Genomic DNA, 72,089 nt, shown 5'->3' on the forward strand with positions numbered 1-72,089 from the left:
GTCTCCTGCTGCTAGCAGACAGGTGCTTTAGATAGCTCTGGGGGGTTACTAACTGCCCTGTAGCATGAGCTGACTCTAGGAGCTCCTGACTTGCCACCATCTTGCTGGTTCTATTTCTACTTACTTATATATGGGAAGAGGTCATACTTTTTCTTGGTTTCTCTAACAACACTAAGTTGGAAAACATTAATTGCATTTGACAATTTATTTACAGTTGCTAGATTCTCACAGTTTGGGCATAACATGTAGTAATTTTTCTAATATGCATTTCTGAGTCTAAAATATTTCATACGGAATCCTCTGCCATGATGGAATAGGAGCGGGATCATGTCTTTCCCTTTTTGTGATGTCCCAGACTGTGTTAAGGTCATCTAACTAGCAGCACATTTCCTATGCTGCCCCAAATTGTGATCAGATCTGTAAGCCACACAATATTCATTTTGTACTTTCATATTTGCTTAGCAAAACCCACTCCTTTACTATTCTTTGCATTCAAGAGTACTAATCCATAAATTATTTTTCATATTTGGCAGCATTATTCTTTATCAAAATGTATTTCTCCTTGAATATTATGGCTATGTTAACCTATTTTCATTTCTGCTAATTTCTGAAATAGTAAAAAAAACTAAAATTAATCATTAATTTATTGCTTAGAATTCTGTTTTACTTGAAGTATAGTTGGCACAATTGATTTATATCATTTATTTATTTATCTTTTCATTCACATTCTTATTAAGCAAATACTAGTGGCAATCTCCTACAGGCCTGGTATTCTTCTGTGTACTAGGATTATAATAATGGCTCTTAATGAATAACCTGACTTTTGGATGAGAGAGAATGGGAGATAAACCCAACAAAATACAGGGTTCTTCCATTTCAGTGTATTGATCCTAAGAGGGCTCACTTAGCTTTTCAACTAGGTGACAGTACCTGCAGGACTGGGGCGATGCTTTCCAGGAAACTTTGTATGCTCTAAATCAACATTCACTCTATGGTGCTATTTCTCCCCTAGTTGGAATTCACAATCCTAGAATCAAGCGGTAGAAATGCAAGTGGCGCCAGTCCTGTTACCCCAGGGATCCACCAGGAAAGTTTTTATTTCCTGTCCCTGCAACCTTAAGCTCAACTGGTCTTCAGGTCTTTGTCCCAAAAGGAGGAGTGCTTCCACCAGGAAACACAAACATAATTCCATTGATCTTGATGGTAAGACTGCAGCCTCCCCACTTTGGTCTTTTCATGCATCTGAATCAAAAGAGAAAGAAGTGAATTACAGTATTGGCTGGGGTGATTGATTCTATCAAGAGGAAAAGGACTGCTACTACACAATGGTGGTCAGGAAGAGTTTGTCTGGGATGCAGATGACCTAGGGCACCTCCTAGTATGACTGTGCTCTGTGACCAAAGTCAATGGAAAACTGCAACTAGTCAACCGAGGCATGACTATCAATGGCCCAGAATATTTAGGAATAAAGGCTTGAGTCACCCCATCAGGCAAAGAAACATGGCCAACTGAGGTGCTGTGTGAGGGTGAAGGGAACATGGAATAGGTAGTGGAAGGAGGTAGTGATGAATATGTACTTTAGCCATGTGACCAGTTACAGAAATGAAGTCTACAATGGTCATGAATATTTATTTCCAGTTAGAGTTACTAAACAATTTCAGTAGAATGTTTAGCTACATGATCAATATGCAAAAATCAGGTTAAATATGCTTTATACCAGATACGTTTGATTGTACACTTTGGATGGATTCATGCTTTATTGATATATATCCATAAAATTGATTTATTTTAAAAAAAGAAAGCAAGACACAAAAGATGGGCAATCATCTCTTTCTTTCATAATCCTACTACCCACCACTCTATTTTGTAATTATATCTACCAATAAATGAGTACAGATTTCTCTATGAATTTGATCCCTAAAGTATGATGTTTATGTTTATAGTTCTGGCACTTCCTAGTCCTGGAAATTGAAGCTACTTTACCACTCTGTGGTACAAGGATATACAAATTGTTTCATTTTTCTTTTTTAGCATTGTTGTGAGGCTCAGTGAGTCTATACATGTAAAATATGTGAGCATTGCCTGGCACTAAGACCACATTTGGGCACTGTCTTCATTTTCAGGATCTACAGGTACCTTTTCCTCCTCAGTGTATTGTGTCCTGTGTCTTTATGATAATAAAAATATATCCTCACATCTCATAATCCTCTAGTTTCTGATGTAACCTATTTTTTGTCTGGTCTTCTATTGAATACCCTGCACATTCCTGCTTTTTGCCAAGATCACAATAAAGTCAGAGATTGATCTTTAATTTCAGAATCACATCTACATTTTTTCAATCCTTAACCAGGTTATCATTTCTTTGCTTTTAAGATAAATATGAAGATGATCATGTTATGCTCTATTTATCTCAATCTTCATAAAATCTTCCCCAAAACATTTAATTTTGTCCTTGATGCCACTGGGACAGCTTATATGTTGCAGAATTAGTTTCTAAATGCCCATTCATGGACTTGTGCAGACAGGCTCTAAATTTGGTGACTTCGCTCAGAACAGATTCCTGAACTCTAGTTCTGGAAATTCTGAATGGTTGGCCAAATGTGGCTCAAGATTCATACTTCCAATCATTTTGACTCCTGATTCTGATATTCAGCTAATTTGAGATGCCAAGATGATCTTAGTTGACTATGTAATTGGTGAAATTTCAGGGATTGAGTTCTTTTGTTTATTCCTCAACATTCTCTCTTCAAGAATGCCTAAAAAACTCTATCTTTATATGAATTGTTGTAGTGTACTTTGCATTTTAACATTTGTTCCAGATTTTTTATTGCTTAGAAAGTGTCATTAATAGGTATAATTAAAAAAATAATTTTGATTTTAGTTTATGTTTTTGCTTCTAGCTTAAGTTCTGGTCTTAGTAAATGAAATTCCAGTGCAGAGAACAGAGTTGTATCTATCTTGTAGTTAAGTCTGAGAGAGGCCTGTATCAACCATACTTGTGTTCCTCACCATTTCCTGATCATCTTGGGAAAACTAACTCCATCTAGTCTCAGAAGATGTTACATAAAATATTTGATGCATTTCAAAACCCCCATTCTCTTGGGTACACTACCTTCGTCTGTACTATCCACCTTGATGCACGAATATGCCAAGTTGGACTTGGTGTAAATAGTGGTAAACATGGGAACTTATAGACTACTCAACTGTACAATATTTGCTGGAGGAGAGACACAGGATTCCTGTCATGGAAGTAAAAAAGGACAATGCAAATTCTCTTGCTAAAGTTGCTCTGTCATTCAGTGTATGAGGTCCACTGTTACTATTTTATTGTTTCCCTCCAGCCTTTTGTTCTCAAAAACCTTTTAGGAAGCAATAAAAAAAAAGAAAAACGAGTGCTAAAAAGCAAAAATTAATGAATATTTTTCTTTTTTAAAATGGGTTCATTTCTTTTTTTTTGTACTTTAAAAAGTTTTAAAAATATTTATATTGCATAAATGTTATATAAAATATATTGCTCCTGATCCCTTCCACATTTTCCTTCATTTTTGTGGTACATTTTTCCTTCATTTTCATGGTACATTTTTAATCATTAATGAACACATTTGGGAACACTGCAACTTGGCATGAATTTTAGTTTACACTGTAGTTTACACTATCTCCTGCACAAATTTGTAAATTATGACAAGATATACAATGGCCTGTATTTGTCTTTACAATGTCATTCAGGATGATTCCCAGATCCTGAAAATGCCCACATAGGACACCTGTTTTTCCCTCTCCCTCCTCTCAGAAATTCCTGTGTCCAGTGCCTCCAAATCTATAAGAAAATTTCTTCCATTGCTAGAACATCTATAGTAGAATACCAGTAAGACTACTCTAGTCCATTATTCATTCTCCAATCCTGAGGATTCTTGGAAGGTTATGCCCACTCTCCCTCCAATTGACAGTGGGATTAGAGCCCATGGAGCAGATGGATGGGACTATCTTGCTTGCAGGGGCAGACACTCTTTGTTCCCTGAAATGTTCATTGTCCATCATCATCTCCTTGTCAGTTGTCCTGGGTGACTCCAATAACCTCGAAAGTAGGTGTTCATAATTGTTGAGATAAACATTTAAAACTGGCACGTGGACAGTCCAAAGATTTGTCTATTGGGCATACAGTTATCAGCACTATTACTAACTCTAGGTTCAAATAGAAGGGGTAGAAGAGCCATGTTTAGGGAAACTGAGTCCATCTCTGTCACACTGGGGAGTATAATTTCCAAAGTAGGGCTCAGTGTCAGGGCACCAAACTGCTGAGCTGCTTGCCCTGCTTCTAGTATCTGGATGTCTTCAGGGTCCCATGTGCCCTGCTATTTAAGGCAATATTTACTTGGGCTGTCAATGAGATCCTGTGGCAATGTGCATAAACATAACCTCTGGAATGACCTCTCACCTCACTTTGAAGTCTCTTAACCATATAAACTCATTTTAGCCCTTCCCCCCTTTGGTTGAGGTCTTTTTCCACTTGCATTGCCAGTTGGTGCTCAGTACTAATCCCTCACCACCAGGGAGGCTCATCCCTGTGAGTCGTTTCCTCCATTGAAGGTAGGTAATGAATTTACATGTTTAGTTTGACTTAGGGAAAGGCCACATTTGGGCCACAAGGAAGATCTCAATGATCCTTTTTACAAAGAGTAGAAGATAACAAAAGTATAACTTGCACTAAAGGATTGTTGAAATTTACAGTATGGTATGAGGGTTAACCTCATTGAAACCAGAACACACATCAGTGGCAGAATACTAGCATCTGTATCTCAGGGAAACTTTTAATAGCACTATTCCTAACACCAATTTACCACATGTATCTGCTGAGGATTTATTTAAGTATCTCTGACATGTGAGATTTCATTTAGATCAAATGGGGGTTCTTCTAAATTAATTTTGCTTATCTTTAATTTCATGGTTTTTGTGCAAGTATGAAATATAAAGTGACTTTTTTTCTACATTAGAAAAAGAATGGTTTTTGCAAACAGTTCAATGATGTCTCTTTTCCATCAATGACCTCAGATGCTTCCATTAGAAAATAGTTTAGTACCAATACCGATTTCACTTTTCATTATATTTTTAGTATCTTTCTAGATGAATGAGCTCTTGGTCGCAGTCATTAAGTTTGGCCACGGCATTGGGCTGAGCCACATTGCGGCCCCGCAGTACATCATACGGCCACACCATTAAGAGCTGGTGGGCGCCCCCTGTGCTCCGGGCTCCCCAGAAGGATGAAGTGGGCACCTGGCAGCTGCAGGGCGTGCAGGAATCTATGTCCCCAATACGCCACCAGATAAGCCTCCCCTCCTGTGGGACCCGAGAGAAGAGATCCAGCATCCCACTCTTAGGATGTGCTCCTCAGGCATGTCGGTGACTCTGTCACAGTGGCCTAAAACTGGAGGAGACTTTTTCACAGGCAGGTACTTCTGGGACTGACCCTGGCTGGCACCTGGGGTTGCTGTGGCCAGTGCACTTGCACTGCCTCTAGTGGGCCTGGGTGCACCTGGACAGCGTGCACACCTACAAGAGCATACCAGCAAAGCCAAGGGCATCTTCTTCAAAGTTCTGGAGGTGAGGGTCCAAAATTCTGGTGTCATCAGCATGGGCCCTTCGAGGCTGCGAGGAGAGTCCCTCCATGCCTGGGGGCTCCAGTCCTGGGCGGTGCCTGGCGTGGGAGCACCTGCCTCTCTGCCCGTCCTCACACCGCCCTCCTCCGTGACTCCAAGTCTCCACGTCCCCTCCTCAGAAAGACACCAGCCCCTGGATTTGGTCCTCTATTCCAGGACGGCCTCATCTTAATTTAACTAACTCCATCTGCAGTGACCCGATTTCACATTCTGAGGTTCTCTGTGGGCATCAATTCCGGGGGAAGGGGAGTGAAAAAGGTTCTTAAAATTAATTCTGCTGGAGGCCCAATGTCTCCTCTTATTAATCCTATTGTAAATTAAATAAAAACTTCAATATTGAAGAAAACTGATCTACGTGTGTGTGGATATGATAGGACAAATTTCTGCAAAGCAAAAATGTGGTGGTAAGAATAATTTTCTTTCCAATTTAAGAATGCAAAGATGATGAGATTTTCTTTTATTTGATTTTAGTAGAAACTTCTTATACTTTGATCCAAGAAACCTGTGTTATTCTATTCACCCAAAGAGAAATTATAGTGATCAACATTTACAAATGTTTATATACATAAATATTACAATATGTATATATTAAAAACATATATATATGTCTAAACACAGATATCTGTACACACATGCACACACAGAGTAATTGAATAGGGACCTAGACAATTTGATACTGAATAAAAACAAAATAATCCATTCCACACCTTCTCTCTTTCCTAATTATAGGTTAATTTCCAAAAATTTTTGAGCCTTTGTTTAAATGCATAAAGTAATCAAGGTGCTTTCTATGTTAATGAACATTTTGTAAAGAAATCATGCAAATTTTTCTGAAATTATATTCAAAATTAGTTGTGAATCTTAATCCCTTTATTCAAAAAAGTGGGACATTCCAGCTTGTACTGTTTAGCTAGATCCAATTAGTGAATGGAAAGTTTTCAAACAGGTTGTTATTAAAAGACAGAAGAGACAAGAATAAACAAGGTGGACTCAAGCGATGAATTTTGAAATTTCCTGATTGCAAATTGGAGTATTTGGTGTAACAACTCAAGTAGATCTTCCTTCAGTTCGTTGAGTGAAATATTTGGCACCGCAGGAGATTTGCCAGTTTCTAGAGTTATTCACTTTCTGAATGTTGACCCACGTGGATCTCTGAAAAATTCCTTCATCTCTTGCTGTATATATTTTTTTGGATCCCATGGAAATGCCTATGGTAAGATGAGTGACTGTTCACTTATCTTATTAAAGCAGTTAAGGGTGATCGTGCACATGAGGTGGGAAAGGAGAATCAGCAGCACAACTTGACTGTTCTTGAAAGATCCAATTTAAGAAAGAATCTGATCAGAATATATAGATCTAGAAATATATTCCATTAAACTTATTCTTGGCCATGAACCCCTGAGAAAACATTTTTGCCTACCTTTGGGACACATACCTTGGTTGAAGGGTATGCTCTAAAGTACGCTTGTTTAGAACAAAGGGTCCAATGAGGTGAGGAAAATCAGGAGTCAAAAAGTCACTATCTCAAGTTGTGCAGCTCTCACTTGTCATGGGAGATGCTGAATGTCTGGAGCAAGCATTTTAATGTCACTGCAGATGGGGTCTGGCTTTAGAATAGGATTATCTTGCATGACTTCATCATTTCAGACCTCACTTGGTTAAATACAATGTTCACTCAGCTATACTGAGATCTCTCTTCTCATGTTTTGTTAAATATGTTTTTATTTCTGAATAATTTTAGATTCACATATAAGTTGTAGAAGCTGTCCAGAGAGTCCCCTCACACCATTGCCCACTTCTCCCTAATGTTAACATCTTACATAATCGTGGTGCATTTGTCAAACTAAGAGATTTACATTGATACAAATTTAGTAACTATACTCCAGACTTCATTCAGGTGTACCTAATTTTTTATTCTTATCCTGTGCCCCTTCCAAGTTCCAATCCAGGTCACCACATGCATTTGGTTTCCATGAATCTGTTGCAGGAATATTGTGTAACTTTTACTGAAAAATATCTGGGGCACTGCTAATGCATTGTTCCCATCTTAAGGGAACAGCATCATATTTTATTCTGTACATCAATATTGTATGCATTTGGTAACAAGCCTCATCATTTCAAGTTTAAAGATTAATGTTGCCTTCATATTATGAATTTGCTAACACATTCCTTTCATCCATTCATGCCCAAACTCATTGAGCACATTCACTGGGGCCCTGTATCTATATTGGGGAAAATGAATTCCATAGATAATGTAGAATTGTTTGAGAACCCTGAAGCATGTTAGATCTAGCTGCATGTGAATCATGTGTCATATATTGATCAGCCTGATTTCATGTCTGCAACAGCAGCACTTGGCTTTACTGACCCCTGGTAAGTTCATTGGGAAGGGCAAGTTGAGCCCAGAAAATATACTTGCTAAGTTGATTTTATCTATAATTAATTAAGATTTTTTTGGTCATTTGAACAACAAGAATTTACAAAATTAATAAAACATGTAGAATTGTAAACTCTAAATAAATGGAAGCACAAGAGAATTTATTGCTTAGATCAAGACAAAATGCAACATTACCATTCTGTCTCATGTAGAAGGAAGGAGTCATTCACATTAGGAATCTGAAGCACTCCAGGGTTTAAGCAAATGTGAAGACAGCAGCTTGGTTCAGGTCTACCTGGGATGTCCCCAGTGCACTGGCCTCTTACCAACAGCCCTGTCTAGAATTTCTTCAGTTGTCAGAGAACATGGCCATGGAAACAGAGGGGACAGATCCTGACCACCTTCAAAGCTAGTTCTGCTCTTACCTGTTATTTCATAGTACAGTATTTAGCTCTGACCCTGTGGATTTGGTAACACATCAGGGAATAATATGTGGGTAAAAGGGGCATAAAACACAGCACATTTCATGAGAAGAGACATGTGTCAGCATCATTCAACCATGAGCTAAATGGGATGATAACTCTTGTATCTGGATTTATGACTTCCCTTTTAAGCATGTGGTTCATTTTAATACACACACACATATCACTTTTCACTCATTTCATAACTAATAAACAATTTATTAGGTCAGAGTTTTATAGATCAGGAATCTGGGTCCAATGTTGATGATTCTCTTCTCAGGTTCCTACATGGTTAAATAGGGCTGCCTTCTGTCCAGAGCACAGAGTTCTCTTCCAAGCTCATGGGGTTTGTCAGAATCAGTTCCTCAGGTGGCAGTTTTAAGGTCCCATGTCCTTGCTGACTGTCAGCTCTCTCCTCCTAGAGCCTGCCCACAATCCTTGTCACATGGTCCCCTGGAACTCCACAACCAACTTCAGATGAATTCTTCTATTGCAAATATTAATTATTTATTAATTTCTCTGGGCTCTTTTTCTCTGACCAGTAGAGCAAAATTTAATGGACTCCCCTTCTTAAAGTCAACAGCTTTAAGGATATTTGCAAAATCACTTCACAGCAGCACCTGAATAATGTTTCAACAATTGAGAGAAGGTGTGTATATACCAGGGGCAGGAGGTCCCAGGCTTTTTTAGAATTCTACTTAACAGAATGTGCTCTTTTTAAATCATTTACCAAAGATTGATTGGGCTTAAATTGGATCTTTTGCATTGGGAGAGCATTTGGAAAATTTCACTTTTTAATCATTATATGACTTCAGGTTAGGAGATGATAGAAAAGCTAGTTTCCCAGCTGCACTGAAACATTAGTGGCTTCTACTGTGTGTGCATCTTTGGAGTGTTATTACTTGTAAAATGACCCAGAAGTACCTGCTGAAATGAAAAATTAATTCTAACTTTTTCCATGGATTGTCATAGTACATAACCTAAGCCCCAACCTTTCATCGAATTAATATTCCCCTTGGATCATAGCCGTTCTGCTTTCACACTGTTTCTTTAGTCTTTATTAAATATCCAGTCCCATCTTTTCCCAAGTCCTGTTCATTTTCTGAAGTGCTCTTCCCTGGGCTTTGAAGGACAGCCCCCTCCTCTATTCACGCATTAGGTCAACTGTCCTCTACTTGAAGACAACATTTCCTTACTTCACATTTTAGGTGGAGCCCTCTGAGCCAGTTACCCTTCACAAGACACATCCTGTTTTATCATCCTGTCATCCATGGTGACTTTAAATTTTTGAATGTATGCAAGAATGGGAAGGCAATTATATTGCACTGATGCAGGAAACCTATCAATTAAGTAGTAAAAATTCAAACAAAATAAGTAAACTTAAGAATGTTTATTAAATGCAACTTCATGGAAGAGGAGGAAAAAATACATGGGTGTAAAGAACAAACCTGAATTAATTATTAACACCTTCTAAACACAGATATTTGGTGGTCTAAGAACAGGGTGGATTGTTGATGAGAAGGAATGCCCTCCCTGATGATGTGGGCATCTGCAGCACCATTCCTGAATGCTGGAGGGGACCCGCTCCTAAGGTAAAGTGCTCATAAGGAGAAAAACTACAGGAAATGAACTTATTAATTAGAAATAGAACAATATATGCCTTAGGACATTCCCCATCAAGGAAAACCTCTTAGAAGCTTTGGAAAAAGTCTGCAGGAAAAATTATAGTCATGATAGTGGAAGAATTTTTTATTCATATAATTGTGAAAGTGTCCTAAATTTTCTCTTACCTCTGACTGTTCATGCATAGGGTTGATCCTGAAATGGACCAGGGTCACATGGCCCTACCTTTCCTGAGTAACAGCTTAGCTCAGAGGAGGAAATCTCAAAGAAGCAGGCTAGTAATGGCTACAGAAATGTTACTTGTTTACTGTGCAACCTCCCAATAAAATGAATCATTCTCCTTGTTTATAATTTAATGTCCTTTGCATAGAAGTGTTCATGATATTGTTATCTGCATAGTTCTAAAAGTATCAATATTGTTGGGTAGGAATAAATGAAGAAGTGCTCTATCAGGCCTTGGGAACTGAAGCCATTTTACCTATGACCACTAGGTGGAGGTGTTACACTTCAGGTCTGCTACTCCTTACATTAGTGATTTTAGAAAGTGATCAATTTAAATTACAGTCATAAGGATGAATTGTACGTATTTGGTGACTCATTTCTGGGCGTAATATTGTAGTAAGGGCAATACAGAGAACTTGTTTTGGATATACTAAGTGTGGTTCCTTTGGTATGTTGGAGAGGAGCTTCAAATATCTGTTTAAAATTTAGAACAGACTGAGATAGATACACCATACGTGCACTACATCTTAATCTATCCAATGATATGAGTATAATCCACCTAGGATTTTGGCACCATATTTATAACATTTAATTGAGATCTGATATTACACTTATAGGTGCATGTATTTTATTACAAATTCATTTTGTTTCCAAGATGGGTGCAGTTGATTTGAAAGAGTACAATTGCTGATAAAATATTTCATTTTCTGAATTGTGCTGAATATTGTTAAAAATTGTAGTGTTAAGTTGATTTCTTGCCTTTTGCAGGCATGTAGTTACATTTCCTGTGGTCATGATATTTTATCTCCTTCCATTATTGTCTTTACAACTCACTGCACATGTTCGTTTGACTTTATACTCTCTATTGATTTGCATATGCTCCTCAGGGACTTGGTTGTCTGCTCAGAGCTCTATTAATGCAGTTTCCCTGGAGATGGGACCTCAGTGCACTATACAGGTTGGAAAGATGATGTCACATTCCCAACTGCTCATCATCCTGGTGTTCTGGGCCTCAGGTGAGAAGTTTAGAAGAAAATTATATTCATAAATATGGAGAACTGTTTTAACATGCAGAGAGAGCAAACCATTTCATCCAAAGCAGATCTGAATATATATGATAAATAAGAAAACCTACGTTTAGATACATATTTTATCCATTTGTGATTGAATGTATGCTCTATGTTCTTTTCTGGCTGCAGGTGCCAGTGGGGCCATCGTGATGACCCAGTCTCCAGGCTCTGTGGCTGCATCTGCAGGAGAGACCGTCACCCTCAAGTGCAAGGCCAGTCAGAGTGTTAGCAGCTACTTAGCCTGGTACCACCAGAAACCAGGACAGGCTTCTAAACTGCTCATCTATGATGCATCCAACAGGGCATCTGGGGTCCCAGATCGATTCAGTGGCAGTGGGTCTGGGACAGATTTCACTCTCACCATCAGCAGATTCCAGCCTGAAGATCTGGGAGATTATTACTGTCAGCAGGATAAGAGCTCTCCTCCCACAGTGCTTCAACCTCGAACACAAACCTCCTCCCCAGGGCGGTAGGGCAATGAGTCCTGTAGCACCAGCTGCTTCCTCCACTAATAGACTTGAATATGTTTGCTTCCTCCATCTGTCTGAGAAATCACATCCTTTAGGGGACTGTGCCATAGAAATATTTTTTTTTTCACTTGGCAAGTTCAAGTGAAAGGGTGAATTGACCCTCTAGGCTAGGGTCTTGTAAAATTTACACCCTGTGGATTGATTCTCTATTCATTGTATCTCCTTAATGGTTAAAAATTTATCATCTTCTTTCCTTCTCCCCCATTATCCTCCTAGTCTGGTCCTTCCCACAATTTAAATCCTTGGTTCTTCATATGCAAAACTTCCCCTGTGGAAAGTCATTTTCCTCCCTTACTCTTTCCTTCCTTGGACCCTTTGACATCCAAGCCTTTCTTTTCAGTGGCACGAAAGATGATTGATTTGCTACTCTACCTTGTTTTTTTAATTTAGGTAACAATTTCTATTTCTTATTGCCATCAAATAGTAATTTTGAGTGCCTTAATATACTATACTCATTGAAGAATGCTGAGGTTATAAGGGATGATGCTCAGCCAATGAAATATGTTGATTTCAGTTTGGCCACTGTTTTCCGGGTGGAACTGAAAGCTCCACTCCCAAAATATGGGGGAGGAAAAGACAGTTGGGCCCCAAATTCAGCTACTGATGAGTAAATTCAGTGGGCAAAAATATAACCCTAAGAACAGCTAAAGTTTGAAATTGTTCAAGTGAGAAAGAGGCCAGTAGCTGGCATCTTAACTCTGCACCTGGCAGAGAGGAAGCAGGGAGGACTGAAAATCACACTGCAGTGGGGACCAGCTTCCTTCCATCCAGGCCATATTGCAGTTCTAGGCTAGGCTCCAACCCCACCTCTACAGGGAGGAAGTGGGGCCTGTGGCAGCCTCTCTAGGAAATTACTGGCCAAGTCTCAGAGGCATTTGATCACCCAATGTTGGCAATGCAAGTTGCCCAGGAGCAATTCTATGGCTGGAATTGGAAGCTCCATTCCCAAAAACAGGGGAGGAGGAGATGTTTGGCCACCGCTTTCAAGTACTGATTAGTAAATTTGGCTCACTAAAGTATAACCCTAAGAACATCTAAAGATTGAAACTGTTGAAGTCTGAAAGAGGCCATTGCCTTCCATTTTGACCCCGACCAAGCATGAGTGGAAACCTGGCTGAACAAAAGTCATAGAGACTGTAGGAACCTGTTTATTTCACCCAGATCACCCTGCAGCCTTATCCCAGTCTTCAGTCCAACTTCTTGCACGGAGGATGCTGGCAGACACTGCACAAGCCTATCCAGGTAACCACAGGTACATTTGACTGGCAAAGACTGAATAATCAAAATTCTACCAGGGCAACTGTGGTCATCTTTGGACCTGAATTGTATAGATTGTTGCCCACACTTGCAGCTAACCCCTACCCAAGGCAATGGAGAAAGGGTGTGAAGCTTCATTAGTCTCTCTGGGCAGCTGCAGTCTAGGCCTGCACAATTTGTATTATTCCACAAAGCTGTGACTTTGTCCCTACTCCTGGCAAAGGAGAAAGTTGGGAGAAGCTTCCTTGATACCTAATGCAATGAGGGCAGCTTGAGCCTCCATATCTTGTAACACCAACTACATCCTTGGATCCTATTGCACAACCAACAAGGGAGAAAGGGCAGGAAGCCTGAACCTAAGAGAAAAACTGCACCCAGAATAAATACTCTAGTAAGCCAGATGTCATGACAAAACCAAAAGTTATAATCCACACCAAGAAACAGGAAGATATGGCCCAGTTAAAAGAACAAGAAAAGCCTCTAGATGACATAAAGGAGTTGAGATGACTAATCATAGATGTTCAAACAAATCTCCTTAATAAATTCAATGAGATGGCTGAAGAGATTAAGAATATTAAGAAGACGTTGGATGAGAAAAAGTAAAATTTGAGGAAAAATAGCAGATCTTATAGGAATGAATGGCGCAATAAGTCAAATTTAAAAATATTGGAATCATAAATAGCAGATTTGAGGAGTCAAAAGAAAGGATCGATGAGCTTAAAATATGGCCTCTGAAAGTAAACATACAAAAGAACGGATGAAGAAAAGAATGGAAAAAAATTGAACAAGGTCTCAGGGAACTAATGACATATAAAATCGTGCAAACATACATGTCATGGGTGTCTCAGAAGGAGAAGAGAAGGGAAAAGGGGTAGAAGAAATATTTGAAGAAATAATGATAGAAAATTTCCCAATCCTACTGAAGGACCTAGATATCCATGTCTAAGAAGCCCAATGTACTCCCATTCAAAATACTCCAAATAGACCAATGTCAAGACACACATTGATCAAAATGTCAAATGCCAAAAAAAAAAGTCAGAATTCTGGGAACAAGATAAAAGCAAGGCAAAATAATAAGGATACCCAATAAGACAGAGTGCTGATTTCTCACAAAATACCATGGAGTCCAGAAAACATTGGTATGATATATTTATGATAGTACAATAGAAAACTTCCACTCAAGAATCTTATATTTGGCAAGATCATATTTCAAAAATGAGGATGAGTTTAGAATATCAGAGATAAACAGAAGCTGGAAGAATTTTTAAAGAAGAGACCAGATTTTCAGGAAAACACTAAAAGGTGTGCTAGAACCTGAAAAGAGAAGACAGGAGAGAGAGGCCTGGAAGAGAGTCTAGAAATGAAGATTATCTCAATAAAAGTACCAAATGTTAAAAGAGTGGTGAAAATAAAATATGGCAGATAACACTCAAATAGGCAGGAATAAACTTAACCAATGATAGAAAGCACTAGTATTCAGAACACAGCAACTCAGTGTTAAAAGAAATAAGAAAATGGCCTAAATAACTGGAAGAACATTCCATGCTCATCCCTTGGAAGACTAAATATCATTAAGATGTCAACTCTACTCTAATTTATGTATAGATTCAATGCAATCCTGAAAAAATTCTACCAGCATTTCTTTTAATTGAAAAAGCAATTATCAAATTTATTTGGAAGGGTAAGGGGTCCTGAATAGACAGAAACATTTAAAAAGGAAAAGCAAACTGTCATCTCCAGATTTTAAACTATGTTATCTAGCTATAGTGGTTAAACATCATGGTACTGGCATAAAGACAGACACAAAGATAAATGGAATCCAATCGATGCTTCAGAAACAGACCTTCGCATGTATGGTCAAGTGATTTTTGACTAGCCTGTCAAATCTACATGTCTTGGGCAGAACAGTCCATTCAACAAATGGTGCTGAAAAACTGGATACCTATAGCCAAAAGAGGAAATGAGGAACCCTATCTCACACCTTATCCAAAAATTAATTCAAAGTGAATCAAAAACCTATAAATAAAAGCAAGAACCATAAAGCTTCTAGAAGAAAATGTAGGAAAATATCTTCAAGACCTAGTGGTAGGTGGAAGATTCTCAAAGGAGATAAGAGGAGGCCAGGTATGGACTACTGATATTTAATGCATGTAGAAGTTTTAATTAATTTTACTGTATAAGTGTGGATATGTATAGAGTGGATGATTGTACATAGAGACTAATAAATGGGGATTTGGCTGAAAATGGTTGTCTAGGGATGTAAAAGCCAATCGACAGAATGCTAGAGAATACTCTAGGAACAGAATAGCATGGCAAACTAAGAGGTGGATGGGAATTATATTTTATGGTACAAATGCAAGAGTGCCCTTTGTTAGCTAGGGCAAATGTACATCATTATTGCAGGGTGGTGGGAATGTGTGGAAACATGGGGAAAATACAGCTGGAGTGAACTATGGATTGTGGTTAGCAGTAATAAAAAAATATTCTTGCATCTATGCCAAAGATTTACTTTGTTGATAATGGGTCAGTATGCAAAATGTGTGCCAAATGTACACTATGGAGGTGGTAATAATCAGATCACATTGTCTTACCTGTAGCAAATATCCTGCCACAGTGTGGTGTGTTGATAGAGGGATGTTGTTTGGGAACTCTGCACATGTACATGATTGTTTTATTGGATTATAACTTCTATCATAAAAATATATTAAAAATAATAAGAGGGTGTTTTTGGGGAAAATACACCAAATGTAAGATAATGACTATAATTAGTAGTAAGATTTTGACAATATTCTTTCTTCATGTGTAACAAACGTTTCACGACAATTCAAGGTGTTGGTGGAGGGTCAATGTATGGGACTCCTGTATGATGTTATGTGTGTTTGCTTTGTACGTCCACAACTTCTACTATACACTTATTGTTTTTGTATCATCATATATATATGATACATGTATAATAATAATAATAGGATCGTTTGGGGGAAATACTTTAGTTAGTAGTAATATATTGACAATGCTCTTTAATAACTAGCTAAAAATGTCTAACAACAATGCAAGGTACTGATGGTAGGGTGAGGTATGAGAGTCTTGTATGATATTATATATGTTTGTTTTGTAAGTTCATAGTTATTACTATACATCTATCATTTATGTAAGTTTCTGTATGAGTGATATAACTCAATATATTTTAAAATGTGCATAACTGGAAAATAATTTCATAGACTGAAATAACTCTTGACTTAATGTTATCTGTTCATTCAACAGAAACTTTTAAGTTGCACCTCTTTGCTTGACTCAGTGAGACTTTGCTACAAAGCAGTATAAAAATCCAAATTTGGAATATGTGTGTTCCTGACATAGCTACATGGAAGTTTCCAAGCAGTTTATAAGATGAGACAAGTTAGGATCAATTCAATCTAAAATTTGATTAAAATGATGGGTTGAAATCTATTTGGGTAGCTATAGATTTTCTTTTTAAAGTCAATAAAAAATTTCCATTAAACAACTATTTATTGCTTATAGGATGGATGATGTATGTGTGGCAGGTTGAATAATGTAACTACAGTGAATTATACATCTTTTTATTTTATATTAGAAAAAATAAGTGAAGTATTATTGAAAATTTAATACCTGATATATAGGAGTATGAGGTATTAAATTTGCCCATATCATCTCTCCATTTGACATATTAGACAAGAGGGTCCTCCACAGATCTTTCCAGGATATTCCCATCTCTGTTCCTCATTTCTGCTCCTTGTTTGAAGTGATCCATATGCACATGCCTAATGTGTTTTCACTTGCAAGAGTTATCATGTCTCTCTTGACCTTTTCTCCAGTTCATTCTTCCTTTACAGTTGATATCTATCTTAATTTTAACATCTTTTGCAATCTGGACAGATGGAGTATTATCCAAATCATAAGTCATAGTTCCTCTTTACTTAACAGTTTTTTTTTTCACTTTACCATTTTACCTTTCCTCCTGTAGTTTACATATGTAGAAAGATGAACCTGGGACATGGTGTGAACTCTTCGCTTGGAAATCTCCTAGGCTACGTGTACAAGTTTATTGATTTTGAATTCTGCTTTGCACACAAAAAACTCATAGACAAAATTCAGCAACGTTCTGATTCTATATAAAAGGATTGTCATGTTCCCCCTTTAAGGTAACTGTTTGTCATTTCCTCTGAGCCCTCAACAGAAGCAAATATCTATATTTCCACTAATGTTCTGCTTGAGGAAATCTAGGCTTTACCAGAGGCCTCAAAATTCTTCCATTCTTTTCCCATCAACAATTTTAAAACTCACTTCCAGATATTTGGTATTTGTTATAGCACCACCCCATGCTTGGTACTAAAATCTGTCAGGATTCTACCACATAAAGAGAACATAAGACCTATATTAAGAGCCTTCTTGCAATGAACAATTTGATTGTTGTGGCTGACTTGCTTCAGTCCTCAAGGATTCTAATTACTGTCTTAACTGTTTTAATACCACTTTATTTTCTATTTTTGGTCAAATGTCCCTCCAGTGAGAATATATGTGATGGCATTGGGGGGCCAGTGTTTTTATCCAGGTAATTCTCCTGTTTGAAGTTTTAACTTAATCACATCTACGGAAATTTTACATATGATGTAACTCATATAGGATCCCAGGATTATGATTGTTTCATATGGTCTCCTTCAGGTGAGGACAAAAACACAAAAAGATATCTTCAGGCATCCTGAGTCTTCTAGGATCTTCTTGACCAAAGTTGTGTGACCGTTGCTATGACATTTGCTATCTTGGTCTCTGAGACTATCCCTCATAATGTATTGTTACTTTTTTAATCATCACAGTTCAGTCATCTTCTAAGTTGATGATAATCAGCCTAGATGAGGGAATTATTGGAGGCATGGTTGGGGCTTGAGGGATGAGATGATGGACGTGTCGGGTATGAAGAGGACATTTGGTAAAGGAGTTACTTTTCCAAAAACCTTTCTTAATTCTCCTTTTTTGCAGAATTCAATGGATTTCTTCCCTAAGATGTCTGTAAATAGTTCACTATTGCATTGACTAAAAACATAACAGGATTTAGGTTATGTAGTCAGTTGATTTCATATACAGCTGATTGCAGCTATGATCTGCAAAAGAGATTTCCCTCAGCAATGTAGGGATTCTTTTTATCCAATTCGATGGTGGCCTCAAGAAAAAAAATGCAAGCAAAAGCATAGGTAAATGAGCACTGGTCTCAAATTTCAAATCTGTCCCTAAATGACCAGACCATGCCCTTTATTTGCTGTTCTTCAGTCTCCTCAATTAATAAATGAGAAAACATGTTCCATGATGATGAAAGTGGTTGTTGATGTGGCAGGAGTGGGGTGAGGGGGTTGGGAGGCATATGGGGACCTCATATTATTTGACTATAACATTTATAAAAATAAAGAGAATAAAAAAGTTATTCAGAAAATGGCACCCATTCTTTGTGCCATTGAAAAACTCTTTAAACATATATATGAACCTAGTATGTCTCAAGGAGAACACTTTTATTATCAAAAATGAAATCTTGCTCTAGTGACAAAAAAAAAAAAGAAATGAGAAATTTCATTTCTACACTCCTTTCTCACTCTAAGAGTCTCTAATTCTTGTCCCTGAAAGTAGCAACCATGAGTTTTAGCTATTAAATGGCCAGCACTAGGTTTTAGAATGAGGGCTCTTGATCAGGCTTCCTGAGTTTGAATCCTGATTTCTGGATTTACTGATTGTGTGACATTGGACATGATATTTACTCTCTCTAAATCCTAGTTTCCTTATCTATATAATGGGGCTAATCCAACCTGCCCCATGGGACTATTGGAGGATCCACTGATATGATGCTTGTCAGTGTCTGGGATACTGTATCCCTTACTATTACCATAAAGTATTATAAAAACCTGTTGCAAGTTGGCATTTGTTGGACCATCAGGCATATCACAGGTCTCCTCTGTTCTCATTTCGTTTTTTTCTTGATTATCAACATTTTATTACTGTGACCTAGGCCATGAAATGTAGCTCATTTGCTTCCACAGTAAACCCATGGTAAAGAGGGAAGAAGCTTATTCTCTATCTAGTCTGATCTTATTAGTTAGTATTTGGTTTAAGTCATGGTTCTATGTCTCAGGAGTTTTGTATTCCTAATCACATGATTTCACCTTTCTTAGCCTTAGTTTACTCATTTGGGGAGCAGGGCATATGGCAGTACTAGCTAATGTCAGTTCCCTGCTCTCCTCTGCCTCCCTGGCTCTGGTGTCCTCTCCTTTCTTTCAACCCTGTTCAGACTTTGCACAGAGAACCTTGCTAGCATGAGGGATACAGAAGATTAGGGCCAGAGTTGGGAGATAGAACCTTCTCATAAAGAGATAAATTGCCACATGAGATGCCACATGGCAGGGTAGAAAGGACTAGTTGAAGCCTGAGAAGAGATGATGGGTCAGTAAATGGAGGGGCAGGAAGACTGAGAGGAACTGGGGAAAGAGAGAGGAGGAAGGAGAAAGGGAAGCCATTGCTTACCTGAGAATGGGGAATGGAGAAGAAGAATGAAGGGGACAGAGGAGAGGGAAGGTCGAGAGTGTAGGGAGAAAGGAAAGCAGACTTCATAGGGGACGTCTGTTGGGGTGTCCATGGGGGTCTTTGTCCATGACAATGTTGGCAAGTGGAGCCAAGGAGAGAGGAATTGACAGGTGAAAAGGGATCATCCTAGTCGGTTTCCTCTTTCTTCCCCCATTGTCTCTTCTCTTAGAATATGTTTGCTTCTTCCATCTGTCTGAGAAACCTCATCCTTTAGGGGACTGTACCATGGTGAGATCAAGTAACCAGGTGAACTGACCCTCTAGGCTAGGGTCGCTTAAACTTTACACCCTGATGAATTGATTCTCTACTCATTGTATCTCCTTAATGTTTAAATATTTTTCATCTTCTTCCTTCTCCCCCATCATCCTCCACCTCTGGTCCTTCCCAAGATTTAAATCCTTGATCCTTCATATGCAAAACTTCCCCTGTGGAAGGTCATTTCCTCCTTTATCCTTATTTCCCTGGACACTTTGCCATCCAAGCCTTTCTTTTCAGTGTCACAGAAGATGAATACATTTGCTACTCTGCCTTCTTTTTTAATTTAGATAACTATTTTCATTTCTTAATGCCATCAAATAGTAATTGTGAGTGCCTTAATATACAATATACTATATTAATTGAAGAATGTTTAGGTTAAAAGAGATTATGCTCAGCCAATGAAATATGTTGATTTCAGTTTGGCCACTGTTTGCCGGCTGGAATTGAAAGCTCCACTCCCAAATTATGGAGGAGAAAAAGATGGTTGGGCAACAAATTCAGCTACTGATGAGTAAATTCAGTGGGCAAAAATATAACCCTAAGAACAGCTAAAGTTTGAAATTGTTCAAGTGAGAAAGAGGCCAGTCGCTGGCATCTTAACTCTGTGCCTGGCAGAGAGGAAGCAGGGAGGACTGAAAATCACAGTGCTGGTGGGGACTGGTTTTGTTCCATCCAGGCCATATTGCAGTTCTAGCCTAGGCCCCAGGCCCACCTCTACAGGGAGAAAGCTGGGGGACCTGCGGCAGTCTCTCGAGGAAATTACTGGCCAGTTCTCAGGGGCATTTGATCACCAGATTTTGGCAATGCAAGTCACCCAGAAGCAATTCCGTGGCTGGAATTGGAAGCTCCATTCCCAAAAACAGGGGAGAAGGAGATGTTTGGCCACCACTTTCAAGTACTGATTAGTAAATTTGGCTCACTAAAGTATAACCCTAAGAACATCTAAAGATTGAAACTGTTGACGTCTGAAAGAGGCCGTTGCCTTCCATTTTGACCCTGCCCCAGCATGAGCAGAAACTGGGCTGAACAAAAGTCATAGAGACTGTAGGAAAAGTTTATTTCACCCAGATCTCCCTGCAGCCTTATCCCAGTCTTCAGCCCAATCTCTTGCAGGGAGGAGACTGGGGGCCCTGTACAAGTCTATCCTGGTAACTGCAGGTACATTTGGCTGGCAAAGACTGAATAATTGGAATTCTACTGGGGGGGGCAACTGTGGTCATCTTTGGACCTGAACTGCATAAATTGTTGCCCACACCTGCAGTTCCACCCCTACCCAAGGCAAGGGGGAAAGGAATTGAAGCTTCATTACTCTCTCTGGGCAGCTACAGTCTAGGCCAGCACAACTTGTATTATTCCACAAAGGTGTGACTTTGTCCCTTCCCCTGGTAAAGGAGAAAGTTGGGAGAAGCTTCCTTGGTCCCTGGTGCAATGAGGGCAGCTTCAGCCTCCATATCTTGTAACACCAACTGCATCCTTGGCTCCTACTGCACAACCAGCAAGGGAGAAAGTGCAGGAAGCCTGAAACTAATGAGAAAATCTACACCCAGAATAAATAATTACTGTAGTAAGCCAGATGCCAAGACACAACCAAAAATTAAAATCCACACCAAGAAACAGGAAGCTATGGGCCAGTTAAAAGAACAAGATAAGCCTCCAGATGACATAAAGGAGTTGAAACAACTAATCATAGATGTTCAAACAAATCTCCCTAATAAATTCAATGAGATGGCTAAAGAGATTAAGGATATTAAGAAGACCTTGGATGAGCACAAAATATAATTTGAAAGCATATAAAAAAAAAACAGATCTTATGGAAATGAACGGTGCAATAAGTCAAATTAAAAAATATTGGAATCATAAATAGCAGTTTTAAGGAGGCAGAAGAAAGGATTGGTGAGCTTAAAAATGGCCTGTGAAAGTGAACAGATGTCACCTGGTTTGAAAGCTATTGTCTCAGACTCTGTACATCACTTTAAGTAAATATGTTGTGAATAGGTTGTAAGAGTATTGCTGTGGAAGGGGAAAGGTTTTGTGGTGGATGTGTGGGAGTGCTGTATATTGTATACATGAATTGCTGTGGTCTAGGGCTCTTGTGAAAAGAAGTTCAATAATTAGGGGAAAAAAAAAAGGAAAGAAAAAGATAGGATGCAGAATTTTTCCAAGTCAACACATATTCTATATCTAACCTTTAAACCCATCGCTATATCCCATTTTGCTAGTAAGAGATCCTGACATTATATTGGGGCTTCAATTTTCAGGAAGTTCTGGATCACAGAGTGGTCCAACAATGGCAGCGGAGGAATACTGGTATAGGATACTATTGACAGGTGATATATGGCTGACAGGGAGCTATACAGGGCATATGTTCAGGGTGCATGGTAATGTTTGGATATAATCATAGTGGCAACAATTAAAAACTACAGTTGGGGGGGTACTGGGTCCCTGGCCGGGGATGCTGTGCCATGGTCCCTAGGGGAGCAGCGGGAGTCCCCCAGGTGCAGCGGCAAGGACCGAGAAGGAATGAGGGTCCAACAGTGAGCCCCTGATACTAATGACTATGCTTGTGAGCCTATATGCCTGAAATAAGAACAAGGCCTAGAGCAGCACTGTGCCTGGGAATTTCCTCCTGACAGCCTTCATGTTACTCAAATGTGGCCAGTCTCGAAGCCTAACTCAGCATCTAAATGCAATGCCTTCCCCCCAGCATGGGACATGACACCCAGGGATGAGCCTCCCTGGCACCAAGAGATCACTATCAACTAACAACTGATAATGCAACTGGAAAATGACCTTGAATTGAAGGTTCGATGCGGATCAGTAGAATATCCCTGTCTACATAGAATAATATGACTTTAAAATGCTGTTTGACCTAATGTAAGGGGGAAATAGAAAAGAGAAATGAGTTTATATGGCTATGAGTCTCTAAAAAAAAAGAGTCTGGAAGCTGTCAGGATTGCCCTTATGCGCAACTGAGCAGAGTCTAAGAGACAGATAAAGTAGATACAATCCCCAGGTATTGGTTCCTTTGAGGGCTAAAGGGACCCACGGGTTCTATGGTCATGGCAGATAGGGTTCACTGCCATGTCAGATGGCCCTTCTTTGGAGCTGGTGTTTCTGCGTGATGAAACAGGACCCAGAGGGGATCTCTTTTCATAAGACTATCATGCTACTTTACTGGAATTGTAGTTGGTATTGGGGTTTAAGATATATTTAGGGGATTGAATCTTTTTACTGACAATATGATAGCCAGGCCCTGAGCCTCAACAGACTCCAGCTCCTACAATCGGATTTATTGGACTCACCTCACTCAGCTAAGATGGAGTTGAAGAAGGACAACCACCACACCATGGAGCCTAGAGTGCCTACAACTGAAAGCAGGAGGATTGCATCCAGTATCCATGTGGAATCTGAGCCTCCTCTTGACATAGAGGTGCAACGGACACAACCAATCCAAGGTCCACAGAGAAAAGGTGGCATTGGAGTGGGAAAAGTGGACATGGTGGCTGATGGGTATGGGGAATGGCAGGAAGAGATGAGATGTGGAGGTGCCTTTGGGACTTGGAGTTGCCCTGGATGGTGCTTCAGGGGCAATCACCAGACATTGTAAATCCTCCCAGGGCCCACTGGATGGAATGGGGGAGAGTGTGGGCCATGATGTGGACCAATGACCATGAGGTGCAGAGATGCCCAGAGATGTACTTACCAAATGCAATGGATGTGTCATGATGATGGGAGTAAGTGTTGCTGGGGGGGGGGGAGGGGGAGGGGTGCGGTGGGGCTGGTGGGGTTGAATGGGACCTCATATATTTTTTAATGTAATATTTTTACAAAATCAATCAATCAATCAATCAATAAATAAATGAAGGAAAAAAAAGAAAGTGAACATACAAAAGAACAAATGAAGAAAAAAATCAAACAAGATCTCAGGAACTAATGTACAACATAATTGCAGGGTGGTGGGAATGTGAGGAAGCATGGGAAAAATACAGCTGGAGTGAACGATGGATTGTGGTTAGCAGTAATAATCTAATATTCTTGTAACTATGCCAAAGATGTACTTTGCTGATAATGGGGCAGTATGCAAAATTTGTGCCAAATCTACACAGTGGAGGTAGTGGTAATCAGATGACATTATCCCGCCACAGTGTGGTGTGATGCTAGAGGGATGTTGTTTGGGAATTCTGCACATGTACATAATTGTTTTATAGGATTACAACTTCTACCATAAAAATATATTAAAAATAATAACAGGGTGTTTTGGGGGAAAATACACCAAATGTAAGAGAATGACTATATTTAGTAGTAAGATTTTGACAATATTTTTTCTTCACGTGTAACAAATGTCTAATGGCAATGGAAGGTGTAGGTGGAGGATAGATGTATGGGACTCCTGTATGATATTATGCATGTTTGCTTTGTAAGTTCACTACTTTTACTATAAACTTAATGCTTTTGTATCTTCATATATAAATGATACAAATATAATAATAATAATAGGGTGGATTGGGAAAAATATTTCAGTTAGTAGTAATATATTGACAATGCTCTTTAATAACTAGTTAAAAATGTCTAACAACAATGCAAGGTCCTGGTGGTAGGGTGAGGTATGAGAGTCCTGTATGATGTTATATATGTTTTTTTTTTGTAAGTTCACAGTTATTGCTATACACATATTGCTTATGTAAGTTATGCATTATGTAAGTTTATGCATTATACCTCAATTAAGTAAAAAATGTGCATAACCTGAAAACAATTTCATGGACTGAAATAACTGTTGACTTAATGTTGTTTGTTCATTCAACAGGAATTTTTTTTCCAAATTCTACTCAATTTATTCATTTTTTTAAAAGATATTACATTAAAAAAAATATGATGTCCCCAATTACCCCCACCCCCCCACCCCACCACTCCACCCCCAATAACACTCTCCCCCATCATCATGTCACATCCATTGCATCTGGTGAGTACATCTCCGGGCATCCCTGCACCCCATGTCCCGTGTTCCACACCATAGCCCACACTTTCCCTCGTTACATCCAGTGGGCCATGGGAGGACATGCAACATCCAGCAATTCTCCCTGGGGCACCACCCAGGACAACTCCAAGTCCCGAGAATGCCTCCACATCTCTTCTCTTCCTCCCCTTCCCCGCACCCAGCAGCCACCATGACCACTTTTTTCACAACAATGCCACATTTTCTCAATTATTAACCACAATAGTTCATGAACAGAATATCATTAAGTCCAATCTGATCCTTACTGTATTCCTCCTTCCTGTGGACCTTGGCTTGGTTGTGTCCATTCCATATCTATGTCAAGAGGGGGTTTAGATTCCACATGGATATTGGATGCAATCCTCCTGCTTTCAGTTGTAGGCACTCTAGGCTCCATGGTGTGGTGGTTGACCTCCTTCAACTCCATGTTAGCTGAGTGGGGTAAGTCCAATAAATCAGAGTGTAGGAGCTGAAGTCTGTTGAGGTCAGGACCTGGCTATCATGTTGTCAGTCCAGAGATTCAAATCCCCTAGATATATCTTAAGCCCCAGCATGAACTACAATTCCTGTAAAGTAGCATGAAAGTCTTGTGAATAGAGATCCCATCTGAGTCCAGCTCCATCATGCAGAAACACCAGCTCCAAAGAAGGGTTAACTGGCATGGCAGTGAACCCCATCTGCCATGACCATAGAACATGTGGGTCTCTTTAGCCCTCAAGAGGACCAATACCTGGGGTTGTATCTACTTTATCTGTCTCTGAGACTCTGCTCAGGTGTGCATAAGGGCAATCCTTCTGACAACCTCCAGAATCTTTTTTAGACACTCATAGCCATATAAACTCATTTGTCCTTTCCATTTCCCCCTTAATTTAGGTGAAACAGCATTTTAAACTCCTCTTATTATATGTAGACAGGGATATTCTGCTGGTCCGCATTAAACCTTTAATTCAAGGTCATTTTCTAGTTACGTCATCAACTGGTATTTGGTAGTGATCCCTCGGTGCCAGGGAGGCTCATCCCCAGGTGTCATGTCCCATGGTGGGGGGAATGCATTGCATTTACATGCTGAGTTTGGCTTCGAGACTGGCCACATTTGAGTAACATGAAGGCTGTCAGGAGGAAACTCCTAGGCACAGTGATGCTCTAGGCCTTGTTCTTATTTCAGGCGTATAGGTTTACAAGCATAGTCATTAGTATCAGGGGCTCACTGTTGGACCCTCATTGCTTCCTGGATCTTACCGTTGCACCTGGAGGACTACCACTGCTCCCCTAGGGACCACGACAGAGTTCCCCCACCCGGCCAGTAACCCAGTACCCCCCAGCTGTTGTTTTTAATTGTTTCCACTATGATTATATCCAAACATTTCCATGCACCCTGGACATATGCCCTGTATAACTCCCTGTCAACCGTATATTGTCTGTCAATAACATCCCATACCAGTATTCCTCTGCTGCCATTGTTGAACCACTCTGTGATCCAAAACTTCCTGAAAAGTGAAGCCCAATATAATGTCAGGTTCCCTTACTAGTAAAATGGAATATAGCGATGAGTTTAAAGGTTAGATATAGAATACATACTGATTTGGAAAAATTCTACATCCTATCTTTTTCTTTTCTTCTTTCCAATTATTGAGCTTCTCTTCACAAGAGCCTTAGATCACAGTAATTCATATATACAAAATACAGTACTCCCACACATCCACCATAAAACTTTTTCCCTTCCACAGCAATATTCTTATAACTTATTCATATCATGTTTACTTAAACTGATGTACAGACTCTCAGACAATAGCTTTCAAACAAGGTGACATCTGTGCTTACATTGTGTCCATACTGTAGGATATACAGTTTTCTAAATTTTTAGTTATCCTATGTTTTACATTACAGTTTACATTATTAGTCTGTCGTCCCCTATATGTTTTTGGTGTAATATTACATGTTTTATATCCATCCTTGTGTACTCTCGCGAAACTCCTCTCTTACCCCCACATTTACCTGGGTTCCATCCATTCAAAATTCATTTTCCCCTCCCTTTGAGGCCCACAGCGACAGCCAATCTCCATTTCCTGAGGAGCCACATCCAGAGATACTTGCAACAGTGTTCAGGGCCTGACTTGCTCAATTGCCCTAATGCCCTGGGAGCCACCCTTTCTCTCAAGAGATAACAGTTCCCTCTTTTTTGCTGGCATTAGTCCTACCCAGAATGTGGGTCCACCCCCACTCTCACTACTTGGGTCTCTACCCAAAGGTACAACCCACCCTGGCAAAATGAGCATTCACACATTCCCCAGGAGTCAGTCCCATGTCAGACCATCCCCTCTGAGCATCCTAAACAGGTAACCATCCTAATTATATTTTGATACGGTTTTCTCAGCATTTTACTCTCAGCCAACACCTGACACTCTCCTATGTTCATATGTTGTACCTCCCTCCCCCCAATTTTGTGGGCAATATTACCCATCCGCCCATCCTCAGCCCCCCTCAAACCCGCAAAGCCCCACCCAGAGGCAACCCCTTGCCCCCATTTTATCTCTTCTTTGTGCTCATACTTACCACCAGCTCCTCATAGATTCCACCCCTGCAGACATCAGCTCACATCCTTCCTCCACCCCCCGATTTCCTGTAAGCCTATCTTCCAGTCTCTAGCTCTCTGAGGCAGCTTGCTTATTTCATATCATTGAGGTCATGTAGTATTTGTCTTTCAATGCCTGGGTTGCTTCAATCAACATAAGGTTCTCAAGATTCATCCATGTTATCACGTGTGTTTGTAGTGTATTTGTTCTTACAGCCGAGTAGTATTCCATTGTGTGTATATACCACATTTTATTGATCCACTCGTCTGTTGATGGGCATTTGGGTTGATTCCAACTTTTGGCGATATTGAACAATGCTGCTATGAACATTGGTGTACATATATCGGTTTGTGTCCTTGTTTTCAGTTCTGCTGGGTATATACCCAGCAGCGGAATTACTGGGTCATATGGCAAATCTATGGTTAGTTTTTTGAGAAGCCGCCAAACTGTCCTCCAGAATGGATGGATCCTTCTGCATTCCCAACAGCAGTGGATGAGTGTTCCCATTTCTTCACATGCTCTCCAGCATTTGTATTCTTCTGTTTCTGTCATAGCTGCCAATCTTATGGGAGTAAGATGGTATCTCATTGCAGTTTTGATTTGCATTTCCCTGATAGCTAGAGATTTGGAGCATTTTTTCATGTGCTTTTTAGCCATTCGTATTTCTTCTTTGGAGAAATGTCTGTTTAAATCTTTTTCCCATTTTTTAAATGGGTTGTTTATCTTTTTATTTTCAAGATATAGGAGTTCTTTATGTATGCAAGTTATAAGTCTCTTATTAGATATACAGTTGCCAAATATTTTCTCCCATTGTGTGGGTTCCCTTTTTACTTTCTTGACAAATTCCTTTGAGGTGCAGAAGGCTTTGATTTTGAGGAAGTCCCATTTATCTATTAGTTCTTTTGCTGCTCGTGCTTTTGGTGTGATATTCATGAAGCCATTTCCTATTACAAGGTCCTGTAGATGTTTCCCTACACTGCTTTCCAAGGTCTTTATGGTCTTGGCTCTTATATTTAGGTCTTTGATCCATCTTGAGTTGATCTTTGTATAAGGTGTGAGATGGTAATCCTCTTTCATTCTTCTACATATGGCTATCCAGTTCTCCAGGCACCATTTGTTGAATAGGTCATTCTCTCCCAGTTGAGAGGGTTTGGTGGCTTTATTGAATATTATATGGCTATATATATGAGGTTCAATATCAGAACTTTCAATTCGATTCCATTGGTCTGTGTGTCTCTCCTTATGCCAGTACCATGCTGTTTTCACTACTGTAGCTTTGTAGTATGTTTTGTAGTCAGGTAGTGTGATTCCTCCAATTTCGTTTTTCTTTTTCAATATGTCTTTGGCTATTCGGGGCCTCTTTTCTTTCCAAATAAATTTCATAGTTAGTTTTTCTAGTTCCTTAAAGAAGGCTGTGTTGATTTTTATTGGGATGGCATTGAATGTGTAGATCAGTTTTGGTAGGATAGGCATCTTAATAATATTTAGTCTTCCTATTCATGAACAAGGAATATTCTTCCATTTATTATGTCTTCTTTGATTTCCTTGAACAGTCTTGTATAGTTCTCAGTGTATAAGTTTTTTACATCTTTAGTTAAATTTATTCCTAAATATTTGATTTTTTTATTTACTATTGTGAATGGTATTTGTTTCTTGATTTCCTCCTGATCTTGCTCATTATTGGTGTACAGAAATGCTACTGATTTTTGCGCATTGATCTTATAACCTGCAACTTTACTAAACTTATTTATGAGTTCTAGAAGCTTTGTTGTAGACCTCTTAGGGTTTTCTATGTATAGGATCATGTCATCTGCAAATAATGAAATTTTGACTTCTTCCTTTCCAATGTGAATGCCTTTTATATCTGGTTCTTGCCTCAGTGCTCGAGCAAGTACTTCTAAGACAATGTTAAATAGATGGGGAGACAATGGGCATCCTTGTCTTGTTCCTGACTTTAGAGGAAAGGATTTTAGGATTTCTCCTTTGTAAACAATGTTGGCTGTAGGTTTTTCATATATACTCTTTATCATGTTCAAAAAAATTTCCTTGTATTCTGATCTTTTGGAGTGATTTTATCAAGAAAGGGTGCTGTATTTTGTCAAATGCTTTTTCTGCATCTATAGATATAATCATGTGATTTTTTTCCTTCAATCTGTTTATATGGTGTATTACATTGATTGATTTTCTTATGTTGAACCATCCTTGCATACCTGGAAGGAATCCCACTTGGTCGTGGTGTATAATTCGTTTAATGTGTTGTTGAATACGATTAGCAAGTGTTTTGTTAAGTATTTTTGCGTCTAGGTTCATTAGAGAAATTGGTCTGTAATTTTCCTTTCTTGTGGTGTCTTTGTTTGGCTTTGGTACTAGGGTAATGCCGGCATCATAGAAGGAGTTAGGCAATGTTCCTTCTGTTTCGATTTTTTGAAATAGTTTTCAGCAGGATTGGTGTTAGTTCTTTCTGGAATGTTTTGTAGAATTCACCTGTGAACCCATCTGGCCCTGGGCTCTTCTTAGTTGGGAGGTTTTTAATCACAGATTCTATCTCTTTACTTGTGATTGGTTTGTTGAGATCATCAATTTCTTCTTTCATCAATATGGGCTGCTTATGTGTTTCTAGGAATTTGTCCATTTCCTCTGAATTGTCATTTTTGTTGGAGTATAGTTTTTCAAAGTATCCTCTTATGATAGTCTTTATTTCTGTGGGGTCAGTGGTGATATCTCCTTTCTCATTTCTTATTTTGTGTATCTGCATCTTCTCTCTTTTTTTCTTTGTTAGTCTCGCTAAAGGTTTGTCAGTTTTGTTGATCTTCTCAAAAAACCAGCTCTTGGTCTTGTTTATCTTTTCAAGTGCTTTCTTATTTTCTATTTCATTTAGTTCTGCTCTTATCTTTGTTATTTCCTTCCTTCTTCTTCCTGTCATTCAACAGGAATTTTTAAGTGGCATCTCTTTTTGACTCAGAGAGACTTTGCTACAAAGCAGTATAAAACCCAAGAATTGGGAATATGTGTTTTCCTAACATAGTTACATGGAAGTTTCCAGGAAGTTTATAAAATAAGACAAATTAGGATCAATTCAATCTAAAATTTCATTAAAAAGATGGATTGAAATCTATTTGAGTAGCTATAGATATTCTTCTTAAAGTCAGTAAAAAATGTCCATTAAGCAACTATTGCTTGTATGATGGATGATATATGTATGGCAAGTCAAATAATGTAACTACAGTGAATTATATATCTTTCTATTTTATATTAGGAAAATAAGTGAGATATTATTGAAAATTTAATACTTGATATGAAGGAGTATCAGGTATTAAATTTGCACATGTCTTTTGATTATTTCACATATCATTAGACAAGAGTGTCCTCCACAGATCTTTCCAGGATATTCCCATCTCTGTTCCTCATTTTGGCTCCTTGACAGAAGTGATCCATATGCACATGCCTAATGTCTTTCCACTTGCAAAAGTTGTAATGTCTCCCTTGACCTTAGCTCCCAGTTCATTCCTTCTTTACAGTTGATATTTTATTTTTAGCATCTTTTGCAATCTAGACAGATGGAGTATCATCCAAATCATAATTCGTAGTTCCTTTTACTTAACAGGTTTTTTTTCACTTTATCATTTTACATTTCCTCCAGTAGTTTACATACTGGACATGGCGTGAATTCTTCACTTGGAAATCTCCTAGGCAACGTGTAGATGTTTATTGATTTCAAGTTCTGTTTTTCACACAAAAAACACTCAGACAAAATTCAGCAATGTTCTGCTTCTATATAAAAGGATCATCATCATTCCCTTTTAAGGTAACAGTTTGTCGTTTCCTCTGAGCCCTCAACAGAAGAAATGTCCATATTTCTACCAATGTTCTCCTTGAGGAAATCTAGGCTTTATCAGAGGCCTCAAAATTCTTTCAGTCTTTACCCATCAACCACTTCCAACGTCACTTCCACATATTTGGTATTTATTATAGCACCACCCCATGCTTGGTACTAAAACCTGTCAGGATTCCAGCACAGAATAGAACATAAGACATATATTAAGAACCTTATTGCAATGAATAATTTGATTGTTGTGGCTAACTTGATTCAGTCCTCAATGATCCTTTTTTTTTTAATTCATTTTTTTAAAAAATATTACATTCAAAAACTATGAGGTCCCATTCAACCCCACCGCCCCCACTCCCCACTCCCCCCACAGCAACACTCTCTCCCATCATCATGACACATGGTAAGTACATCTCTGGGCATCACTGCACCCCATAGTCAATGGTCCACATCATAGCCCACACTCTCCCACATTCCATCCAGTGGGCCCTGGGGGGATCTACAATGTCCCATAGTTGTCCATGAAGCACCACCCAGGACAACTCCACGTCCCGAAAACGCCTCCCCATCTCATCTCTTCCTCCCATTCCCCGCACCCAGCAGCCGCCATGGCCACTTTCTCCACACCAATGCCACATTTTCTTCAATTATTAATCACAATAGTTCATGAATAGAATATCAGTAAGTCCACTCTAATCCATACTCTATTCCTCCATCCCGTGGACCTTGGATTGGTTGTGTCCATTCCACATCTATGTCAAGAGGGGGCTTAGATTCCACATGGATGCTGGATGCAATCCTCCTGCTTTCAGTTGTAGGCACTCTTGGCACCATGGTGTGGTAGTTGACCTTCTTCAACTCCATGTTAGCTGAGTGGGGTAAGTCCAATAAACCAGAGTGTAGGAGCTGAAGTCTGTTGAGGCTCAGGGCCTGGCTATCATATGGTCAGTCCAGAGATTCAGATCCCCTGGGTATATCTTAAACCCCAGCACCAACTACAATTCTGGTAAAGTAACAGGAAAGACTTGTGAAAAGAGATCACATCTGTGTCCAGTTCCATCACACAGAAACACCAACTCCAAAGAAAGGCCAACTGACATGGCAGTGAACTCCATCTGCCATGACCATAAAACCTGTGGGTCTCTGTAGCCCTCAGAAGAACCAATACCCTGGGGTTGAATCTACTTTATCTGTCTCTGGGACTCTGCCCAGGTGTGCATAAGGGCAACCCCTCTGATAACCTCCTGGCTCTTTTTTAGAGACTCATAGCCATATAAACTCATTTGTCCATTCCCTTTCCCCCTTTGATTTAGGTCAAAAAGCATTTTTAACTCCTGTTATTATATGTAGAAAGAGATATTCTGCTGATCCAAGTTGCATCTTTTATTCAAGATCATTTTCTAGTTATGTCATCAGCTGGTACTTGGTAGTGATCCCTTGGTGACAGGGAGGCTCATCCCTGGGAGTCATGTCCCACACTGGGGGGAAGGCAACACATTTACATGCTGAGTTTGGCTTCGAGACTGGCCACATTTGAGCAACATGGAGACATTTTTAGCAACCTGAGTGTATATTAGGCCAAGTGCTTAGCACTTTTCGAGGATTTTTTCATTTAGTCCTCATATCAGTCTTACTAGGTCATATTCCTCCCCTTACATATGAGAAAAATGAGACATAAAATTCAAGTAATTTCTTACTATGACTTGTGAGCCTATTTTCCTGGGCAATTGTATGGAGACAATGATGTGGGAAAAGGAGCTCAATAATTTATCCCATGAGTCTTTCCAGGCTTAAATCCCAGCTGCCTTGACCCCTGGTGGTAATTCACCTGTGCACATCCATGGGGATGGGGCCTTGGAGCTCAGGGCCTGTGTCCTGGCATCTTGGCCTTATGTCCTCCAGCGGCCACTCTGTCAGGAATTTAGTTTGGTAAAATGTTAGATCCCACTTTGCTAGCCTTTATAAACCCTCCTTTTCCTCCCCAAGCCCCAGAGACAGTCTAAGTGGCCCCTTCTATGGAAAGATGAAAAGGTCTGACCTACACATGATCTCATTGGGAGCAAGGATTTCAAGAAAGAACCAATAAAATTGTTAGGTTGGAGGGACACAGACTGAAAAACTGGGACTTGGAACTGTCAATGCCTGGAACAAAGCATGCTATAAAAAGACAAACAAGCAAACAAACATCTCTGCTTTCCCTTTACTCTTCCTGTTTCATATCTTATCCTCTCATCAGTCAACTTTTGCTTCTTTTTCCTCCTCCTCTCCCTCTCACTTCCCAATTTCTATCTCTCCATCTTCCTTTACTTGTTTTTTTTCTTTTTAAGGAGGAATCAGGGACCTTGTACATGGGAGGCAGGCACTCAACCATGAGCTACATCTGCCTCCCTCCTGTTCTTTTTATTTTGTTTACTCACCCTCTCCACTCCTTTTTCCCATTTCTTCAAATACTATGTTTACCTCATGGAATTGCTCCAGGTCTTGTGGGCAGGAACGTGTTAGCATAAACACAAAGAAACATGGAATATTCTAAAAACCTCCTTTTACAGAAAATGTGTTAAAAACAGAAGCTACACTCCACTTTTTAAACCAGAAAGGATTCCATCCTGAGGCATGGACCTCAGAGTTGGAAAAGGATCTCAAGGTCCCCAAATAGGCTCTTGGTCTTGCAGACCAGCTGAGGGGGGACGTGGGGGAGCACTGCACTCAGGGGTGTCTGGGGCGGCATGCGTGCCCCAAAGAAGGGACAGGTGGGGTGACAGGTGAGCAGCTGACTGCTCCAGCTACAGTAAGTCTTAGCTCCTCTCACTGTGTCTTAGTTTATATACAGTCCACATGGTCTTTCCATATGTCCAGACATCTTTGCCCCCAAATAGTTGAGTCCTGTGCCCATGGGTGGGTCTCCCCGTCTCAGGAGGAGTCACTGCTTCCCACTCGCTAAGGTGCAGAGTGTGGAGACACTCTCTCTTTCCTGAGAAAGGACAACAACCCTGTCTGATGCGGTGTCCCAGGGCAGAGCCTTCCTAGGGTTCCTTGCCAGAGATCCTTTCCTCATTCTTGCTTTATTTTTTATTTCCCTCTTCTCCCTTCCCTTCCCCTTTCCCTCTTTAATTCTTTCCTTTTCCTCCCCATTTTCAACTTTCCCCTCATTTCTCTCTTACACGTACCACCACTCATACTCAGAGCTGTCCGTACTCAATAGGCTGCACCCACTGGGCTTTCAGAGGTGCCAGGGTGTGAGTTCTTTACCTGCTATCACTTTTAATCTTCGCAATTTTTTTTAACCTATGAAGTGGTTACCATCATTATCTGCATTCTAAGGGAGATAAAGTAAGGCCCAGGTCAGTGAAGAACCTTTCTCAGAGTCCCAAAGCCTATAAATGGCAGAGTTCTGACCCAGAGTTCACAGTCACAGCCCACAGGTGCAGCCTGGCTCTCTCACCTGCTTGGACTTGAACACATGTTGGCATGAACTTTCTGGATTCGAGGAACGTTCAGACCCCGTGGTGTCCCATTTCTGGGAGGGGATTCAGCCATACTAGGGTGCATGAACCCTTACTGGGGCCCACTGGACTTTATGGAATGAAGCCTTGGGGAGCTGAGCGCTATTCTTTGCCAGCCCCATTGGGTTAGCTTCGTAGTGATGCTGCAAGAAAGAGCACAAACTGGGTGGCCGAAAACAGCAGAAACTGCCTGGGTCAGCTCGGGATTCCACCACCTGTCCACCAGTCGCCTGGGAAATCCCCACCATCAGCACAGTCTGTGAAGTCCAGGGAACCCCTGAGGGATGCTGGACGTATCTGCCCGCCTTCCCTTCCCTCCAGCTCCTGGAACAACCTCTGCTCATGGCAGCCTGAGGCAAAGCTCTATTGAACTAAAAAGCAAACAGAAATGTATTCTCTCATGGTCCTGGGGAGCAGAAGCTGGAAATCAGGGTGTTGCAGGATTGGCTCCTCTGGAGGCTCAGAGGAAGAAACCACCCCTCCTCTCCTGCAGCTCCCGGGGCTTCCAGCCAGCCTTGGCGTTCCTAGGCTTGCAGGTGTGTCCCTGCGCTCCCCGCCTGACCTTCCCGAGCTGGTTTCCAATCATCCCCTCCTTACTAGGACACCAGCCACTCGGTTAGGGCCACCCCAGTCCAGCAGGACCTTATGTGAACTAAGTGCAACTGCAAAGATACTATTTCTACATAAGGCCATGTTCACAGTATGAGGAGGTTCACACTTCAGTATACCCTTTTGGGGGACACAATTCATCCCATGAAATGGGGCTTTACTAGCTTCGATCCTGGGGGTCAGGCTTCAGAGTGTTGCTTTCTGAAGAGGAGCTGACTTTGGGATCACGGATGAATTCCAGAAGGATGAGGGGCTTGCAAGCCTCCAGCGTGCTTGGGTCTGCAGTGACCCTGTGCATTCCTACAGTGCTTGCAAGAACAGGTTTGAAATGGTTTCAGGCCTTGCTCTGCTCCATCTACAGACCAAGGTAATAGACATTCAGACCGTTGCTTCCCCCCTCCCAAATATGGTATACTGGGCGTCTTGTCTGAACTGTCTAATACTGTAGCCACTTGGCCATGTGTGGATGTGTGGCTTGTTTAATGCTAAGTGAAATTTAAGATTCAGATTTTCAGAGGCTCTGAGTCTACAGGATGTTTGATTAGAGAAGTGAAGGCTAAGTTTTTACTGAAGAGCTGAATGCCTAAGGAACTAAGGGAGGGTGAGGGTAGCACGAGCTGAATTTAATGGAAGAGCATTGGAGAGGCAGGTGAGAATGTCTGCTGAGCACACATCTTGTGCCAAACCTGCTGATACTCAGCTTAGTTTCAATGTTGAGGAATCACTGTAGCTCCAGAGCAGTATGGGAACAGACGCTGAACATGTTGGACCTCAGCAGGGTTCCTGTTGGAGACAAATCTCAGCTGTGATGTCTTCCCACCATGGTGCACAGCACTTTGGAGTCTACCATTCCCCTGGTGTTTGAGCAGCAAAATTCCCATAATGCCAGAGCTGGAGGATCCTTGAAAGCCTGTGCCTTCAGTGTCCATCAGGCTGTTCCAAGGAATCTGTGCAGTGATGAGGAAGTCGATGTGGCTCAAGAAGTTGTCACCTGCCTACCACATAGGGGTCCCCAGATTAGGTCCTGGTGCCTCATAAAGATGACAGCAAGCTGATGCAATAAGATGATGCAATGAGGAAACAGTGAGAGACACAACAAGCAACCAACGGGGGTCTCTCAAGCAGTTGGGCACCTCCATCCTACATGGGAGGTCCCAGGTTCAGATCCCTGTGCCTCCTAAAAAGAAAAGAAGATGAGCAGACTCTGTGAGTGCAAACAACGGGGAGGAGGAGTTAAATTATCTCCCTAAAAGTCATTGGAATTTCTGATTCTTGGAGTAACGCTGGTGGGTAAAGGGTCCAGCTGAGGCTTAAGCCTGGGGTGGGGTGGGAGTGGTTGAATAAAGGTGATTTTAAATCTGAGGGGGAAAAAAGAATGAGGTGAGCCCTTAATTATTGAATGTGGCTTCCAGGGATGGGTAAGCAAGTTTATGTAATTTGAAGGGATGATATTGAACATTTCTGAACTCTACTCAGACATTCTAAGTTTTAAAAATGTGGCAATAGTGAATATTCTGAAGAGGAAGGATGGCAAGGTGTCTCCCTATTCAGCTTTCCCACCACTGTGCTTTCCCACCCACTGCTCTAGGTTTGACGAAGGAAAGGAAAAAGTAGAAAAACTGGATTATCTGTTGTTTGAGGGAAGGATTGCTGCCTTAGGTGTCTCTGTACTTCCTTAAGAGTGTTTGCTGAGAGCAAACTCAGTGAGTGTGAGCTGGATGGGTGAAAGAATGAGAGGGCAAGGTTCATTGCCACACATAAGTGGGGAGGGGAATCAAAGTGGGTTTATCATGCTCCCCCGCCCCACCCCAATACGTGACGTTTCATACCTGGGCCCCCCGCGCTGTCCTTGGTGCCCTGCTGAAGCCTGCGCCCTTCTGTTTCCATACCTGGTGCCCCTCACTAGGGGGTGGAGGCGGGGAAGGAGCACGTCTGACCACGTGGTCTGTGGAGCCCCGTTAGCGCTGGAAGGAGAGCAGTGGGGGCTTCAGAGTGCGGATTCAGGCAGGAGGGATTTGATCCCTGCCCACCGTTTACCAGCTGTATGGTCTTGACCTGTTACTTATTCTTCTCAGCCTGTCTTATCTGTAAACTGGGTCTTAGACATTTCTCTAGATGAACTTATTTTGAAATATGATATACATACAGAGAAGTCTGCAAGTCATAATTATACAGATTTCATAAAGCAGCACTGCACAAACGGAGGGCAGAATAGTGCCGAGCTCCAGACCCTCTTCTTGGCCCTCCCAGTCATCACCCACCCCACCTGATGCAAGAGGACCCCCATCCCAATGTCTAACTTTATTTTACTTCCCTCTGTTTTGGAATTTTATATGGATAGAAACATATAAGAAGGAACCTTTTGTATTTGGTTTCTTCTCCTTAGCATCATGCTTATAAGATTCATCTAGTGTTGGGTGTAGTTGTTGTTTGTTGTGTCTCCTTATTGAGTAGTGTTCCAATGTATATCACAAGGTAATTATCCCTTTCACTGTTGTAGACATTTCAGTTATTTCCAGTTTTTGGCTCTGAATGCTATTGTATATATATATTTTTGGTGGACAGGTGTTAGGAGGGGAACGATTCCATCTAGGAGTGGAACCGCTGGATTAGGGACTCTGACCAGCTCTGAGCTGTATTGAACCTGCCTGAGAGTTTAATGTTCATTTCTAACCTCACAGGGTTGTGAGGGTTAAAGTGCTCGTTAGGGTGCTTGGCAGAGAGAAGTCCCCCAATACACTGTTAAAAATGTAACCAACGCTTAACACTCCATTAATTTCAAGTACCATAATGAACTTAAATATTTTCTTATTGCTTGTTCATTTAGGTGGTTTCTGTTTTCTTTCTTTCTTTCTTTCTTTCTTTCTTTCTTTCTTTCTTTCTTTCTTTCTTTCTTTCTTTCTTTCTTTCTTTCTTTCTTTCTTTCTTTCTTTTTACATATAACGCTGCAGGGAGCGACTCTTCTTATAGCTGTTTCCTTCTAAAAACTTGCTTTGTGTTAAGTTCTCAGGATAGGTTTAACGGGATCAAGGTTTTGTGACTGAGAATTGCCACCCTGAAAGGACAGCATGGGCTGGCTGAGAAGGGGAAAGCAAAACATGCAGCGAATGGACACAGAGAAGAGACCGCAAAAGAAAAAGGAGCAAGCCACAAGGGAGGAAATTTTAAAAAATCTTAAAAAAAAAAATAAGTAAAAGGAAACGACCTCTTCTTGGTCCCTAGGTGCAGTAAAGTTAGCATGCAGCTCTAAGGTAAGTTGCACAGATGGCAGTGTTGCATAAATAATCAAGCCAACCTGTGCCTCACGGGTCTTCCATGGATTATTGTGCACTCTAGGTAACAAAAGTAATGAAATTACAGCCCAGGACAGATTTTACTACTTTTAGACAAAAGGTCATGGAAGATTTGCATAACAAAGACCAGATACAGATAAATCTTAAATTATTTTTAAAATTGAAAATGATGTATAAAATCTTAACATTTTTGTTAAGACTTGTAACATTTTGTGTGATCTATGTATCTTTTTTAAAAAAGGTAATAATAAAGAAAGAATATTTGAATAAAAAAGGTTTTTTAAAGAATCTAGGTGGAAGTGTAAAAGAAAACAACCCCCCACAAACTTATAAACTTATTACATCTGTATAATCTTTTTTTAAAAGATTTATTTATTTTTTCCCCTTCCCCTCCTCCTGCCCGCCCACCCTGTTGTTTTGCTGTCTGTGTCCATTCATTGTGTGATCTTCTGTACATATCTTTCTTTTTTTTTTTTTTGTCTTCTCATTTTCTGTCCTCTAGGATTCACAGGAATTTGATCCTGGCGACGACTGATGTGGGGAGAGTTTCCCTGTCAATTGTGCCACCTCAGTTCCCAGCCTCTGCTGCATTTCACCTTGAAATTCTCCTTCATCTCTCTTTTGATTCATCATCATCTGCTGCCTGACTCATTTGCATGGGCAGTGGCTCATCATGCAGGCACTCCCGTAGGCACTGGCTTACCACACAGGCATACTTTCTCCTCTTCCTTTGTCACCAGGAGGCAGCAGAATTGAACCCAGGTCCTCCCATATGGTAGGCAGAAGCTCCATCACTTGGGCCACATGCACTTTACTGTATAATCTTGTGACCTTCCCTAAACCTCATCTTATTTATCTGCATTTTAACAGCATTTTCATACATTTATATATTTATTTGAATAATTGTAACAATTTTGAACTTTGTTCTAAAAAAATATATTATGAAGTTTCCTATACTATTCTGTAATTATCTTTTATTTTTAAGATTTATTTATTTATTTATTTCTCTCCCCCATCCCCACCACGGTTGTCTGTTCTCTGTGTCTATTCACTGTGTGTTCTTCTTTGTCTGCTTCTGTTGTCAGTGGCACAGGAATCTGTGTTTCTTTTTGTTACGTCATCTTGCTCTGTCAGCTCTCCCTGTGTGTGGTGCAATTCCTAGGCAGGCTGCAATTTCTTTCGCTCTGGGCAGCTCTCATTAAGGGACGCACTCCTTGTGGTTGGGGCTCCCCTATGCGGTGGCACCCCTGTGTGACAAGGCATGCCTTACATGCATCAGCACTGCGCATGGGTCAGCTCCACACGGTCAAGGAGGACTGGGGTTTGAACCTCGGACCTCCCATGTGGTAGATGGATGCCCTAACCACTGGGCCAAATCTGCTTCCCTGTAGTTATCTTTATCACCATTTTTATTTTGTGCAGTTGAATCTATAGTAAGAACTATATATTTTAAGAGGTTTTCTGAGTATATCAGTAAGCAGTCCAAGAGGTTTCTAAAATTAGTACACAACTAAGTCTGTTTATACCTTGCTTTTATAACTTTCTTCTTTCCTCCAAAATATTTGGTTTTAATTTAAAAAGTTATGATGGAATTATTAAAAGAGCATGAAAAGAGGAAAAACAAATTGAAATAAAATATGCTTATAAAAACCCTTATAAATTGCAGTTCATCATAATTTAAAGCTTCTGCTCTTCAAAAGAGACAGTTAAGAAAATAAAAAGATATGACATACACAGGAAGAAAATATTGGCAAAACATAAATGTGATAGAAGAATGGTGTGCTGAATATATAAAAAAAACTTTTTATAAATTTTGAATATTTATTTCTTTTAAAAAATATATACATAGATCACAAAAAATGTTGCATTGAAAAATATGAAGTTCCCTTATACCCCACACCCCACTACCCCCAATCCTCCAACATCAACAACTTCTTTCATCATTGTGGCACATTCATTGCATTTGGTGAATATATTTTGTAGCACTGCTACACCAATGGATTATAGTTTACATTGCAGTTTACACTCTCCCCCAGTCCATTCAGTAGGTTATGGCAGGATATATAATGTCCTGCATCTGTCCCTGCAATATCATTTAGGACAACTCCAAGTCCTGAAAATGTCCCCACATCACACCTCTTCTTCCCTCTCCCTGCCTTCTGAAACTCCCATGGCCGTGGTCTCCACATCAATGATATAATTTATTCCACTGCTACAGTCACACTTGTTCTATAGTGTAATACCAGTAAGTCCACTCTGATCCATATTTTACTCCTAAATCCTGTGGATCCTGGGATGGTGATGTACACCCCACCTTTATATCAAGATGTGGCTTAGATCCCACAAGGCTGATAGATGTGATTCTCCTGCTTGCAGTTGTAGATACACTTGGTTCCCTGGTGTGGTGATTGACCATCTTCACCTCCCTGTTACCTGACCTGGGTAACTCCAATGAACTGGAATGTAGGTGTTGCTGAGGCTCAGGGCCCAGCTGGCACATTGCCAGTCCAGAGATTCAAATCTCCTGAGTATACACCAACCGCAATGCCAACCACAGATTCAGTAACAGTGACAGAAGAGGCATGTATAGACAGGTCATATTTGAGTCCAACTCCATCACACTCAGGAGCACAAATCCCAAAGTAGGGCCCACTGGCAAGGCCCTGAACTCCAGAGCCATCTGCCATAATGGGAGAACCTGTGTGTCTCTGTAGCCCTCAGGAGCACCAGCACCTGGGGTTGTATCTATTTTGGCTGTTTCTGGGATCCTGCTGAGCCCTGCATCAATCTGTCCCCACTGATGGCATCCTGACTCATTTTGAAGGCTCTTGTCCATATAAACTAATTTGTCTTTACCATTTACCCCATTTATTCAAGGGCTTTTTCTAATTGAATCTCCAATTGGTGATTGGTAGTAATCCCTCAGCACCAGGGAGGTTCATCCCCAGGAGACATGTCCCACACTGGAGGGAAGGTAACACATTTACATGCTGAGTTTTGCTTACAGAGTTGCCATGTTTGAGCAACATGTAAGCTCTTAGGAGGTAACTCTTAGGGACCCTGCAGCTCTTGCCTATTGAAATTTCAAGCACACAGGCTCACAAGCCTAGTCTTCAGTATCAAGTGCCCCCATCATTTGTCCATCCTTCTTCGCTGGCATTTGCCCTTGCACTTGGGGAATTGTTGCTGTTCCATTGGGGAATGTGACAGAGCTCTGCTGGGTAGGAACTCAGAACTCCCTCAGTTGACATGTGTAACTCTACCTACTATGACAGTACCCAACGAATATCTGAACATTTTTATGTACATTATATACATGCCCTGGGGAATTTCCTCCCACCCATGTGTCCTCCATCAATGACACCCCATGTTGTTGCTCCTCCTCTGCCATAGTTAAACCCCTCTGTGATCCAAAACTTCTTAAAAAATGAAGCTTAATATATTGCCAAATTCAATCAGTAGGAAAATGAAATAGTAATGATATATTTAATGATTAGAAATAGAATACATACTGATTTAGAAAAACTAAAATAAAGTAAAAAATAAATTGGGGCATTAAAATATGTAAAATATCATAAAGCTCTGTTTTGACTTTTTGCCTTTCATCACTATAATAGGTGTTGCCATGTGTGTACAGTGGCAAGGCAATCTCTTCCATTCCTTCCTCAGTGTATACATATTATTTTTTAATTTTTAATTTTGTGTTCAAAAATTTAAGAAATTCTTAATAAGTAAGGAAATAACTCAATAAACACTAGGAAAAATTTTGAATGGGCACTTCATTGAAGAAGGTTCCAATAATCTGACAATACCAGGTTGAGCAACCGGCATGGTCATGCATTACAGGAAGGATGTAAAATGGCACAGCTGTTTGTGAAATTGCTGACTGTTTCTTATAGAGTTATGCATATACCTGCATTACGACTCAGCAATCCCACTCCTAAATATTTTATGAGCAAATGAATTGAAGCCATATGTTCACACAAAAACCTGCACACACATCTTTACAGCAATCATAATCATTAAAAATTGGAACAGTCCAAATGTCTTGAAACTGGTGAATAAATAAGCAAACTGTGGTAAATCTTCACAATGGAATACTATTCAGCACTAAAAAGGAGTGATGTATGGATACATGCAACAAGTTGGACAAATCTCAAACACATTATAAAAGAAAGAAGTGGACCTGAAAGGCTTCACACAGTATGTTTCCATTTATATAGCATTCTGAATGGCTGGATTATAAACATCCCAGTTGTTGCCAGGGGATGGGAATGAGGGGAGGTTGATTACAAATCAGCATAAAGGATTTTTTAAAGCTTATAGAACTGTTCTACATCTTGAATGTTTGTGGTTACACAACTATGCTTTGGACCAAACTCATAGAAATATACACTACAAAGGGTGATTTTGCTGTATGTAAATTTTGCCTCAGTAATCTTTACTTAAAGAGAAAAAAAAAAACTAGTGTTGAGATTGAATATAAAATCTGACTAAGAGCTTCCTGAAAGCCAATGAAATCAGCTAAACACATGAACATACAGGCCTCTCATCCTGGGGAAAAAATCCAGTTTCTAATGTGACTAATTTCTCCTAGTATCACAGTAGAAGAAAATTCCTGTCTTGAAGGTAATACATGTAAGATATTAGATGGTGAATGGAGTAACATTCTAAATTAAATTTCACTGAAAAGACAAAAATATAATTTCATATGCCATTTCTCTATATCAATGCCCCCTGAGAGTCTGATGACCCCTAAGTGGATGGTGACTGGGCATCGGATTTTCATGAACTCTTCACTTCATCCTAAATCTGGGACTGAGGATTGAACCCAGGACCTCGTATGTGGTAAGACATTGCTGAACTACTGAACTACACTGGCTCCCTTGTGGGGAGATTTTGATGACTGATTCAGTAGTTTTACTTGTGATTGGTTTGTTGACCTCTTGCATTCTAATGTCAATGTAGGTTCTTTGTGCCTTTCTGAAATTTGTCCATTTCATCTAGGTTTGCTAATTTGTTGACAGGAGTTTTTCATAATATCCTCTTATGATCATTTTTTAAAAATTATTTCTGTGGGGTCAGTAATAATGTTCCTCTTTTATTCCTAATTATTTATTTATGTCTTCCTTCTTTTTTAGTGTAGCTAAAGGTTTGTTGACTTTATTGACCTTCTCAAAGATCCAGCTTTTGGTTTTGTTGATTATATATTTTTTTTCTTAATTTCATTGTTTTCTGCTCTAATCTGTTATTTCTCTTCTTCTGTTGCTTTGGGATTATTTTACTGTTCTTTTTCTAGTTCCAGCATGTGCTCCACTTAGGTCTTTGGTTTTATCTTCTTTTTTCTTTCTAATGTAGGAGTTTAGGACTAGAAATTTCACTCTCAATACTGCCTTCACTGTATCCCATAAGTTTTGTTTCATTTTAGTTTATAAGCTTGATAATTCATTTTCTTATTTTTATTCCCCTTGAGTAAATTACTAATTTATCTTGCAATTTATTCTTTGACCTACTGGTTGTTTAAGAGAGTATTGTTTAGCCTCCATATATTTGTGAATTCCCCCTTTCCTACCTATTATTGTTTTCCAGCTTAATTCCATTACGTTCAGAGAAGGTGCTTTGTGTAATTTCAATCTTCTCAAATTTACTGAGACCTATTTTGTGATCCAATATGAATTATCCTTCAGAATGTTCTTTGAGCAGTTGAGAGGAATGTATGTCCTACTGATTTGAGGTACAATATTCTGTATTTGTATGTGTTCTGTTAGATCTAGCTCATTTATCATATTATTCATTTTCTCATGTCCTTGTTAATCCTCTGCTTAGTTGTACTAACTATTGATGTAAGTGGTATATTTAAGTCTCCAACTATTAATGTATATATACCTATTTCTTCTGTTACTTTTGCCATAGCTTGCTTCATATATTTTGTGGCACCTGGTTAGGCACATGGGACTTTGTATATCTATGATCATGCCAACTGCAAATAGTGAAAGTTTTACATATTCCTTTTGATGTATTTTATTTAATTTTCTTGCTTAATTTCTTTTGCAAGAACTTCCTTTACAATGTTGAGTAACAGTGGTGACAGAGGTTATCCTTGCCTTGTGCTATATCTTAGAGGGAAAGCATTCAGTTTTCATGACTGAGTACGCTGCTAGCTGTAGGGTTTTCATATAGGTCTTCTATCTTGTTGAGGACATTACCTTTTTGCCTATTTTTCTAAGTTTTTTTAAATCAAGAAAGGAGGTTGAATTTTGCCAAATGCCTTTTCTGTGTCAAATGAGATGATCATGGGTTTTTTCTCCTTTGTTGAAGTGGTGTATTACATTAATTGATTTTCTTGTGCTGAACCACCCTTGCATACATGGGATAAAACTCACTTCATCATGGTGCATAATGCTGTTAATGTGCTGTTTTAATCAATTTGCAAGTTTTTTTTGAGAATTTTTACTTGTATATTCATAAAAGAAATTAATCTGTAATTTCTTTTTGTACTATCTTTATCTGACTTTAGTTTTAGAGTGATGGTATCACAGAATGAGTCAGGTAGTATTTCCACCTCTTCAATTTTTTTGGAAAAGTTTGAGTAAGCTTGGTATTAATTCTTTTGAAATAATTGTTAGAATTCCCCTGTGAAGTATTCTTGCCCAGGGATTATTTGTTGGGAGGCTTTTGGTCACTGATTCAACTCTTGGCTTACAATTTATCTGTTGAGATTTTCAATTTCCTATAGAGTCAGTGTAGATCGTTTGTGTATTTCTAAGAATTTTTCAATTTCATCCAAGTTGTCTAATTTGTAGGCATTAAACTTGTTCATAGGATCCTCTTATCATCCTTTTTATTCCTGTGGAATCCACAGCAATGGATCACCTTTCATTTCTGATTTTATTTTCATCTTCATTCTTTGTTTCTTCATTAGTCTAGTTAAGTATTTATCAATTTTGTTGATCTTTCTGAAGAACCTACTTTTGGTTTTGTAGATTCTCTTTATTTTTTTCTTCCCAATTACATTTATTCCTGCTATAATCTTTGTTATGTCTTTTCTTCTGCTTGCTGTGATGTAGTTTTCTATCTTTTTCCTAGTTCCTGTGGGTGTGTAATTAGGTCTTTGAGTTTAGCTCTTCTTATTTACTGTAGGCATTTAGGAGTATAAATTTCCATCTCAGCACTGCCTACACTGTATCGCATGAGTTTGGTATGTTGTGATCTCATTTTTATTCATCTCAAGATACTTACTAATTTCCCTGAATTTTCTTCTTTGACCCAATGACTTTTTAGGAATGTTTTATTTAGTTTCTCTATATTTGAGGATTTTCCAGTTCTCTGCCTGTTTTTGATTTCCAGCTTTATTACATTCTGTTCAGAGAAGTTGCTTCGTATAACTTCAGATGTTTTCAATTTACTGAAACTTCTTCTGTCATCAAACTTGTGGTGTATCCTGGAGAATGATCCATGATCACTTGAGAAGAATGTAAATCCTGCTGTTTTAGGGAACAAACTTTTGTATATGTCTGTTTGGTCTAGTACATTTATCATATTATTCGAATTCTCATTTTCCTTATTGATCTACTATCTAGATCTATCAATTGATTAGAACGGCATATTGATGTCTCCAACCATTAGTGTTGAGGTGTCTATTTTTTCCCTTCAGTTTTTTGAGCATTTGCCTGGTGTATTTTGTGGCACTGTGGTTAGATGCATACTTATTCATGACTGGTATTTCTTGGTGGATGGACACTTTTATTAATTTATAGTGACATTCTTTGACTCTTCTAAAGCTTTTAACTTAATGTATATTTTGTCTGATATTAGTGTAGCCACTATCAGCTCTTTTTGATTACTATTTGTGTAGATGCCTAAGGTTTTATGGTTATTTTGCATTGGGTAAAGGCTATTTTGATGCTTGTTCCAACTTATTATAATTCTTTAGAGTACCCTGCGTTCAACTGTTCAGATTTTGCCAGCTCTTTTGCACTTTGTTATTTCCCTAGATTATGTGGTACAAATTTTAAGATGGTCCTTTAGCCTGCAATTTTTTCACGTCTAGGAGAAAACTTCCTTTCCACTTTTCATTCCCTTGGAAACCTACTCTTTTCTGTTTTTGCACAGAATTTTCTCTCAGTTCCCATGATTTGTTTAAATTCTCTCCCTTACTCAGTGCCCCCTTTTCATTACATTTTCAGTTCTGCAACCCATCCCCTGGGGCCAGATGGAGTCAATCAGGAAGGTCTGTTTTGTCTCTACATGGTGTCATGAACAGATTCTGGCTTGAGTGCATGCACTTCTTGCCAACAGTTCTGCAGTCTCTTTTTTTTCCTTGGGACACTCCTCAGCTGTTTGTGTTCTGCCCTGGGTCCCTTTAGACTTGGGGCCCTTTACTTGGATGTATGTAGGGTTTTAACTCATTGCTGTGAGTGCCTCTGTGGTCTTTATTCCTGTTAGGAGGGTCCCAGGCCATGCCACTCTTTGTGACTGGTAATCTTTGCAGAACCTAGTGACGGGGAGGGGTTCTGGACTGGTGAGTCTGGAATGTAACTCTTTTACCTGATTTTGGTGTTTTATTATTTTCTTTAACTTTGATTCAGTGTTTGTGGGTTTCTTCACCAGTTTCTATTTTGCTCCAGAGTTCCAAGCGAGTGGGATTTGTCCTTTTATTAGTTGATTCTGAGGGAGGATATTTCCAGGGGATGTCGTACATCATCATGTTGATGACACCACTAAATATATGGGTTTTTAAAATTACATAGTCAATTAACATTTCAAGAGATTTAAATAATAAGAAAAAATATGTGTATTTACTAATTTAGGTATCACGTCTAGGGCTTTTGATGTTTCCATCTGCTATCATTTTCTTTCTGTTTTTAGGATGTCTATAACATTTTGAGTAGTGTAGAATTACTGATGATATATACATTCATGTCCTTTACATCTGAAAAGTTTTTAGTGCATCTTTGCAGTTAAATCTGATAAACAAAACAGTGAGCGTTGAATAATGGAGAATGGGAGAGGACCAGGAACTGAACTCTGAGGCAGAGAGATGAAGAGGGACCAGGAAAATGTCTGTGAATGAGCAGTGTGTTTGGAAGACAAGAAAAAGATTGTGATTGCATGGAGCTCATAGAGAAAGTTTCTCAAGTAGGGTGGTGATATCAATATGTAAAGGATGCTGATGGGTCTATTAAAATGAAGTCTGGGATGGATCCAATAGGTTGGGGAATGTGGAGGCCTCTGTGGTTCTTGACTATAGCAGTTTCAATGCGATGTTGGGGTAATGCCTGAGTGGAAGAAGCTTAAGAGTGTATGGGAAGAGAAGGTTTTGAGTTGGTAGTATAGACAACTTTTTCCATGAGAATAATGTAAAGTAAAGGAGAATTATGAAATAGGCCATAATTGGAGGGAGATGTGAGGTCAAGAGACTTTTAAAAATAATATTTGTGAACATCAGGCCTCCCCAGCATGGGTAACACCTTCCCACTCTTTGTACGGGTCTCCACCCTTTGATATAACTCACTATGTCAAGATGAGCACGCACACCTTCCTGGAAGCCTGCCCCTGTGCCAGATACCACCTCCCTTAAGAAGCTTAAACAGTTAATACTTTCTTCTTATATTTTCTAAAGAGTTTTCTCAACATTATGGTTTCAGCCACATACCCAACAATCTCCTATGTTCAACTGTTCTCCCCAGCTCTTCCCTCAATTTCCTTGGCCATCTTGAATAAAAGGGGGAAATGATAAAGACAAATGAGTTTACATGGCTAAGAGTCTACAAAAAAGAGTTGGGAGGTCATAAGAGGAGTCGTGCTTATGCACGCCTCAGCAGGATCCCAGAGACAGCCAAGGAAGATACAACCCACTTACTGGTGCTCCTCAGGGCTATGGAGATGCACAGGTTTTACAGTCATGGCAGTTGGCTCTGGAGTTCAGAGCCTTATCATTTGGTCCCACTTTGGAATTTGTTTTCCTGAGTGTGGTGGACTTGGCCTCAGATATGACCTCCCTATACATGCCTCTTCTGTCACTTTTACTGATCCTGTGGTTGGTACTGGTGTTGGTTTTATACCCAGGAGACTTGAATCTCTGGACTGCCCATGTGCCAGCTGGGCCCTGATCCTCAGTAGAGTTGCAACTCCTACCCTCTGGTTCTTGGCCTCCCTAGGTCAGCTTAAAGGGAGGTGAAGATGGTCAACCACCAAACCAGGGAACTGAGAGTGCCTACAACTGCAAGCAGGAGAATCGCATGCATCCAAGATGTGGGATCAAAGCTCCTTCTCAATATAGTGGTGGAGTGGACATCACCATCCCACGGTCCACATGATGGAGAAATAAAATATGGATTAGAGTGGGCTTACTAGTATTCCACTATAGAATTATTGTGATTAGTAAAGGAAGCAACTGTAGCATTAATGTGGAGAAAGTGGCCAGGGTAGTTGCTGAGGGCAGGGAGAGGGGGAAGTGTTGTGATGTGGGGGCATTTTTGGGTCTTAGTGTTGTCCTGAATGATATTACAGGGACAGATGCTGGATATTATATATCCTGTCATAACCCACTGGGTGGACTGGGAGAGAGTGTAAACTGTGATGTAAAGTATAATCCATGTGGTGTAGCAGTGCTCCAAGATGCATTCACCAAATGCAATCAATGTGCCACAATGATGAAAGAGGTTGCTGATGTGGGAGGAGTGTGGGTGTGGAATGTGGGGAATGTGGGAACCTCTTATATTTTTTAATGTAACATTTGTTGCACTCTATGTATCTTTCAAAAATACAATAAAAAATAAATGCTCAAAAAATAGATCATGTATATGGTCAAATAATTTTCTTAAAGAACACCTAAAAATAGAACAAATTGGTATACAATATTGTTAGAGTAATTTATATTTTATATTAACAGGTTTACATATTTATTATATGATATGGAACAAATATTGTTTAAAATGTAACATATAGTAATGATCTTATTAAATTAACAGTAGTTTTCTATATTAAAAATGATATTTGCATGTTGATGGGAATGATGTTAAGAGAGGGGAACGTTGATATTTTAGAAAGAGAGGGGTGGACACAGTGAGCAATATCCTTGAGCAGATGAGAGGGATGGGGTCTGAGGGTCTGGCCTCACATAGGAGGGCTGCCTGCTCATCTACAATAACTGTAAGGAAGGCAGGGCAGGGGGATGTAGGCATCCCTGGATCAGAGGATACACGGCAGGGACTTGTGGACTTGTTTCTCTTTTTTTAACATTTAAAAAATTTTAAATTTATTTTCTCTTTAGTTAGGCCAGTAATTTATTCAGGTATGGAAGGAAGAGAAATGAGAGAAAATAACAGATCATGGGTCCCAGATAGAAAGGAAGGGGCTGAAAAGTGATAAAGTGGGCTAATTTACAGACTGTAATTTCCCATTATGGATTATAAATGCCCAAGTTTGACTTGTGAGTTAATCCATGTGGGGGACACAGGGAGAGCAGGGCACAGAAGGCAGGAACAGGGCAGCACTGGCACTGGACAGGGTGAAGGCATGAGAGCAAGAGATCTGCCTGCTTTTTAAACCATTAGTTATTCCACCCCTTTGCTAATGGCAGGGCAGGAGTTCCAGCTGTTTGCTGTTTTGATTGATTACCCCACCCATCAATCCCCCAGGAAGTACCAATTATAGAGTCCTTGGGGAGTATCAGGGCTTCTCCTGGCTTCTGGAGGAAATCTTGTTCTGAGTGGCAGAATCCTGTTTGTGAGGGGGGTCTTCTAGCAGCCCCCTTGGGGTTGTTGATGTCCATGGGAGTGTCTGCCAGGTTTCAGATCCATCTATCAATTCCCTGTCTCACTAGCCAGCTTCATTCCTCCCTCAGTGAGTTTACTTCATCATTCTTAATGGACTTCTTCCTCTTAGTGCTTCTTTTTACACAGGAAACAGGAAATAAGGCAATTGCCTTGTAGTTAGGACAGGAAAGAGATGTTAGAACTTGAGAGATAATAAAAAGAAAGAGTAGAGGGTGAAGAGTCCAGGGAAATGAAGAATGACTGTGAGGTAAGACTTAGTGCCCTTATGAGGTGAGTGATCATGAATTTAAAATGAGGCAAGTTAGAATGATTCTCCAGTCACAGAGACAAGGATACAGGCATGAGAAGTGTTGGGTTTTTACTAAGGGTAGTAGTTTCCTGGAGGAAGATAATGAAATACAGTAAGGGCAAGTGAGTTCTTGATATGCATAAGGAAATCATTATTAAGCAGGATCATAGAATTTAATCTGGGTAAGGAGGGAAATGAAAATATGAGGCATTTAGGGAAACAAAATCAATTTGTTAAAATATATTTTTCAGAAAAAGTAAAATAATAATTTTCATATGGATATAAAAAATTTTGTGATAAAATTTTATTTTACTCATATGATATGAGGGTACCAGACAGAGATTATAACTTGCTCAAAGGAAAAGTCAACACAGCACAGATCTATATGGAATATGGGAATGTAAAGATGAATTGCAAATGGAGAAAAAATAGTTTTTTAAAGAAAAAATTAGATATTTATTTTTATTTATTTAAATTCATACTGAAGAGGAATGTTCTAACATTGCAAAGGGTTAGAGTCATTCAATTTGATTTTATCTTATTCATGAAGATTTCTTCCTCTTTCAATTTTTAAAAATAAATTTTATTGCTACTCTTTTCTAAACAAATCTGTTTTATTGCTACATATTAATAAGGCATACAATTCATCCAAATTGTACAATCAATGATATTTTGCATATTTAACATAGTTGTGTATTCAACACTTCAATTATCTTTAGAGCATTTATAGACTCTAAAGTTTGCTAGGTGAGTCTGAAGGTAACCTTTTGTTCATGCAGATCTTGGCACACAACAGGGACTCTGGAGATGCCCTGGCTTACTTTGTCCTTTCCTAGAGATCCCAAGAAGAAGATGGTGGCAGATAACCCTGCTAAACCCTCCCCTTAGCTGGGTCCTATCACTCTTCCTACAAAAGTTAGAGGGCCTGAAGGGAGAGTGGGAGCCCATCTCCCTAAGCACTGGGTCCTCCAGTGAGGACTACTGCATCACATCACCCAGGGACATCTGTGCCCACCACAGAGGTGCTGTGAGTATGTACATCCCATAGGAGGGAAAGGGGGAAAGGGAAGGTGTGTGCCACCTTGAGGGAGCCGCATCAGCTTCCTGAACCAGAAAGGCATGTGTGAGAAGAAAACAGCTCTGGTACCTGCACTTCGCACCTAGCACACAGGAGAGAAAATCTCAGAGAAGCAGGATAAGAGTGGCTGTAGAGATATTTGTTTATTGTCTGTCCTACCCAGTAAAATGAAAGCTTTATGAGGTCAGGGCTTCTGTTTTATTTGTTCCTATGTTGCTACCATAAATTTAGAAGTGTTCCTGATGTTGTTTGCATAAGTCTAAAAATATTGTGGATTTTGGGTGGGAGTAAATGAAGAACCTGCTCTATGACAATTTAGGAGCTGAAGCCATTTTACCTATCACCAGTAGGTGGAGGGGTTTCCCGTTAGGATACTAATCACTGTTATTTGACAAACTGACTAAAGGACAGTGCTAAGGGTGACATCTAAGCATCTTGTTGCTCATTTTCAGAGACAGTATTTGCTGTGAGGACAATGCAGAGGTCTGATTCTCGATATAATGAAGAACTGGAGAGGAGTTGGCAGCAACTCTTCTGGGATTCAGGTCTCAGCCAGCATATGAACCATCCAAAGACATAAGACTCTGAGAGATATATTTAATAGGTATATTTAAAATTATAGGTTCAAATAAAAGAATTAGGAGAATCATGAGTAGGTAGTTGAATTATAAATGAGTATAGTTTTGTTATATTGGAGAAGTAGATTATCATGTATTACCAAATAAGGCCCACCAAAGAGGTAGTGATCATTAATTACGCTGTGTCCTTGCCTCTAGTTTGAAACCTTGTCTTTTGGGATAATTAGATTCATTTGTCAACTTGTCCAGGCAATGGCGCCCATTTGTTTGTTGAAGCAAGCACTGGCATAATTATTACTGTGTAGATTTAAATCATCAGTAAGTTGTAAGCAGTCAGATGAGAGAACATCTCTACTTCAGCCTGCCAGATTCTCCTGGGAAATACATCAAAAACCTTCTTTGGAGTTTGCAGCTTGCAGCGCTTTACAGAATTTGGATGTGTGCATCCTGACAGTCATGTAAAAACAATTTTATAAAATATTGTAATATTTTTAGGTTGGTGCAAAATGAACTGTGGTTCCAGACAGTGAAATTTAGATCTAAATAGGCTCAAGCACATCTTTCTTATTCAAAATAGGAATCATTTCAATCAGCACATTTTTACTTATTCCTGTAGCATAAAAATCTGTGCTTTGAAATTCAACAAACTCTTGGAAAGTATTTTCTGCACCCTGCTGGTTGTGGAAGCATTTTCCCTGCCAAAAGTTGTTGAGGTGCTTGAAGAACTTGCAGTCAATTGGCAAGAGGTCAGGTAAATAAGGTGGATGAGGCAGACCTCATAACCCAATTCATTCACCTTTTGAAGCATTGGTTGTGTGACGTGCAGTTGGGCGCTGTCATGGAGAAGAATCGGGCCCCTTCTGTTGACCAATGCTGGCTACAGGCATTGCAGTTTTCACTGCATCTCATAGCTTTGATGAGCACGGTTCTCAGGTTTAATGGTTTTACCAGGATTCATATTGCTGCAGTGAATCAGATTGGCAGCAGACGACCAAACAGTGACCATGACATTTTTTTTGGTGCAAGTTTGTCTTTGGGAAGTGCTTGGAGCTTTCTCTTGGTCCAGCAACTGAGCTGTTTGTCACTGGTTGTTGCATAAAATCCACTTTTTGTCCCATGCCACAATCTGGTCAAGAAATGATTTGTTGTGTAATAGTGTAAGAGAAGACAATACTTCAAAAAGATGATTTTAAAATTTTCAGTCACCTCATGAGGCACCCAGCTATCAAGCTTTTTCACCTTTCCAATTTACTTCAAATGCCAAAGAATGGTCCATGTTGAGCTCTTCAGCAACTTCTGGTGTAGTTGTCAGAGGATCAGCTTTCATGATTTCTCTCAGTTGGTTGTTGTCAACTTCCAATGGCCAGTCACCATGCTCCTCATCTTCCAGGCTCTTATCTCCTTTGCAAAACTTCTTGACCCACCACTGCACTGTATATTAGTTCACAGATCCTGACCTAATGCGTTCTTGATGATGTGAGTTATCTCTGCTGCTTTATGACCCATTTTGAACTCAAATAAGAAAATCGCTCAAATTTGTTTTTTGTCTAAGATCATCTCCATAGTCTAAAATACATACAAAATAACCAGTAATTAATAAGCCAATTGCAAAAAAAAATGTAAAGTAAGAAATACACATTAAAACAATGTATGCCATAACTATATTTATTTAACAATGGATGCCAATATCAAATGGCAATTTCAACAATGCAAAACCACAATTACTTTTGCACCAAGCTAATATTTAGATAGCTCTTTTCAGTTATGTTTCTCTTGACACTTCTAGTATATCTTTCATTATTCATTTTGTAACAAAACTAGAGCCTTCCCATTAGATTTTCTCTGTTGCAAAAGGATAGATTCCACTTTTACTTTGGTTCACATTTACTTTGGGATTTGTGCCCCTCTTGCCCATAGTACTCTGTAAGGTCCTTCAGGATAATGTACCCCACATGGGTAAATTCTTGCCTCTCTTTTTTCATTCAGACTCTTGTATAGCCCTGGAACCAGAGGTCAACTCTTTGTACTGTCCTTGAATACTTTCAGGATAAAAATGGCTTTAGAGTTAAACACTTTTTTGGTCCTTAACTTTTATAAAATTTGGACAAAAAGGTATACATTTTCTTCTCTTCCTATTTCTTTTCTCTTCTTTTATCGAATCTTCTATGGTCTTCTTTCTTTCTTTTTTCTTCCATTTTTTCCCCCAGGGTGTATTATTATTATTTTCACCTAGGATAAACTCACAAGTGATAATGTACATTGCTGGAAAAGGGCAATTTTAAAGGGAAAGCCTTGGTGTGAAAGGGATTATAAGAAGCCCCAAAACACAGTCTAGGAATTCACTTTTCCTGCTGAACATGAGTATTCCCAAGCACTGGTATAAGAGCAAGAGGCCTGGACTAAAGATTTTGGCAAGATGAAAAATCCAGCAGATGAAGCTGAAGGAAGGACATCAGTTCTGGTAAGTAGTGGTGAGCTGCTCTTGTAGGGTACAAGATCACAGAGCTGCGCAGTTTATCTGTCGAGGTCCTTCTGTCCTTGGACATATTAACGTTTTCTCTGCCAAGTCAATACTGTAGCTGCTGGGAGCTTCAGCTTCCAGCACAAACCCCCTCCCCTGGTTACCTGTAGGTGTTTCCTTGCTGCACCAGCTGTTTCCTCCCCCCACAGCTCTGAGCATGCACTCTTCTTCTATCTTCCCAAAACACTGTGCCTCCTGAATCATTCCTTAGAGTGTTTGCAGACTCAGGGCAAGTTAAGAACTTGGCCTTTTGTGGAACTCTTTGGGTGAGATTGTATTTATTTGCATCTTGTGTTTCTTTTTCTTTGTTAGTCCAGCTAGGGTTTGTCTGTTTTATTGATCATCCAAACAAACCAGCCTTTGTTGATTTTCCCTACTTCTTTTGCTTTTCAATTTCATTTATTTCTCCTCTAATCTTTCTTATTTCTTTCCTTCTGCTTGCTTGGGATTAGTTTGCTGTTATTTTTCTAGTTTCTTAGTGGTTCAGTTAAATCTTTGAGTTTAACTCTTTCTTCCTTTTTTAATATAGGCATTTAGGGCTATACATTACTCTCTCAAGGTTGCCTTCGATGAATCCCATAATGTTTGATAAATTGTATTTTCATTTACATTTTTATCAATATATTTACTGATTTCATTTGCAATTTCTTCCTTGACCCATTGATGATTTAGGAGTGTGTTGTTTAGCCTCTACACATTTGCAAATTTACTTTTTTGCTGACTATCATTTCCAGTTGCACTCCATTATGATTGGAGAAGGAACTTTATATAATTTCAATCTTTTTATATTTATTGAGAGCTCCATTGTGCCCCAACATGTGGGCTATCCTGGAGAAAGATCCATGGGCACTTGAGAAGAATGTATAACCCGCTGAGTGTGGATGCAGTGTTCTGTATATGTCTGTTATGTCTAACCTTTTATCACATTGTTCATGTTCTCTGTTTTCTTGTTGATCTTTTGTCCAGTTGTTCTGTCTAATGAGGTGAGTGGTGTTTGAAGTCTCCAATGATTATTGTAGAGATGTCTATTTCTCCTTTCAGGTTTCCTGGAGTTTGTCTCATGTATTTTGTGACATAGTTATTTATGGCTATTATATCTTCCTGAAGTATTGTCCCTTTTCTTAATATATAATGACCTTCTGTGTCTCATAACTTTTTGGCATTTAAAGTCTTTTGTTGTCTGATATTAGTATAGCTACCCCTGCTCTATCTGGTTACCGTTTGTGTGGAGTCTCTTTTTCCAACCTTGCACTTCCAGCTGATTTGTATCCCTGGGTCTAAGGTGAGCATCATATGAGCATATGGATGGCTCATGCTTTTTTATCCATTCTGTCAGCCTGTATCATTTGATTGGGGAGTTTAATCCATTCACAGTCAATGATATTACTGTAGATGCATTATTTTCTTCATTTAATTCTTTGGTTTTCATATGTCATATCTTATTTTGTCTGTCTTTTTATGCTTTTGGTTATCATTTGTGCTATTTTTTCTTCTATACTCTCTTCAAAGCCTGTCTTTCCTGTCTTTTTTATCAGGTTCTAAGGCTTCCTTTATTATTTCCTGCAAAGGTGGATTCTTTTTGGCAAACTCTCTTAGTTTCTGTTTGTTTGTAAATATTTTATACTCACCTTCATATTTGAAGTACAATTTTATTGGATAAAGAATTCTCAGCTGGCATTTTTTTCTCTTTCAGTGTCCTAATTGTATCATTCTGCTCTCTTCTTGCCTCCATTGTTTCTGGAGAAATCAGCACTTCATCTTATTGGATATCTCTTATATGTCATGCATTGCTTTTCTCTTGCTGTTCTCAGAATTATCTCTTTTTCTTTGGCATTTGACATTCTGATGGATATGTGTCACAGAGTTGGTCTATTCGGATTTTTTTGAATGGGAGTCCAACAGTGAAAGACATCTGATCCTCGGGTTTTCCTGATTGGGAGGTTTTTGATGACTAATTCATTCCTTGTGATTGGTCTGTTGAGATCATCATTTTCTTCTTTCATCAATATAGGGCTTGTGTGTTTCTAGAAATGTGTCCATTTCATCTAAGTTAGTCATCTTGTTGACATCCAATTTTTGAGGGTATCCTCTTGTGATACTCTTATTTCTGTGGGCTCTGTGGTGATATTTCCTGTCTCCTTTTTTATTTTAATTGCATCTTCTCTTTCTTCTTTTTTAGTCTATCAAAGGGTATGCCAAATTTTTAAAAAGCTGCTTTTTAAAAATTTTACTTCATTTATCTTTATTTATTTCCCCTCTCTCCCAGATGGTTTTCATGTCTGTCTACTAATTGTTTGCTCACCTTCTCCAGGAGGCAAAGGAACCAAACCCAGGACCTCTCACATGACAGGTGAGAGCCCAACAGATGGAGCCTGGTCCTCTGCCTGAGGGCTGTGGGATCTGCTGGCTTGTGGCCTCTGCTTGTTGTGGTGGCTGCAGAGTGGAGCTCTTTGTGGTGGTGTCCTGCTCTTTCACAGTAGTATATAGCTCTCTTGTGGCTGGAGAACACATCTGTTCATCTTCTTTTTTTAGGAAACACTGGGACCTGAACCTGGGACATCCCATGTGGTAGATGAGTGGCCAAGTAGTTGAACCATGTCTGATTCCAAGAGTGTATGTGTTTATTAATTTTCTCAATGAGCCATTTTTTGGATTTGTTAAAATTTCCTAGTGTTTTTTTAATTCTCTTGTCATTTAGTTATGCTATAAACTTTTTTTTCTTATTTTCTGCTTGTTTTGGGATTCATTTTTTCTTCTATTTCTCCTTCATCCATGTGTTCAATAAGGTCTTTGATCTTAGCTATTTTTTTTTAATATAAGCTTTTATGACTGTAAATTTCCCTTTCATCACTGCTTTTGCTGCATCCCATATTTATTAATACGTTGTGCCCTCATTTTCATTTGTTTCAAGGTAGTTTCTGATTTCTTAGGCCATTTCCTCCTGACCCACTGAGTGTCTAAGAATGTGTTGTTTAACTTTCATAACACTGTGCCTGTTCTGGTTCTCTACCCCTTATTAATTTCCAGCTTCATTCTGTTTTTGGTCATGAAAATTACTTTGTAATTATCAATCTTTCCAAATTTCTTGAGTCTGGCTCTGCTAACAGCAATGTAGTCTACCCTGGAGAATGACTCATGTGTGTTAGAGAAGAATATTCACCAGGAGTAGATTGTGTTTCAAGACTTCATTTATTTTGCTCATTTGTAAGGAGCAACTTCTCATCTATTAAAGTTTATCATGAGATGCAGAAGTTCAGTCCAATCTTCAGGCTCCACTTCTTACTCAAGTTCTCTTTCTATATCCACACCATCTGCAGTTGCTTTCCATCAGCATCTTTCATATGAGTTGGAATCAACTACTTTCAAAGTCCTGTTAATTTTGACAGTTTGAACTCCACCCATGAATCACAGATGTACTTAATGTCATCTAAATAGGTGAATCATATTCACAATTTTTTCCATTTACTTTGCTGAGATCCAAATGAAGACACTGCCTATGGCAGCTGTAGCTTATAAAATGTATTTTTAAATAATAAGGCCTAAAATTCAAAATAACTTCTCAATCCATGGCCTGCAGAATGGATGTTGGGTTATCAGATATGAAAATGATATGAATTTCATTACAACTCCATCAGAGCTCTTTGGTGCCCAAGTACGTGGTCAATGTGCAGTAATATTTTGAAAGGAATCTTTTGTTATGAGCAGTAGGTCTCTTTCGTGGGCTTAAATTATTCAGCTCACCATGTTGGAAACAGAGGACTGTCATTCAGGATTTCTTGTTCAATTTCAAGAGCACAGGCAGAGCAGATTTGGCATTTCTTTTTATTGGTCTTTGGATTTTCTAAACGATAAATGAGCAGAGGCTTCAACTTAAAATCACCAGGCACATTAGTCGCCAACAAGAGTCACTCTGTTCTATCAAGTGAGGACAACAGAGAAAGAAGGAAGGCACCATCAAAGAGAAAGTGGCTTTTATTTTTACATTTCTTCTTCCAATTTTCACAATCTTACCAGGACAGAGAGCTCATTTACAATCTGAATTTTTCTAAAATAGGTGAGCTAAGGAAAAGGAGGAAAGTAAAGGCATCTACCTTCTTGTATGAGGGAAAATCAAATTTTCTTTTTTTTACATTTGATTTCACCTTTATAGATGACTGTTTCATTCATTTCATACCCTATTTTAATATGATGGACTTTATATCTGAACAGGAGGATGACCTTGGAAGGAAAATACCATGTTCAAGTTTGCACATCTTCTCTCATCTGAAACACAGCAGGGCAGGAGCCAGAGGTTCTAGGATGGTGTCATCATCTTGTTGCCTTTCTTTGTTTTTTGAAAACCTGGAATCAGAGCAATTTCCTATGGTTGTCTTGTTTTGATTAATGGAATTCCCAAGACAAGCTCACATTTAAGAGGAAAGCAAATGCTCTGTAATTCTTTGTAGGAAAAGTTGTAAAGGCACATGGTCATAAGCATGGAACATGGAGGAGTTTAAAAATTGGGGACATTGAATGTCATGGAAGTCTCTACTGAGAAGGAAAGATTTGATCAAAGTCTTAGTGTTGTAAGAAAATGACAGGGGAGTGAATCAGAGATGTTGTGCAACTCATAATAGGAAAAATAATCAAGCAGAAATACAGTCTCTAACTGTGTTAGGTAGAGGAAGCTTGTGTTACTGGTAGCATTTGTGTCATAACCCATTTTATTTCTTGGATCTACCTGAATAGGAGGATCATGTACTAGGAAGATTTCTGGTTTGTAAAAAGTTTGTAATAAGAACACTGTAAAACAGGAGCCTGAGTATTTTTCAGCTTATCCCTAATTATTGTTTCTCTGGCCATGTACCTCAGATAAAAGGCTCAATATGTGAGGCTTAGACCAACAATGCTGCTACAAAATGTATCTTGGCTAAGGGAGGTTCCTGCAATGAACCAGTGAAGATGAAGGTGAAATTCTCAGAGCACAGTGTTAGAGATTAAAACGTTGTAAGCTGGTTTCTCCATATATATGGATATATATATACATGCACATGAATATGTATATACACACACTTATAAATTTCATATATGTTTAAAGTTATATAAGTATACCAGTCATAAATACACATATATAAACAATAAGTGTATACTATCATTTGTGGACTTACAAGTCAAACATACATAACATCATTGAGGTCTCTCATATGTCAACCTACCAACAATATCTTGCATTGTTTTGAAATATTTTAACTAATGATTAAAGAGTAACTTCAAAATATTTCTGCTAACCAAAGTATTTTCCCCTAACCACCCTATTATTACTTTTATATAATTTATACATGAACATGCATAAATAATAAGTGTATAATACAAGTTGGCAACTTACAAGCAAACATGCATAACATCATACAGGGGTCTTGTATGTCAACCCATCACCAATACCTTGCACTGTTTTGAGAATTGGTACAAATTATGAAAGCATATTGCTAAAATATTACTAACTATGGTCATTATCTTACATTAGGTGTATTTTCCCTCAACCTACTCTATTAACTATTTTTAAATATATTTTTATGACAAAAGTTTAAGCTTACAAAACAATCATGCACATGTGCAGAGTTCCCAAACAACACCCGTCTATCAACACACCACACCATGGAGGAACATTTTTTAGAGATTATGAGATAGTATCATCAGATTATTGCACGGTCCTTAGCATACATTTGGCACACCTTTTCCATACTCCCCTATTATCAACACAGTACATCTTTGGCATAGATATGTGAATATTACATTATTACTAATAACCACAGTCCATTATCACTCCAATTGTATTATTCCCATACTTCTCCACATTCCCACCACCTTGTAATAATGATGTACACCTGCTCTAGCTCAACAAGGTCACTCTTGTCTCTGTACCATCCACCACAAGTCTCATCCACTTTTGGGTTTGCCATGCTATTCATTCCCTAGATTATTTTCTAGCTTTCTTTAATTTGGTACTTACATTCCTAGACTACCATTTTGAGCCACATTCCACTTTTTAAACCAGCTGTTACTCACTAAATGTATTACCATCCACTCTATACATTTCCACACTTTTACAGTAAAGTTAAATAAAACTTCTACATACATTAAACATCAGTAGGCCATCGCAGTCATCCTCTTATGTCCTTTAAGAAACCACCACCTACTACAACATCTTGAAAATATTTTCCTACATTTTCTTGTAGAAGCAATATGGTTCTTGCATTTATACTTAGGGTATTGATCCATTTTGAGTTAAACTTTGGATAAGGTGTGAGAAAGGTGTCCTCTTTCCTTATTTTGGGTATGGATATCCAGTTCTTTTAGCACCATATGTTGAATGGACTGTTCTGCCAGAACCGAGTGTGTTTGACATGCTAGTCAAAAATCACTTGACCATGATGTGAGTGTCTTTTTCTGAACCATCAATTTGGTTCCATTGGTCTATAGTTTGTATTTATGACAGTAGCACGTTGTTTTTACCAAGGTACCTAGGCAGCACAATTTAAATTCTGGACATGAGAGTTCACCAACTTCGCTTTTCCTCTTTAAGATTCTTCTGCCTAATCAGGACCACTCACCCTTCCCCATAAAATTGTAATCATGTTTTCCATTTATTTAGATCTTCTGGTAGAATTTTTATCTGGATTGTATTGAATCCGTGTACCAATTTCAGGAGAATTGACATCATAATGATGTTTGGTCTTCTAATCTATGAGCATGGAATGTTCTTTCAATTATCTAGGTCTTTCTGATTTCTTTACCAATTAGTTGTATTTTTCTGGATAAAGTGCTTTACATCATTGGTTAAGTTTATTCCTGAATATTTGTGTTTTTTTCTGTCTTATATTATTTTTACCACTCTTCTGATACTTTTAGTTACTTTTATTGATAAAATCTCCATTTCTTTATGTTCTTCCAGGCCTCTCTCTCCAGTCTTCTGTTTTCAGGCTGTAGCACACACTTTAGTATTTCCTGCAAAGGTGGTCTTTTGGTTACAAACTCAGTTTATTTGGAAGTGAGTATGTTGTGCTTCTTGATATGGAAATCTATGTCCTTCAATAGGGTTGGGATATTTTCTTCCATTATGTCTTCAAATATTCCTTCTGCTCCTTTTCCCTCATCTTCTCCTTCTCGGACAACCATGACACATCTGTTTGCATGTCACTTGCTGTCTTTTATTTATCTGAAACTCTGTACAATTTTTTTCCCTTCTTTTCTTCATCTGTTCTTTTGTTTGTTCACTTTCAGAGGCGTTTTCTTCAAGCTCACCAATCCTTTCTTCTGCTTCCTCACATCTGCTCTTATATGATTCCAGTGTATTTTAAATTTCATTTACTGTGTCTTTCACTCCAAAAAGATCTGATATTTTTCTATGTATGATTTCAAATTCTTCTTTGTACTCATCCAATGTCTTCCTATTATCCTTAATCTCTTTAGCCATCTCAATGAATTTTTAGGAAGATTTGTTTGAACATCTATGATTAGTTGTTTCAACTCTTTCACCATCTGGAGGCCTATCTTACTCCTTTAACTGGGTCATATCTTCCTGGTTCTTGGTGTAGACTGAATTTTTTTCTTTGTGCATTGATGTCTGGTTTACTAGATTATTCATTCGGGGTGAAGTTTTGCTCTTTATTTTAGGGCTTTTTTGCTCTTTCTCCCTTGCTGGTTGTGTAGTAGGAGCCAAGGATGCAGTTGGTGTTGTGAGCTGTAGAGGCTCCAGCTGCCCTCTGTGCCCTAGGAACTGATGAATCTTCTTCCACATTTCTTCTTGCAAGGTGTTTGGATGAAGCTACAACTATGTGTAGTAATCCAAGTTGTGTAGTTCTAGACTATGGTTGCCCAGAGACTTATGAAGCTTCAAGTGCCTCTCTCCCCTTCCTGGGGCTGGGATGGAGCTACTGGTATGGAGAGCAATCTAGGCAGTGCAGGTCCAATATGACTGTACATATCATACTCTTCTGTTTGTGAAATGTGCACCTTCATTTACCTGGAAAGGCTGGTGCAGGGCCCGGCAGCTTTCTCCTTGCTAGAGATGGGGCTGAAGCCTAGGCTTGGGCTGCAGGCCGACCTGGGTGAAAGATACCTGTCCCTACAATCACGATGATTTTCAGTAAGCTTGCTTGTCCTCATGCTTTGTGTGTAGTCAAAATGGCGGCTACCAAATACTTTCTGACTTGGACATTTTAAACTTTAGCTATTTTTAGAGTTATACTTTAACCAGTCAAATTTATTATTCAGTAGCTGAAATCAGTGGTCAATCGTCTCTTCCGCCCCTGTTTTTGGGAAATGAAGCTTCCAATTCCAGTCACAGGGTAGCCCCTGTGGCAGCCTGCAGTGCCCAGGTAGGATGATCACCAGCCTCTTTGGTGTGGTCTATATTTTCCTGGATAGGCTGGTGCATGCCTTTCCAGCTATATCCCTGCCATAAGTGGGGATGGGGCTCATGCCAGAACAGCAATTTGATCAGGATGAAAAGAAGCTGGTCCATACAAGCACTGTGATTTTCAGTCCATGTGCTTCCCCTTGTGCCAGAGGTGGAGTGAAAATGGTGTTACTGGCCTCTTTCTGACATGCAGAGTTTTAAACAACAGATCTTCTTAGGAATATAATATAGTCCACTACATTTACTAATTAGTATCTTTAGTTGGTGCCCAACCATCTCTTCCATCCTTTATATGGGAAGTGGAGCTTCCAATTCCAGCCATGGAATACTCCTTAGGCAGAATATGTAGCCAGCAGAAGATAGGCACCAGCTTCTGGGATATGGAGGGCCCTACTCACAAATATTCTTTGCAGATAGGTAGTATCCTCCTTCCAATCTTCCAACAATGTTCCAGGAAGACCTTCTTGTCTCCTGGAGCCAACAGACAGGTGCTTTAGATAGCTCTGGGTGATTACTAATTGCCCTGTAGCACACGAGCTGATTCTAGGAACTCCTTACTTGCCACCACCTTGCTGGTTCTATTTCTTATTTCTTATATATTTATATGCAGGAAGAGGTTGTATCTTGTCTTGGATTCTCTAAAAACACTAAGTTGGAAAACAGTAATTGCGTTGACAATTTATTTACAGTTGCTAGATTCACACAAGTTGAACATAACATGTAGAAAATTTTCCAATATGCATCTCTGAGTCTAAAATATTTCAGACTGAATCCTCTGCCATAATTGCAGCAGTAGATGTCTTCAAACTCCAATGTCTCACGACTGGCATCCAGCATTGGTTTTGTGATCAGGAGTGTCCACCATCCATCTGTGGAAGGAGTGGGAGCATATCTTTCTCATTTTGTGATGTTCCAGACTGTGTTATGCCATCTAACTTCCCACACATTTCCTATGCTGCCCCAGCTTGTGATCAGATCTGCAAGCCACACGATATTCATTTTATATTTTCATTTTTGCTTAGCAAAACCCACTCCATTTCTGTTGTGTGCATCCAAGAGTACTAAGCCCTAAAACATTTTTCATATTTGGTAGCTTTACCCTGTATTAAAATTTATTTCCCCTTGAATACTTATGGCTATGCTAAACGATTTTCATTTCTGCAAATTTATGAAATAACAAAAAAAATTTAAAATTACTCATTAGTTCATTGCTTAGAATTCTGTTTTACTTGTAAATTAAGTTTATTTATATGATTTATATGATTGATTTATATGATTGATTTATCCTTTCATTCACATACTTACTAAACAAATACTAGTTGCAATCTCCTACAGATCTGGTATTCTTTTGTGTAGTTGGGTTATACTAATGGCTGTTAATGAATAACCTGACTTTTGGATGAGAGGGGATGGGAGATAAACCCAACAAAATACAGGGTTCTTCCATCTCAGTGTATTGGTCTTATAAAGGCTCACTTACCTTGTCAAGTAAGTGACAGTACCTGCAGGACTGGGACGATGCTTTCCAGGAAGCTTTGTATGCTCTAAATCAACATTCACTCTATGGTGCTATTTCTCCCCTAGCTGTCATTCACAATCCTAGAAACAAGGATTGGAAATGTGAGTGACTACTATTCACTATTACCCCAGAGATTCACCAGGAAAGTTTTTATTTCCAGGCCATGCAAATTCAAGCTCAACTGGTCTTCAGGTCTTTGTCCCAAAAGGAGGAGTGCTTCCACCAGGAAACACAAGCACAAGCACTATTCCATTGATCTTGATGGTAAGACTGCAGCCTCCCCACTTTGGTCTTTTCATGCCTCTGAATCAAAAGAGAAAGAAGGGAATTATGGTATTGGCTGGGTTAATTGATTCTATCTAAAGGAAAAGGACTGCTAGTACACATTGGTGGTAGGAAGAGTTTGTCTGGGATGCAGATGACCTAGGTCACCTCCTAGTATTACAGTGCTCTGTGATGAAAGTCTATGGAAAACTGCTACAAGTCAACCCAGGAATGACACTCAATGGCCCAGAATCCTCAGGAATGAAAGCTAGAGTCATCCCATCAGGCAAAAAAACAGGGCCAACTGAGGTGCTGGGTGAGGGTGAAGGGAACATGGAATAGGTAGTGGAAGAATATAGTGATGGATAGGTACTTTGACCATGCGACCAGCTACAGAAATGAAGCCTACAATGGTCATGAATATCTATTCCTAGCTAGAGTTAATAAACAATTTCATTAGATTGTTAGGATACAATTTGATATGCAAAAATCTAGCTAAATATAATTTATACTAAATAACTTTGTACACTTTGGATGAATTCATGCTTTATTGATATGTATTATAATATTGATTTATTTTAAAAAAAGAAAGCAATACACAAAAGATGGGAAATCATCTCTTTCTTTCATACTCCTACTAAGAATCACTCTATTTTGTAAATACACTTATCAATAAATGAGTACAGATTTCTCTATGACCTTGATCCCTAAAGTATGAAGTTTATGCTTATGGTTCTGGTACCTCCTAGTCCCGGAAATTGAAGTTACTTTACTACTCTGTGGTACAATGATATGAAAATTGTTTCATGTTTTTTAGCATTGTTGTGAGGCTCAGTGAGTCGATACATGTAAAATATGTGAGTATTGCTTGGAACTAAGACCACATTTGGGCACTGTCTTCATTTTCAGGCTCTACAGGTGGCCGTTCCTTCTCAGTGTATTATGTCCTGTGTCTTTATGATAATAAAGATATATACTCATATCTCAGAATCCTCTAGTTTCTGATGTAACCTATTGTTTTGCCTGCTCTTCTCTTGAGTAGTCTGCACATTCCTGCTTTTTGCCAAGATCACGATAAAGTCAGAGATTGACCTTTAATTTCAAAATCACATCTACGTGTTTTCAATCCTTAACCAGGTTGTCATTTCTTTTCTTTTAAAATAAATATAACGATCATCATGCTATGCTCTATTTATCTCAATCTTCATAAAATCTACCTAAAAACATTTAAATTTGGCCTTTATGTCATTGGTACAGCTTATATGTTGCAGCATTAGTTTCTAAATGCCCATTCATGGATTTGTGCAGCAGGCTATAAATTCGGTGAGTTCTCTCAGAACAGATTCCTGAACTCCAGTTCTGGAAATTCTGACTAGTTTGTCCAAATGTGGCTCAAGATTCATATTTCCAACCATTGTGACACCTGATTCTGATATTCAGCTGATTTGAGATGCTGAAATATCTTAGTTAATTATGTAATAGGTGAACTTTCAGAGTTTGCGTTCTTTTGTCAATTTGAAAGCATGCTTTTTTCAAGAATGCCTGAAAAATTCTATCTTTATATCAGTCGTTGTAGTGTACTTTGCATTTTAACATTTGTTCCAGATTTTTTATTATGTAGAATGTGTCATTAATTGGTACAGTTAAAAACATCATTGTGGTTTTAGTTTATGTTTTTGCTTCTAACTTCTGCTTTGGTCTCAGTTAATGAGAGCTCAGTTTAGAAAACAGAGTTGTCTCTACCTTGTGGTTAAGTCTGGGAGAGACCTGTATCAACCATTCTTCTGTTCCTCACCATTTCCTTATCATCTTGGAAAAGCTAACTCCATAGAGTCTCAGAAGATGTTAGGTGAAATATTTGATGCACCTCAAAATCCCCATTCTCTTGTGTACGCTACCTTCCTCAGTGCTGTCCACCTTGATGCACGAAGTTGCCAAGTTGGACTTGGTGTAAATAGTGGCAAACATGGGAACTTAATAGTTTAATCAAATGTAAAATATTTGCTGGAGAAGAGACACCTGAGTCCTGCCATGGAAGTAATAAATTGCAATGTAAATCCTCTTGCTATAGTGGTTCTGTCATTTAGTGTACGGGGTGCATTTTGACTACTTTATTGTTTCTCTCCAGCATTTTGTTCTCAAAATGCAGATAACACTCAAATAGGCAGGAATAAACTTAAACAATGATGTAAAGCACTAGTATTCAGAAAGCTGCAACTCAATGTTAAAAGAAATTTAAAAAGGCCTAAATAACTGGAAAAACATTCCATGCTCATGCAATGGAAGACTAAATTTCATTAGATGTCAATTCCACTCTAATTTATATATAGATTCAATGCGATCCTGTAAAATATCCACCAGCATTTTAAAAAAAAATACACAATTATCAAATTTATTTGGAAGTGTAAGGGGTCCTGAATAGCCAGAAATTTTTAAAAAGGAAAAGCAAACTCTCCTGTCCAGATTTTAAAGAATGTTATCTAGCTATAGTGGTAAAATAGCTTGGTACTGGCATAAAAACAGACACAAAGGCAAATGGATCCAAACTGATGCTTCAGAAACAGACCTTCACATGTATGGTCAAGTGATTTTTGACTAGCCTGTCAAGTCTACACATCTTGGTCAGAAGAGTCCAATCAATAAATGGTGCTGGAAGTACAATATCTATAGCCAGAAGGAGAAATGAGGGCCCCTATCTCACATCTTATCCAAAAATTAACTCAAAATTGATAAAAAACCTAAAAATAAAATCAAGAACCATCAATTTTCTGAAGAAAATTTAAGAAAATATCCTCAAGACCTGGTGTTAGATGGTGGTTTCTCAAAGGAGATAAGAGCAGGCCAGGGACAGACTACTGATGTTGAATGTATGTACAAGTTTTAATTAGCTTTACTGTATAAGTGCAGAAATGTATAGAGTGGATGATAATAAATAGTGATTAACAGATTATAAATGGGGTTGTGGCTGAAAATGGATGTCTAGGGATGTAAGAGCCAATCGACAGAATGCTAGAGAATATTCTAGGAACCAAATAGCAAGGTAAACCAAGAGGTGGATGGGAATTGTGGCTGACGGTACAAATGCAAGAGTGTCCTTTGTTAGCTAGGGCAAATGTACATCTCTAATGCAGGGTGGTGGGAAGGTCTGGTAGCATGGGAAAAATAGAGCTGCAGTGAACTATGGATTGTGGTTAGCAATAATAAAATAATATTCTTGCATCTATACTGAAGATGTACTTTGTTGATAATGGGTCAGTATGCAAAATGTGTGCCAAATGTACACTATGGAGGTTGTAATAATCAGAGGACATTATCTTACCTGTAACAAATATCCCGCCACTGTGTGGTGTGTTGCTAGAGGGATGTTGTTTGGGAATTCTCCACATGTGCATGATTGTATTTTAAGATTATAACTTCTGTCATAAAAATATATTTAAAAAATAACAACACTGTGGTTTTGGGGAAAATACACCAAATATAAGATAATGACTATAATTAGTAATAAGATTTTTACAATATTCGCTCTTAATGTGACACAAGCATCTCATAAAAACGCAAGGTGTTTGTGGTGGGCCAATGTATGGGCCTCCTTTATGATGTTATGCATGTTTGCTTTCTAAGTGCACAACTTTTACTATACATTTATTGTTTATGTACCTTCATATATAAATGATACAAATATAATAATAATAGTAGGGTGGGTTGAGGGAAAATACTTTGATTAGTAGTAATATATTGACAATGCTCTTTAATAACTACTTAAAAATGTCTAACAACAGTGCAAGTTTCTGGTTGTAGGGTGAGGTACTAGAGTCCTGTATGATGTTTTATATTTGTTTTGTAGGTTCACAGTTATTACTATACACATATTGTTTACGTAAGTTTATGCATGAGCAATATACTTCAATAAGGTAAAAAATGTGCATAACCTGAAAACAATTTCATAGACTGAAATAACTGTTGACTTAATGTTGCCTGTTCATTCAACAGGAACTTTTAAGTGGCATTTTTTTTGCTTGACTCAGAGAGACTTTGCTACAAAGCAGTATAAAAATCCAAAATTTGGAATATTTGAGTTCCTGGCAGAGCTGCATGGAAGTTTCCCTGAAGTCTATAAGATAAGACAAGCTAGGATCAATTCAATCTAAAATTTGATTAAAAAGATAGGTTGAAATCTACTTGCGTAGCTATAGACATTCTTCTTAAAGTCAGTAAAAAATGTCCATTAAGCAACTATTGCTTGTATAATGGATGATGTATGTGTGGTAGGTTAAATTAGTGTAACAACACTGAATTATATATCTTTTTATTTTATATTAGAAAAAATAAGTGAAATATTATTTAGAATTTAATACCTGATATGAAGGAGTATCAGGTATTAAATGTGCACGTCTTCTCTCCATTTCACATATCATTAGACAAGAGGGTCCCCCATGGATCTTTCCAGGATATTCCCATCTTTGTTCCTCATTTCTGCTCCTTGTTTGAAGTGATCCCTATGCACATACCTAATGTCTTTCCACTTGCAAAAGTTGTCAAATCTCCATTGACTTTATCTTCAGTTCATTCTTTCTTTACAGTTGATAAATTAATGTTAGCATCTTTTGCTTCTAGACATATGGAATATTACCCAAATCATAATTCCTATTTCCTTTTTACTTAACAGTTATTTTTTCACTTCCCCATTTTCCCTTTCTTCCGCAGTTTATATAGGTAGCAAGATGAAACTGGGACATGGCGTGAACACTTTGCTTGGAAATCTCCTAGGCTAAGTGTAGAAATTTATTGATTTTGAGTTCTGCTTTTCACACAAAAAAACTCTCAGACAAAATTCAACAATGTTCTTTTATATAAAAGAATTGTCATCTTTCCCTTTTAAAGTAACAGTTCATCATTTCCTCTGAGCCCACAAAAGAAGCAAATGTCTATATTTCTATTTGAGAAAATCTAGGCTTTATCAGGTCTCAAAATTCTTCCAGTCTTTACCCATAAGACATTTTCAATGTCACGTCCACATATTTGGTATTTGTTATGGAACCACCCATGCTTGGTAATAAAATCCGTCAGGATTCCACCATAGAAATAGAACATAAGACCTATATTAAGAGCCTTATTGCAATGAATAATTTGATTGTTGTGGTTGATTTATTCAGTCCTCAAGCCTCTTAATTCCTGTCTTTACTGTCTTAATACCACTTGTTTTCTATTTGTTGTCAAATGTCCCTCCTGTAAGAATATATGTGATAGCATTGGGGGTCCGGGGTTTTGATCCAGGCAATTCTCCCATCTGAGGTTTAAACTTAATCACATCTGCAGAGATTTTACATATGAGGAAACTCATATAGGTTCCCAGGATTAGGATTGTTTTATAGGATCTCCTTCAGATGACTACAAACACACAGAAATATATCTTCAGACCTCATGAGTCCTCTAGGATCTTCTCCTTGACCAATGCAGTGTGACCGTTTCTATGACATTGGCTATCTTGGTTTCTGGGACTATCCCTCATGAGTTATTGTGATTTTTTTAATCTCTCAGTTCAGTCATCTTGTAAGTTGCTGATAATTAGTCTGGGGGAGAGAATGGTTGGAGGCATGGTTAGGGCTTGAGGGATGAGATGATGGAAAATGTTGAATATGAAGAGGCCCTTTGGTAAAGGAGTTACTTTTCCAAGTACCTTTCTTCATTCTCTATTTTTGCAGAGGTCAATGGATTCCTTCCCTAAGATGTCTGTAATTAGTTCACTACTGCATTGAGTAAAAACCTAACAAGATTTGGGTTATGTAGTCAGTTGATTGCATCTACAGCTGACTGCAACTACAATCAGTGAAACATTTCCCTCAGCATTGTAGGGAGTCTTTTTATCCAATTCGATGGTGGCCTCAAGAAAAAAAAAAACTACAAGCAAAAACATAGGTAAATGAGCACTGGTTTCAAATTTCAATTCTGTCCCTAAATGACCAGATCATGTCCTTCACTTGCTGTCCTTCGGTTTTCCAATGAATAAATGAGAACTTTCATTTCTAAGCTTCTTTCTCCCTCTAAGAGTGTCTGATGCTTTGTCCCCAAATATTAGAATCCATGAGTAATAACTATTGAGGGGCCGGCACTCTGTTTTAGAATTTGGGCTCTTGATCAGGCTGCCTGAGTCTGAATCCTGATTTCTGGATTTAAAAATTGTGTGACTTTTTTTGTGGTATTTACTCTCTCTAAGTCCTAGTTTCCTTATCTATATAATGAGGGTAATCCAATCTGCCCCTTTGGGGCTTTTGGAGGATCCACTGATATGATGCTTGCCAATGTCTGGGACATTGCATCCCTTTACTATTATCATAAAGTATTAAAAAAAACCTGTTGCAAGTTGGCATTTGTTGAACCATCAGCTGTATCACAGGTCTCCTCTGTTCTCATTTTATTTCTTATCTCGATTATCAACATTTTATTACTGTGACATAGGCCATGGATTGTTTCTCATTTGCTTCCACAGTGAACCCATGGTAAAATAAAAGCTTGTTTATTTTCTTGAGAAAGACTCTTAGAGAGGGAAGATGCTTATTCACCATCTAGTCTGATCCTTTTATTAGTTAGTATTTGGTTTAAGTCATGGTTCTACTGCTCAGGAGTTTTGTAGTCCTGACACATGACATCACCATTTTAAGCACATGACATCACCATTTTAGCCTTAGTCTCCTCATTTGGGAAGCAGGGCACGTGACAGTACCAGCTAATGTCAGTTCCCTGCTCTCTTCTGCCTCCCTGGCTCCATTGTCCTCTCCTTTCCTTCAACCCTGTCCAGACTTTGCACAGAGAACCTTGCTAGCATCAGGGATA

The 72,089-nt window shown here is 38.9% G+C and overlaps 1 non-coding gene and 1 gene segment (V, D, J or C); both read left to right on the forward strand.

Annotated features, from left to right (window-relative positions):
- The first annotated feature begins 11,272 nt into the window (after positions 1 to 11,272).
- Positions 11,273 to 11,880, forward strand: LOC101422616 (immunoglobulin kappa variable 3-20-like). The segment is given in 2 exon segments: positions 11,273 to 11,353; positions 11,537 to 11,880. Coding segments are annotated over 2 exon segments (393 nt in total).
- Positions 11,881 to 35,792: 23,912 nt separating this feature from the next.
- LOC131274134 (small nucleolar RNA SNORA9) lies at positions 35,793 to 35,926 on the forward strand. The gene has a single exon (XR_009181346.1). It is a non-coding gene; the product is annotated as a small nucleolar RNA SNORA9 (small nucleolar RNA).
- Positions 35,927 to 72,089: the final 36,163 nt, after the last annotated feature.

Source organism: Dasypus novemcinctus, chromosome 17 (assembly GCF_030445035.2).
Source record: "Dasypus novemcinctus isolate mDasNov1 chromosome 17, mDasNov1.1.hap2, whole genome shotgun sequence".
Lineage (NCBI taxonomy): Eukaryota > Metazoa > Chordata > Mammalia > Cingulata > Dasypodidae > Dasypus > Dasypus novemcinctus.